At 42.9% G+C, this 67524-nt stretch overlaps 1 protein-coding gene and 1 non-coding gene across 2 annotated transcripts; one reads left to right on the top strand and one right to left on the bottom strand.

Moving 5' to 3' along the window:
• Window positions 1–40334: 40334 nt before the first annotated feature.
• Window positions 40335–40429, top strand: LOC148032624 (small nucleolar RNA Z152/R70/R12). Its single transcript, XR_015691789.1, has one exon. It is a non-coding gene; the product is annotated as a small nucleolar RNA Z152/R70/R12 (small nucleolar RNA).
• Window positions 40430–46165: 5736 nt separating this feature from the next.
• Window positions 46166–49792, bottom strand: LOC148032625 (uncharacterized). Its single transcript, XM_087684141.1, has 2 exons — window positions 49391–49792; window positions 46166–46893 (listed from the first exon to the last, which is right to left on the bottom strand). Exons 1-2 carry the CDS (start codon window positions 49488–49490, stop codon window positions 46568–46570), a joined length of 426 nt encoding a protein of 141 aa, XP_087540267.1. The 5' UTR covers window positions 49491–49792; the 3' UTR covers window positions 46166–46567.
• Window positions 49793–67524: the final 17732 nt, after the last annotated feature.

Genomic DNA, 67524 nt, shown 5'->3' on the forward strand with positions numbered 1-67524 from the left:
CAATGGGAGGGGTCGCTACTCTTTATCCTACAGGGTCACCTAGCTTGCCAACAACATGGCTTGCATTGCTTCAAACTCTTGGTTGCTAACTAAAGTGTGCTCTAGTAACACATCCTCAAACTATGGATTTCTATATTCTATGGGAAGATAATCTAACACGAGGGGGGATTCATTGGTAATTTTTAGCACTGGACATCATCATCCCTCACTCCAACAAAAACTACACACACTGGAGAGAAACAAACTCATTTGTTGTTCATGAAGACTTTACTCATTCTATCGATATAATCGTTTGTATCGAGCTCAACTGTCTTGTGCTCTTCTCCACCCAAGCCACTCTCCAAGTTATCCACAACCATGATAGCTTTGTCAAACATAAGGATCTAGATATTTTTGTTCATCCATAACCTCAACTTCTTCTTTCTCATCATCAACTAGTGAGAGATTTTTGTGAAGGGTATATTTTAGAGTAATCCTCCCACATACTCTTCAATACTCACTGTAAAAATAGGAGGGGGTCTTCTCCTTTATTGAGCAACAAAAAAAAGGTGGCCATCTAGGAGAAAAAGTCATTGCCATGTTGATCATATCCATACATCCTGGCCTCCCAAAGGTGAATCTCTTGAAAAAGGTAGATGTGAGTTTATCACAAAAATGACTTGGTCATTTATGAAAGGTCCAAGTGATGTTCATGCACTTAAGGAGACTACATAGCATCCAATCTTTATATAGACCACAACAAACTCTCACATGTAGGCATTCATGTATCAAAGAGGATATCCCAAGCTTGGAGCATGCCATAAGATAAGTGTCATAAGAATTGATGTTGGGAGAAAAGACATGGTACAAGTCTAATCTCCTTGCAAACCGTGTGATTTGGACAAATTGTATGAAGAAAAGATGACTAAATGTCTTGATACTTATCCCATGTCAATGGCTTTTGCAATACCTTTTGTATACTCTTCAATTGGGTTTCCAATGTTGGTATGGTGTAGCATGTGTTAATGATGGCAACATGTTATCGAATTCTATGAGGCACTTCATTTCTAGCTCATTATTTTGTTATGCTATATATGAAATTTGGGCTCCTAAGGTCAAGGTCTCGTGACATTATTCTAGCATTGGATTCTGGACATCCTAATTTACATAGAGATACCCAATCCGAAGTAGACCCATGCCGCACTTGGTTCAAAGAGAATGGGAAGGGAGAGGGATGCGCTGCTCAACCTCTAAGCCCGTAGGGCATAGTCCCATTCCGATCCCCTAAAATGGCATGAATCGGTTTCTAACCTATCAATACTCAAAGGTCAAATGACGGTAAAACCTTGTGAGAAGCCTCCTAGTTCTCTGGGACTACCCTGTCGTAGGACAAACCCGTCAGGTTTCTGTCTAGGTTTCTATCCACCAGCCGCTTCCCTTGATAGTTTTAGTTTTCTAATTAGGTCCTATCACATTTATGTGCGACATGTAGAACAAGCTTCCTTAATTAAGTCTTTAGGGAACATGGTTCGTTCGCGTAACTTACAGCAGAGACACAAAAACAGAGCAAGCATCCTTTTGACAACAAGTTTCTTAATTTATTTTCCATTTAATCTTTGTTTCCTACCCATCTTGCCCATACAGGAGAAATGATGTATTCCCTTCTGTCCAACAGAAGTACCTGATCCAAATCACATGGCACCATAATTTCCATCCAGTATCTAGAATAGGATCTTCCAACGCCCCAGATATTGGGCTCACAGTAGTCTACAACTCCGTTCTGGACTCGGTAAGGGGTGTCCAGAGCTCCACTGACCCCAAGCAACCTAGGAGTGAGACACACTTTCCGTGGTTGGCCTTTTCACCACTCGACCTTCGACCCGTGAATCGAGCAGTGCCCTCTCGGGTTGAAATGTGGAGTGACCTTAGAGATGATCCACCCGTTCAAATATCCTTCCTTGTGGGAGCTTTCGCTCAACCGCCAAGACCCACAGACCACTTATTGTTTCAAGCGTTCCAAGTGAGCTCTAATGGCTATCTCTCACCTAGCCGACGCACTGTCAATCCTACGAATGTAGTGAGCTTACCTTGATGCCGATGTGAGTAGCCTCCTCCCTTGCACACCTCGGTAGCTCCACGATTCTTGATGCTAGCTCAAGCATCCTCAAGCCTCCTCCATCTCCAAGCTCCATTCTCCATAGCCGCGCGCGCAAGAGAAGAGAAGAGAAGAGAAGAAGAGAAGAGGAGATGGTGAATTGCTTCACCCTCTTGATCCCTCACTCCCACACACTCACTCCCTCACACTCTCACACTCCCTCTCTCAAGAGCACACACAAGCAAGAAGAAGAGAAGAAGAGAAGAAGAGAAGAAGAAGAGAGCTCTAATTAGCCACACACCAAAGAATGAGTTTCCATTTACTTTTTTAACTTTATATACAAACCCTAAAATCCCATGGGCGCCCATCCCCTTTTTACATGATCGGCCATTATGGCAAGGTCCGTTTTCCATTTCCCTCTTCTATCCTTATGCCTCTAGCCTATGCCCATTTAATATTTTACAATTGGCACAAGAGGGAGCCTGGCACTCTTTTACAAGTTTTCCAAGTTTTTTGAGGCGCCTTTCATTTAAAATCGTGCCTTTGGTCTCGGCTTAGCCTTTAGAGGTCACCTGCGTGTCTTTGCTCTTCTTCCATGCTTTTCTGCTTTTTTCCTCATTTTTTGCCATTTCCCGCCATCTGGACTTGGGGTTAACATTACCCCCCTCCGAGACGAGTGCCAGTCCCTTGGCACTTCTGTGTTGTTGTAGGGTGGTAGGCACTTGGGCAATGATGGTGTAAAGGGAAGAGCCACATGTAGATTCAGGTGCGTGTGGAAACTAATGTTTGTCGAGGAAGCCATATGGATAGTGAGTGGTTGAAGGGGGCCTCCGAAGTTGGTGGTTTGCTGCTTGTGTGATGCCTGAAAGGAGAAGGTGCGGTGCTCTCCCTAAGGGGAGTGTCTACCTTACTGTGTTAGTGCAATGTGCTCGTGCTAGTGGGATGGGGAGGTGGGTCTAATTGCAGGAAAGCCTGGGTGATGTCCCACACTTGAGGACCCCATTTGTGTTAAGGGAGGTGCGGTGCAAGTGGCTTAGGGTGACAGGTCTAACCATAGGCGAGTGTTAGCTCCCTAGGTATGTCCTGCCCTTGATGTGCCCTAAGCATGAAGTGGGGAAGCAAAAAGGGCTAGGGGGTTAGAAGCGGAGCCGGCCGACCAAAGCCACCGGGCACGCCTAACTTGAGAACCCCTAGGTGCAGTGATAGTGCTCTATGTGGTGTTTAAGTGCTTCTGCAAGTGAGTGCTTGTGTGCCTTTCCTTTCATGTTTATCTTTTTTTTTAAAATTAATTGTGGAATGACAACCAAGCCTAATTGTCTTCATCTGAATGAGGAGGGGAAGGGGGTCGAATGGATTTGCTCAAAAACTGACGACTTTGCATGTAATCTTTTAGATTCATGCAGACATGAAGAGAAGTGGTGGAGAGGAAAGGGTGATTGCACCTAGTGAATTGGCTGTCATTCATATCTTCTAGGAGGGCTAGGCAAAAAGAGGGGAGGAGACTAGCACTCATCATAAGATGAGCCATGGTGCAGCTGTCAATAGCGTTAGGATCAAAGAAGAGGGGAGGTAGGCCACGCTCTTGTGAAGTCGGGTCCTGCTTAAGGACTGGCTTAAGTAACCTAAGATAATTACAGGTTGTTACAAAGGCAGGGTCAGGGCATGAGGAGAAATCCACAAGAAAGCGTGTCATATAATCATCTAGGCTTTCGGAGGTAAAGAGAAGGGCATGCTCGAAGGATACTACATTAGAGTTATAAATAATAGGGAAGTCGTACCGCCCATGGAGGGTGGCATCAAAATCCAGGCCTACCCTTCGAGGGTATGCCATGTAGGTAGGGTTGTTCCACTCGAATGGAAGGGTGTTACAAAACGCCATCCAGGGGAGCATACTGATGTCGCATACTCGCCTCCTCCATAGGGGTTGGCTTTTCTAGCCCTGTACAGTGTGTGGAACTTCAAAAACTTTGTTCTGCCAGTAATCAGCCACTTCTGTGTCCCAAGAGGTCGGGGTTTTTTCTCGCTCTTCTAGCCATCTTTGCCTCAACCGGCCACCGATCGTGATCACCTCATCCATCACCTTGAGCGGTAAGACCCTCCGCAAACTGTTGGGCAGGAGAAAACTAAAGGTGAATGGATCCTTTTCTTGTTCTTGTATCTCCCAGAGCACCAGTTCTGCGTGGAATCCCACGGGGAGATCATCAGGGCACGGTGGGAGGGGTGCGGACGGCAGCATGGCTGGTTTGGCTCTCAGCTGTTTCCTGGCTTCCTCTACTAGCTTTATGCGTCTTTCCCTAGATGCGGCTTTTCTTTCCGCAGATGGATCCTCTTGTGGTGGCTCTTGAGACTGCAGCGAGGGGGGTTGTGGGACTACATCCTCCCTAAATCGGTTCATGTCGATTTCAAGTTCTACTTCCTCCTCCTGCCATTCTCCCTGTGGTGCTTCTTCTTTGAATCCGAGGGTGTCGATTTCCTAGGGGGTTAGGCCGGCCAGCAATAGGTATTTTCATTGCTCGTCCAAGCTCAACCTAACCTCCGCAGGTAGAGGTGGCATATGCAATCCAGTGTATAAGGCTCTACGTGCGATGCCGAGCTTTCTTTGTGTCACCTCCAACGACTCTCCTTGTACTGAGCGGGTGGTGTCGAAGATGGTGTCAAGAAAGGCCTTGTCTTGAGTGCCGAAGGCCACTTGGCCGGCTTTTGCCTTGCTCTCTGTAATGATTTTCTCCTTCTCTACCAAAGCAAGGCACCGCGCCAATGTCTTCACCCACTTTTCATTGTGCACAGCCCACTCCTCTGCTCTTTTGTTCATTTCTTCCAAGCTCTCTCCTTGCTTTAGGATTAGTATCATGAGTTTCTGCTCATGGTCTACCAACTCCCTGACCAGCCTCTCTTGCTCTTCTTTTTCAGAGTTTAGTTGATATGTCAGGCGCTCGATCTCTTCTTGCTGCTCCTTTATGTCTTGTTTTCTCTCCTCGTCCCTGGCATTCAGCTCAGCCACCACAAGCGCATCAACCTGAGTAGATTTCGTAGTGAGCTCCTAGTATTGCACTATCAGGAGCTTGTGCTCTCTTTGCATTTTCACTAGCTCTTGTGTCTCGTTTTCAAGCTGATGTCTCCAGTGCTCCTCCCTATCATCCTTAGCCTTCATTTCTTGTTTGAGATCTGCAATCTCCCTTTGCTGCATGGCTATCATCCTCGTTTTATCTAGCTAGAAGGCGACTACTGATTCCTTCTCAGCGCCAACTCAGCCATGGCTATCTTGCGTTCCTCCTTAGCTTTCTCCAATTGGGAGAGCAGCTTGGTGACTTACTCGTCATAATTAGCCGATGGCGTGATCGTTGTGTGGATGGGTGAGGTTGAGGCTACTACCTTCTACCTTTTAGGCTCTTTCCTGGATTCCGCATCAGTAGCTGGCCTCTTTTGTCCTGTGGCCGTGGTTTCTGTGCTCTGTCCCTGGCCCATCTCTTTGTTGATGAAGTATTGCATCCATGCCACGAAGTTTGACACGTCGGCACTGGTCGGGATGCTAGGGGTGATGGTAGTGGGTTCAGTGGAAGGCACCAGGAGGGTAGGAATTGGATTAATCGGGGCCTTGCCCTTACCCTCAAGGACTGGAGGTGGCACAAACTCCGGCACCTGTGTGCTAGACCCTGGCCCTTCTTCTCTATGCGGACTCAGGTTCCCCAATTCATCTACTCGGCTTTGTTGCTCAATGGACTGGCATGTGGCTTCCGCCAGGTCCTCTTCCTCCTTCCTTCGTAGCTCTTCCTCTTCCTCATCTGCCTTTCTTCTCCTTTCCTCCTCCGCTTTTCTCTGCTCTTCCTTCTTTTTCTCTTTTTCTTCTTTTTCCTTTCTTTTCTTCTCCTCTGCTTCCTGTTTCGATGCCTTCTTTGCTTTCTGTAATTCTTCTTTTTCCTTCTCCTCCTCCTGTCTCTTCATCCTCTCTCTCTCGTTGGCCTCTTTTAGGGACTCTTTCTTTGCCCTTTCCAAGTCTTCTCTCTCCTTCTTTCTGCCTTTGTCATCCTTCTTCTTTCTCTGTGTTGTCTTCTTCTTGGGTTTCTTGGTTGTCTTTTTGCTTGTTTGTCCCTCCCCTTCTTCTTTTGTCTCATTTCTATCGGTGGACCTATTCTTGTCCTGGTGAGGAGGCGACATTTATGGCGTTTCTCCTTCTCCTTCTTCCGCATCCTGTGCTTCCTTCACTGCCTCCTGGATGAGTGTGGTCAAGACACCTCCATACCCGATGAAGGAGACTTTGGAGAAGGCTTTCTTTCTTTCTATAACTTTAGAGGCTGGAGATTCTCCTCCTGCTGGTACACTTCCTAGGGCCAATGCTTTAGCTGCCTGATCGATCATTTTTCGCATGTACCCGTTCCAATCTACTTCGTCTAGGGTATGGGCTACTACATTCTCCAGCACAGGTACGCTAATTCGATGCATCAATGAATTGTAGCGCTGGCTGGAGAAGAGCACATGTATCAGCTTGGCTTGCATCCTGGCTTTTGCGTCAGGGATATCCTGGATGCTTATGTCGTCATTTGTGAGCACATCTTCATTCTTCATTTTAAGCATGGCATAAACATCCCTTTTTTATTTCCTCTCTGTCTTTGGTACCAACCCGAAAGCCTTCTCCACCAAGGCTGGGTCTAAGCGGACCTGTACCTGCTTTGAATCTTCTCCTCTGCCCACCGTCACAGTACCACATTCTTAATCTGGGTTGTACGTTCTGAGGAACTCCACGCACTTCAGGTGGTCTAGCTCCTGCGATAACTTTTCAAGATACCTCGTGAGGTTGCATTGTTCAACCACCCTCCTGGTTGCTTCCTCCTTGGCCACCACCACTTCTACATTGTGGATGGTTCGAAACTTGAGCTGACTGAAGGCGCGGTTCTCTAGATGGATGCGGTATTGCTTCCTTTCCTCGTCTGTGAACAGGAGTCGATGAGCACGGTCTTGCTGCGACATTTTATGCTCCTGCCATAAACGTAACTTTCATTAGTACTTTTCACATATTAATTCGTTGATTGCTGGACAAGAAAAACTATATGCTTTTTGAATGAATTTATTAAGAAGCCATGTAGATTTTCCTTTTTAGACTTGGACTTGTTGCCCTTTACTTCAAAATTTTCATGCCCATTTTCCTACCCCATCCGTTTTTTCATAATACATGTTTATGCTTTTCACTGATTTTACTTTGATTTATCCCCTTTGATTCATTTCTCATCTGATTCATTTCACCTCCCCTTCCATCTTGAGAAGAATCCTTCCTAGGATTGAGGGTCAAAAAGTCAAGGGCTTTCGGCATGTTGGGATAGGAGTTACTTGTGAAGGAGCCAAGTATAGAAATTTGGATTGTATTCCAATTGAGCTGCACGGTCCAAATCAAAGGGTCGAATTCCCACGTGCCTGATATATGTGAGAACATCTGTGAGGAAGTCACCAGAGTCAACACGACTAGCAATGTGTAGCTCTTCCTCGATCAACAAGAGATCAAGGTAGGGGTGTCCTTTGAGTTGTTCTTCCATGGGTCGGCCCCGAAGAGTCGTTAACACTCTATACGAGGTGGGCGCGATGTAAATGGGATCATACGTTGCTATTTTGATAGCGCGGCGTTGCTCAGCGTTGGTCATTATGCGACATCCTTCAACTTCCCATTGCAACCTAAGAGCGTACCACTGCCTCAAGAAAGGTGATCCAGTATCAGCGAGGTGTGATAACTCCGCGATTTCTTGGTCAGTGATAGCAGAAGAAGTTCGTGGGTCGTATGACGTGATAAGGCACTGTTTGATGGCTTGCTCCTTGGAGATTTCACTCTTAATCAATTCAACAGTGGAGTGAGAAGCTTTTGCAAACGCGAATTCAAAGGTTTCCCAAGAGCAAGGCATATTTTGCACTTCAGTGTTGCAAAGGGTTCTTCTAATAGACCTAGGTCCAAGCGGTCGTAGCTTAGCGTGACTGACACAAAGGTGTCATCTAGTCGTTTAATACAATCCACCACGTCATCCCCGGTGTCCTCAGCGAGGTCAGTGGCTAGCGCTAGAAAGGATTTTCGTTCATAAGAGGGCGTAAGGCCGACAGGTGGTCGAGGTTTGATAGAATAAGAGCTTTTGACAACGAAGATGGGCGGTTGGAAGGGTTTGTGAGTTTGTGGTTGGGCTGCTTGGATGTGAAGTGGATTAGGATCAACCACGACAGACGAGCTGCTGCATTCAGGTTGGAGTTGGGGAGGCGGATTGACTTCAGCGGGTAATGACTCTTGTGACGGAGCCTGCGGGGGGCCGGTAGGCTTGTAGGACTTTCTTGGGCCTAGGCATGGATGAGGCGGATGGTTGTGGTTCAGGAGAGCACTGTGACTTGTGGTTTTGAGGGTTCATGGGACGCGGTTTGATCAAGCTTGAGGGCGGTGTATGAATGGTGACTTTGGCCGTATGGGCCTTAGGGATCCACAGTCAGGTATTTTCCTCATAGTAACCTTGCGCACGTAAGAGGGCTTTAAGGACCCATCGTTGCTTGATCATGCGGCACTTTCTGTGACTGCATCTTGGCCTCCTAGGGCTAGAGTTTTTGGTCCTACGAGGATAGGAGTGTCGACTCCTAGGCGGCGGTTACGGCTGTTTGGGCTTCCATTGAAATCTAGGCGATTGAGCCTGATGTTTTGCTACTGTGGGCTGTAATTCCTGAACGCTGGGAGGTGGCGGCCGCGCACTGTTGAGAATCAGAGTTTGCAGCAATAGAATGTGTGCACAAGAGGGAGAAGAGAGCTCAAAGTACAAGAATGAAATCGTGCTTACTAAGTTGCTTAGAGTACAACTTGGGCACACTCTCTCACACTTTGATAGTGACCCATAGGCTATTTATATAGCCCTTTACCATCTAGGGTTAGGGTTTCCCCTACCCCTAAGGCTATTCACACTCATCTGCCCTTATACTCCCTTGCTTACAGTGGGTTTCTATGCCCATCTTCTAACAACCCCCCTCAATGCCAGGGTGGCATTGGATTACAAGGCATGTAAAAGATTCCCCCCCTTTTTGGGATGCCTTTATAAATCAGGCTTACAAGGTTGTTTTAGGTAGATGATTTAAATAGTCAAAATAGTCGATCTTCAGATGAATTGGAGACATAGTTGGCCACCAATTCTTTGGGTATTTCAGGAGTGTTGGGGCATTTACTAGTGATATACCCTGTCTTCTTGCATTTGTTATATTTCATCTCCTCGGGATACTTCTTCCAGCAGTTGTTTACAAGATGTCCTTTTTTCTTACAGAAAGAACATTTAGTGAGAACTATATGAACCAATACTTGTTCACGGGAATTTGAAGTCGCATGACTGTTGCTGCTTTCTTTGTGGTTCCTCTTTTTCTTCATCCAAATAGGATTGAATGGTACTTGCCAAAGTAGGATTTGGAATGTTGGTGAGAGTGGCAAGAGTAGGAAACACCTGTTTTACAGCTTTTAGGAGAATAGCAACAGCATCTTCTTCAAGTATTGGAGCTTGTACAAAAGCAAGCTGTGCCATAAGTCCCTTCATATGAGAAATGAATTTTCCCAAATCTTCTCCTGAACGATATTCCAAGCTAAAGAATTCAATTTTAAGGAAGATTTTAGTATTTTTGCCAGTGGCTCCATAGAGCTTTTCAAGCTCATCCCATTTTTCTTTAGCAGTGTTTAGTTGATCAACATGATGAAGCACATTGGTTATCCTCTATATCAATCATATTTGCAGAGTTTACAACTCTACTGCCTTGAATAAGAGGCCAATACCCTCTCTCCACATTTTGTATTTTATAAGTACCTGCCATGGATGGAAACCCTTACCATCAAACTTTTGAATTTGAGGACGGACATCAGCATATGTTGTGGTCATTGGGAAGGTCTTACCACTTGTTAGGACAAGGGCAGTGTCTAGTCCCTTACAAACCTTTCACTGAATATGGAAGCAAATTAGACAAAGTGAAGTCAAAGTTGCAATGAAGAGAAAGGCTGAAAATCATATAAGTGTAATATTTCAAAGTATGACTTTGGTGGTCCTTTCTTATGAGCAAGCTTCTTCCGTGGTTTAATAGCCTCTTTAGGTTTTAATGAAGTAAACCTAGACTGGACTTCAGGCTCCTCCTTGTGGTATGGCTTAGTGGATGAAGCTTGTGTTGGACACGGTTTGTCTATTATCTCAATGCTTGTTTTGCTGATGATTCCGAGGAGAGTATGATGACACTCATGGTATTGATTTCTTCACTGACCAATGTACTTGAGACAATGTCACTTACGGTATGCAATATACTTCTTGTGCATAATGGTCTATGTGTTCATTTTACACATAACCTTACAACAATATATGAAGAGGAATTTAAAAACTCACTGGGTTTTACTGAATGCCCAGCAAGCTATTAACCTGATGATTTATGATTAGTGTTAAAAGAACACTATTGTCAAGCTTAGTGAAGTGCTTGAATGGAACCCGATTGGAAGTTGGCTTCCCGATGCTTGGTGATGTCCATTGAGCATGCCCAAGAGCTTTAGACTCTGGAATAGGATTCAGAGACTCTACTTCAGTGATTAGAATCAATATTAATGAAGCTCAGAGTGTAAAAATGCCAAATGTCAAGCTTGGAGCTTGTTGGCTATGGCTGCCCAAAAAAACACAGTTAGGGTTTGGCTTGTAGCAGCCAGCAGAGGAAGAATTTCTCAGAGCCCTCTTAGCTGAGGATAGCCCACTTGGGGGGCTATCAAAGCCCTATGGTGGTGGCTAGGATTGTGTCTTCTACAGCCCGCGTTTCAGCATGAGATATGCGCCTATCCAGACTGCACCATTTTTTGAAATCCATGCAATGTTTTCCTTCGGCGCGCCTTATTTCATAGTCCGTGGTAACAGGCAGCTACATCCTGATATGAGGAAGAGTTCCTCAGAAGAAAGTAGAGGGAGATATGGCCTCCTTTGTCCTCCCCAAGTCCTCCAATGGAGGTAGGTTGCAGGCAGCTATGGAGGAAAGAAGGATAGGATGAAGAAAATGACAGCTCATGTGCACTTAGTGATGACTGATGCTGAGAGAAGCTGAGGAGATTAGAGATGGCTCTGATACCATGTTGAGAATCAGAGTTTGCAGCAGTAGAATGTGTGCACAAGAGGGAGAAGAGAGCTCAAAGTACAAGAATGAAATCTTGCTTACTAAGTTGCTTAGAGTACAACTTGGGTACACTCTCTCACACTTTGATAGTGATCCATAGGCTGTTTATATAGCCCTTTGCCAACTAGGGTTAGGGTTTCCCCTACCCCTAAGGCTATTCACACTCATCTGCCCTTATACTCCCTTGCTTACAGTGGGTTTCTATGCCCATCTTCTAACACGCACTACCCCCCTCTGTAGATTTGGTCATGGAGAATTCTATCGATGGCTTTGCAGACGGTGATGAAGTCGCACAGCCCTTACTGAAAATGGTGACAATGCGAACGTTGCCTATTGCGAGGTGGATGCACTGCGACTCATAATCAACATTACAGTGAGTCTGCTTTTTGAAAGTGCATCCTAGTAGCGACTCCGTGCCTACGGCTTTTGCATTCGGCAACACATAAAAAATCATTGCAACAGTCTCAGACTCGATAGAAATGGCCTCTTTGCACTTGCCAAGGAGTGCGTAGGGATGGGCCCCATATGGGCTTAATTTAGCATTCGTGGGCTGAAGTGGTGGTTTGCCAAGTTTGGTCCAATGATCATGAGTTAGGACATTGAAGTCTACTCCCTCATCAATCAAAGCGTTGAAAGTGCAGGTTTGTTTTGCAGTGACTGTTATGTGGAGGTACACGGGCTCTACGGCTTCCTCATCCTTGTCATCAATCTCAGTGATTGTGGCCACTCGTACTTTGATAGGCGGTTCTAACATCGGTGGCTCATGCAAAGGATGGATGGGAGGGTAGTACTTCTTGACACGACTGCCATTGAAGAAGCCTATTCCCTCACCGTCAAAGGTTTTGAGTTCGACATTGCCTGTGCGGTTGATTGCACGAACCTTGAAGGGTCCAAGGCCTCGAAATTTCATTTTCTGTTTATGTCCCTTAACGGAGTAGAGGAGTACTAAGTCGCCCTGTTCAAAGTCGCGCTGCTTGAAATGCTTGTCAAACCAACTCTTGCGACGGGCCTTCACATATAAGTGCATGGGTGGCTAGAAGACGAGTCTCTGATAGGCATAAAAGCTCGACCAGGTGTTGCATCCATGCCTCCTTCCCTTCCCATCGTTCTTGAAGGGCTATTCTCAGGCTAGGAACAAAGAATTCTAAGGGTAGAATTGCTTCTGTTCCATAGGTCAGCCTGAACGGGGTTTGACCGACAGCCGTTTTATAAGCTATACGGTAAGCCCACAAAGCTGCCATAAGCTTGTTGTCCCAGTCGCTGCGTGAGGCTGAGACTACTTTGGTCAAGACATTGATAAGAATCTTATTCGTGGATTCTGCCTGACCGTTTGCCTGAGGGTAGTATGGCAATGATTTGCGATGGATAATGAGAAAGGTGGATAGGAGATGCGCTGTCACTTCATTGATGAAGTGCGTGCCCTGGTCACTGTGACCAGTTCGATGGGGCAGCCGAATCGTGTGATCACTTGCTCCCATAAGAACTTGGCAGTCATCCTAGCGTCATTTTTACGTGTGGCTCTTGCCTCTGCCCATTTCGTGAGGTAATCCATGGCCACAATGATGTACTTGCCTTGTGAGTACTACACCGCAGGACTGATGGGTTCTATAAAGTCGATTCTCCATTTCTTAAAGGGTTTTCGAGCAATAATTGGGGTCAACTCCATCTGATCCTTGCGAATCGGGACTTTTTTCTGTTGGCACTCGTCACAATGCTTGACGAATCGCGTGGCATTGCGGAAAAGTGTGGGCCACCATAGTTGAGACTGCAGCACCTTCCGTGCTGTCGTGTCTCCACTAAAGTGTCCTCCCGCAATGCCGTTGTGCGCCTCCGAGAGCACATCGTGCATATCTAGCTCACACACGCATCTACACAGCAATCCGTCTTGACCCAGCCTATAGAGTTGGCCTGCAATCAACTGATAGGGCTAGATCTTAAGGATCAAGTGCCTAAGTCGAGCTTTTTCTATTGGTCGCTCAGGTAGTCCGTGCTCAAGCACTTGGACTATGTCATCTGCCCAATATGGCATTAGATCAGCCTTAAATAAATCTCTCTCGTTGGACAGGTGGAATAGATGGGCGTCAGGTAACTCATCAACGATGCCTTGTCCAACGGCTTCCCCCATGGGAATGCGTGACATATGGTCAACCATGTAGTGCTGTTTTCCTTTCTACCAATAGATAATGCCGAAATTTCTTCACAGCGAACACCATGGCTAATCCCTCTCTTTCTGTTGTCGAGTAGTTCATTTCCATCTCAGTGAGTTTTCTGCTAGCAAAGCTCACTGGATAATCTAAGTTGTGCTCACCAGGTTGGCACAACACTGCCCCCACGGTAAACTTAGAAGCATCGATGTGCACGTGGAAGGTAATGGTCCAATTTAGGGCTCGTAGAATTGGTGCTATTTTCAGAGCCTTTTTCAATTCTTCGTACACTCGTTGACATGCCTCGGTCCACTCAAAGACAATCAGTAGCTTGTACAATGGTCTGGAGATCAGCGCATAGTTCAGTACAAACTGCCGATAGTACCCTGTATGGCCTAAGAAGCATTGATCTCCCTTTTAATTAATTGGGGATGGAAGGTCAACAATAACCGTGACCTTCAAGAAGTCAGTGGCAATGCCGTTCTTCGACACCACATGTCCTAAGATGCATCTGTGCTTTACCCAAAACTGGCACTTCAAGGGGTTCAAGAAAAGACGATACAAGCGACACCGTTCAAAGACTGCGCAAAGTTTGTCTAAATGTTCAATCCAGGTCGAATGGACACACAAGTCGTCAACAAACACTTCTAACTTCTTACAAAGCATGTCCTTAAAGATGGTGCACATGAGGCACTGGAAAGTGGCAGGGGCGTTAGTCAACCTGAAGGGCATGACTATGTAAGCAAAGACTCCCCACTCAGTGGCGAAGGCGTCCGCAGGATGCACTTGCACCTGGTTGTACCCTGAGAAGCCGTCCAAAAAACTGTAGGCTTCCTTGCCTGCCACCCTCTCAAGTGTACTGCAATGGATAGTCGTCCCTCTTCGTAGCAGCGTTCACCTTCTTGTAATTGACACACACTCGGATTTTTCCATTCTTTTTCATCACAATGACTATGGGTGATACCCAGTCTGTGTGCTCAATTTCGTAAATGAATCATGCTCTCATCAGCTTGTCAATTTCCACTTTGATAGCAGGAGCGTGTTTTGGATTCATAGGGTGCGGTCGCTGCTTGACCGGCATTGCGTCTGGCGTCATGGGTATGTTGTGAGTCACAATACCCGGATCTACCCCCTTGAGCTTTTCCAAGGACCAGGCGAATACGTCTATGTACTCTCGCAAGAGAGTGACAAGACTCGTTTCTTCTTCCTCAGTCAAGACGTCAGCAATGAAGACTGGTTGGGGTGTTTCTCCTTCTTGGGCCAGATTCACCTCCTTGACCTTGGTTGGTGGTCCCTCGATTGGTTCGTTGGTTTGTCCTTGACGTTTGGCACCTAACAAGACTACTACCCTCTCCCCTTCTTTGAATTTTGTGAAGCGCTTGGGGAGGTCCTGCGGTTTTCGTTGTTCTTCCATTCGCGTATCCCTGGGTGGTTTTACCTTTTCCTGCCTTAACCATCTGCGCCTCACGTGGACGGGTAGGTCCTCCTTCGTGCGTTTAGTCATGGGCGGCCCAGGGATTTTTGGATCACTGTCCGAACTAACCTTCGACTCAGAGTCGAACTCCCCGTCTTTGCTAGAAGGGGTACTCTCGCCTGGTGGGCGTAGTTCAGATGGTGATCCTGTCCTCCTAAGGATCGGTGTCGTCCCTCGTTGGGCTAAGCCTGCTTGTTCAAGATGTATGGCTTCTACGTGTTCCAACCAAGCATGGTCACATTCCATGCGCATGACTCCTCGCTCTATCCTAAAGATATTTCTTTTCTGCGGCTTGGAGTCTACTCATATTTGCTCTATTTCTTGTCCTTCAGTGTCGTATTCTATGGTATCTACTTCACTCTCTGTTCCATCACTAAAGAATTGGCAATCTTCATATTCGTCGTTAGAATCCCCTTTATCAGACTGCTCATCATCTCCTAGGGCTTGGGACACCTCTTGTCGTTGGTCATGGAGTAGGGCCCAGTTGTACATGAGGTTTAAGTCAAGCACTCTAGTCCATTGCCACTTGGATTCACCTAAGAGATCCTAGAGTGGTTTGAAGTTTGCAGGCTGAGTTGCCAACTAGCTTGTTTGTCAAGTATTCCAGCATCTCCTGGAGTTCCCTTTTGCTAGTTGGGACTTGGAAGTTGGCAGGTGTTAACCCCAACACGAAGAAAGCAAAAGGAAATAAAATAGACGCAGGGGAAAGGCGGAAAAAAGGTAGCCCGACTGAAGAAAGAATAGGAGAAAAGGCCAAAAGCGCAAGGGCAACCTTAAAAGTCCAAGGCAAATGCAAAAGGGAAAATGCGCATTTTAAAATAAGAAGGCGCACCGCGAAATCTTGTAAAAGAGCGTCGGGCTCTCACCCGTGCAATTTGTAAATGTAGACGGGCGGTGGAAAGGAATCTAGGAAGATAGAAGGACAAGGGAAAAAAGGGCCTAGGCTACGGCCAGCCATGTAAAAAAGAGAAAAAGGGGATGACCGTCCAAAAGGGATTTAGGGTTTTGTATATAAAGTTGAAAAGTGAATGAGAAGCTCATTCTTGTGTGTGGCCAAAGTTTCTTCTTCTTCTCCTCTTGTTTCTTGCCTTCTTGCTTGTGCTTGAGAGAGGGATTGAGAGAGTGTGAGGGAGTGAGGGAGTGATCTTGTGAGAGTGAGGGATCTTGGAGAAGAAGCTCTCTATCTTGTCTCTTCATCTTCCCCTCCTCTCTTCTCTTCTCTTGTCTCGTGTGTGGCTATGGAGGATGAAGCTCATGGGAGAGGGATTGAGGTTGCTTGAGCTTGCCTCAAGGATCGTGGAGCTACCGGTGTGCAAGAAAGAGGAGGGTACTCGATCGAGCATCAAGGTAAGCTCACTACACCCGTAAGGTAGGCATTGCGCGTCGGCTATATGAGAGGTAGCCATGGCCGCTCGGTTCGAAACACTTGAGCAATAAGTGGTCCGTAGGTCTCCGAGTAGAGCTCGTAGCTCCCCTTCATTTTGGTTCCATTACCGGGACTGACAGAATCGAGCCTTGAGCATCGCGCATCAAATCGAGCATAGAAGTAGGGTTTGCAGCCCGAACCGGTGCTCGAGATAGCTAGGAGATTTAGGAGGTTTTAATCCATGAAACAAGTAAGTGTTTTGGTTTGTTGGAAGCATTAGTGTAGGACTACCATTCTGCATCTCTATTTTGCATTTTGGCTACACTAGATTAAGATTAGATTAGGTTAAGAAAAGAGAAAACAGAGGTTTTGGCTGCTGCTGGAAGTAGGAAAACAGGGGACCAGATTCAAATTTCTGGGTAAAACAGGGAAAAGGGAACTGGCTTTAAGGTTTTGCAGTGCTAGGAAAGGACCTTAAGAGGCTTGGGAGGCCAGGACAAACCTCATTTCACTGGTTAGCTTTGTGAGAGAGAGAGAGAGAGAGAGAGCTTCTGGTTACCAGAAAGAGGGAGCGCTATCATGATTCTAGGTGCCATCGATTTATGCTGCTCCAGGTGAGTCTGGTGCTTCTTAGTAGTGCCCTAATCAGATCTGGAAAGTCTCTTGTGATTGTGTGTAGCATGCGTCAAGTGGGATCGAAATCGCACCTGCCGCCAGACGCAGTCGGGACCAAGTCGCAGTAGTCCGATTCCCAGAATCGGACCACCCGATTCCTAGAGTCGGATCGTCCGATTCCAAGAATCGAACCGTCCAACTACTAGAGTCGGACCAGGTGCTAGTTGGACCACCCAACATTCGGATCGGACCAAACAATTTTAGAATCGGATCCCACTACCGGATCAGACAGTTCGATCGGACATGCCATGTGGCACTCGGACCGCCCATCATAGTCGGACCACTCTGTCCGACTGCAAGAGTCGGACCAGCCCTGTTCGACTGCTGGACTCGGACCACACTGTCCGACTGCAAGAATCGGACTGTTCGACTACTAGAGTCGGACCAGCCCTGTCCGATTTCCAGAATCGGACCGTTCGATTCTTGGAATCGGGCCATCCTGCCATAAGGAAAAATAAGGATCTTTAGTTGACCCTGCCACAGACCTAACCCCCAAGACACAACCCTGAACACCCCCAAGACCCAGTTTAACCATTAGAACCTCAGAGACCAATCAAACTTAGAGCAAAATAGAAAACACAGCACAGACCTTCAGAAAGACCATAGAATAGTCAGAAACTGAGCTTAGAACTCAAATTAGGTTAAGAATGTGGAGAGAAACAGAGTGGAGTTCACATTAAACGCTTTCTGCATTAACACTTCACTCTTGTGTCCCACTAATTTTGCACTGCAAGAAAAGAGAAAAGCATGTTTTCGCACCAAGCACCACGAAAGCACTAAGCATAACATGTGAATAAGGATTGCAGCTGCTTTCAAATAACAAGGAACACATCAGGATATCTAATAACATTAAGAAACCCACTAGTAGGAGAAGACCCCAAGACTTAGACAGGTGCCTGAGTGCCCTACTAATAGGACCTGGAGAAGACACGAAGACACGAAAAGCAACAATATAAAGGATTGAACGCTGCCAGACCTGCTTGGATTTATTGACAACCTCGTGGAGCTGGAAGCAGAAACAATGTGGGGATCAAGAGGCGAACGAGGAGAGGACCAATTAGACTTAGGAAAATTTCCAACCTCAGTCCAAGAACTGGTCCACAACTACGATCAACTCACTAGGACCGTGATCCAGGGCGGACCTATAGAGGAAGTGGTAGCAAACCTGGAAGAAGAGAGAAGAGCAATCAAGAGAGCGCTAGAAGGCATAATTGCCTACAATCATGAGCAAAGGGCTAGAAGGCTACAACAAGACGTAGATATGTACGAGGCTAGACGAGTGCTAGACCTAGCTGGAGCGGCCAAATCTAGACCGAATGTAGAGAGGGAACGGGCAGTAGAGGCTGACATGACATTGAGCGAACTGGTAGCAAAGCGACTCTTGGACAATACGTCTGTTGAACAGAGCGCTACTGCCCTAGCCACCGCGCTACTATTGGGATTGGGAGCCACGCAAGGGTAAAGGGCAGGCTAGAATCCCCATCGTAGCAAAACAACTAGCTAGATTTGAACCTAGCAGTGACCTGTATAGCTTCATGGAGCAGTTCGAGCAAGTATGTGAGGCAAATGGTCTTACTGACCCTGCGCAGCGAGCTCAAGCTTTCGGCATGTACTTAGGCGATAAGGGGAGGACTTGGTATTCTAGTCTAGATGACGCAAAACGTACGAGCTTCGTTCGCCTTAAGGGCCTCTTCATCAAGAGGTTTTCGGAGGCAGGGTATTCGGATAACCTCATCATTAGGTTGATGAATATCAGTCAAAGGGAGAAGGAAGACGTTAGGGATTACGTCACTCAGGTGCATAGCCTCTACAAGAGAATCCCTGCCAATGAGCGACCTACCAAGAGGGTAGTGTCTACAGTGTTCATGAATGGGATTCGGAGTGAAGAGCTCTACAAGGCTTTGGCCAGTAACTCCACCTTGCAACGAGACGTGCTAGCTAGAGTTTTTGAGAAGGCAATATGCATAGATAATCAACTCAAGGAACGCAGCACGAGGACTACCAACCGAGAGAGTGCAAGCCAGAGGGACCTTGAGAGATCAACTACTTCGGGGGAAAAATCAACTGCTAGTGTGCAGGATAAGGGAAAAAGTGTAGACCACGACCAGGGGATGGCAGAAATGAGAATGGAGATTGCACAGTTACAAGAGCTGGTAAGGAAGCCTGTGAGATCGCAAGTACAATGTATATACTGCGGCGGCAATCACCTCCCAGTTGAGTGCCAAGATCCTAGATCTCAGCCGTGCTCAAATTGCGGTAGATTCGGGCATGATGCAGTGCATTGCAGAATGCCTAGGAGATTCCCATACGCGCAGCAGTACAACCCTCCATAATTAGGTAATAGGCCACCCAATTTCTTTAGGAGGGGAGCCCAGTTAGCTCTCCCAACACCGACTGACTCAAGACCTGCCATACCTAGGCTGGAGATGAACCAACTGGTATACCCAAACCACCAGGGCCTTTTGTAACCCACCCATCTAGCGATGCTCCTGTTCACTTTGTGGAGGAGCCTAATGAGGAAGAAACATATGTCAACCCGTACATATCCTATGACGAGGAGGGCAACCCAGTCCTGATGGACTATCGGCCAGTGCCGGTGATGGCTTTAGGAAGAGGAAGAGGCAAAGGCTTTGAAGGGCCATCCAGTCACATGCTGGACTTGCAGCCACCCAGGCCACATTTCATCACGCTGCCCAGAACGAGAACAAGCTAACAAGGACAAAGCGGATCTCCGATGCACAGAGTGTGGAATCACACCATCTGTTTCCTGACTATCCTAGGCGGAAGCCATCAACCAGCTCTGCCAACATGCCATCGGTGCCTTTGGGGCTTTTTGGAGTGGAAACCTTTGACAGTGAGGATACACCCATCCCACTACATGTTATGACGCGAGCTCAAACAAAACAGGCATGTATCTCTTTGCCAGGGCCAAGTAACCTTGAAACAACCTCAATAGGAAAGAGACGCCGGAGGAGACGGAAAAAGAGAACCGATGCAAAGATAACTCTTAAAACCAAGGAAGTGACTGCGTTAGTAACAGAAAAGAGGGTCACAGACGTAGAGGTGGAGACCTCAGCTCCTAAGACAACCGAGCTAGGGAGTGCCAAGGTAGGGAAATATCCCCATCCCAAACGGTAGCTCGAGGCTATAGCTAAGGTCAAGGAGTGGGTGAAGGACACCCAAAATCACCTCAACGATGCTGAACCCATATTAGAAGATCCTATTGACGATTTCTCCAGCGTGAGCACACCAGTCTCACCTTCAAAACCACAAGCTGCGAGCATACCTGCACCATTGGGGGCAACTCAGCAGCAAGGCCAAGGGGAAACTTGCCAAGGCAGACAGAACGCATGGCCTAGAAATGCTAGCCTCAGGGGAAGACAAGAGCCCAATAGCCTCCTCACAACCTTGTTGTCTACTCCAGTAACTCTAAGCTTGGAAGACCTACTTAGGCAGAATCATTCCTTATGGCAGGAGTTAAAAGACTTGACGGAGGGACACACAGGACTTGCGGGTGCTGATCCACAAAATCATGATGCGGTTACACAGATCCTAAGTCTAACTCTACACTCTACTCCTAAGTCTTTGCACATCAATGCTTTTTGGGAAGGCACTGAAATGCATGCAGTTTTACCTATCCTAGCCTTAGGAGATATGATACGAAAAGGAATTGTAGACACAGGCACAGGTGTTAGTGTACTAAACCATGCAATCTTAGAGGCATGGGGAAACCCTCCTATAGAGACTGCCAAGTTTAACGTCACATTAGCAAATGAAATGAAGGTAAGACCATTCGGGGTCTTAAAGAATTGGCCAGTAAAGATTGCCGATGTGCAGTTTTCCGTAAACTTCATTGTCATGAAGGGAGTGGATTACGACATACTATTAGGCCGACCTTGGATGAGGAATGCGCGTGTCATTGAGGACTGGAGCAATGGTTTGATTTTCCTAGGAAACAGAACTAGTGCAGTAAGGGTAGAGATGGACACTTGGAAGACGACCCATGTTGACCTAGATGCCATCTCAGCTATGCTGAAAGGCGATACTCAAACGACCAAACCCTATGGATCACTCACTAAATATATTCCTTGCACTGAGGATGAGAGGGATTGGATGCACGTTTTGGCAACCATTGACCTACCATTCTTGGATGAGGAAGAACTATATCGGTAGGCTGCTAAAGCCCCAACCATGCCAATTGAGGAGCCAATTGTGCCACTCTACATGATGGCAGGAAACTCACTCAACCCAGGCAAACCAGTCTCGTTCCATATCCCCAACAACAAACTAGAGCTTCAGGAAATCGTAGAGTATCTGACCAATAAACTGAAAGGCAACTTGGCTGCTAACTTAAAACCTCTACATGATCTATTAGCTAAGCCAGAATGGAAATGGACCAAGGTCCACAACCTGAATTTGTTATATAACTGGGCTTTAGCTACTGATGACAAGGAAACTGGAGAGAAAAGCTTAGGTGATGATGAGTAGTCAGAAGGACAGGACTTTGATGACGAGGAGTATGAGGACTGTCGCTCTACGGGAGAGGAGAGTGAAGAAGAGATAGATACAATAGAGTACGACATGGAAGGAAAAGTGATAGAACAAATCAGGGGAGACTCGAGGGCTAGGAGAGGAAGGACCAGTCAGAACGAAAAAGGAGTCATGCAAATGGAGTGTGACAGATCCTGGCTAGAACACATAGGAGCTGTGGATTACGAGCAAGCCGGAGTGGCACGACCATGGGTAATCCCAGTGCTCGACAGATGCACCTACTAAACTACGACCCCCCTGGGGAAACTCCTTCCTCAAGTGAGGGATGCAAGTTTAACTCAGATTCGAAAGTCAGCACTGAGAGTGATCCCGAGATACCACAATCTTCCAAAGTCAAACACACCAAGGGAGACTTTCCAGTCCACCTAAGACGCAGGAGGCTAAAGGAGGAGGCCAGGAAGCAAGCAAAGGACTCAGAAGCAAAAAGGCAAAAGAAACCGCAGGATCTACCCAAATGGTTTACAAAATTTAAAAATGGTGACAAAGTGGTGATTCTGCTAGGTGCGAAAAGACAAGGCCAAACTAGTGAACTAATCGAGGGACCCGCCAAAGTCAAGGAAGTTAACTTGGCTAGGGAAGGTGAAAAGCCAAGGCATGTATTCATAGAAGAGGAACTTAAGGAAGTCGACCCTAGGGTTGTGACTCATAATATCCCAATGGTCCCCAATGCAGTGCCAACGAAACAATGACCTTATCCCATGAATCCCAAACACGCCCATGCAGTAAAAGAGGAGATTGATAAACTCATGAGGGCAGGATTCATATATGAGATCGAGCACATAGACTAGGTATCACCTATCGTGATTGTCATGAAGAAAAATGGAAAAATCCGAGTGTGCGTGAACTACAAAAAAGTGAATGCCGCTACAAAGAGGGATAACTATCCTTTACCTTACACCGAGCACATGCTTGAGAGGGTAGCAGGTAAAGAAGCCTACAGTTTTCTAGATGGTTTCTCGGGCTATAATCAAGTGCAAGTGCACCCCGACGACAGGCACAAGACTGCCTTTGCCAGGAATGGGGTGTATTCGCCTACATTGTCATGCATTTTGGGCTGATGAACGCACCTGCGACTTTTCAACGCCTAATGTGCACTATCTTTAAGGACATGCTTAGGCACGAACTGGAAGTGTTTGTAGATGACTTATGCGTACACTCTAGTTGGGCCGAACACTTAGAGAAATTGAGAGCTGTCTTTGAAAGGTGTAGGTTGTACCACCTCTCATTGAACCCCTTAAAGTGCCAGTTCTGGGTGAAACACGGATGCATCTTAGGGCACGTAGTGTCAAGGAACAGCATTGCTACTGACTTTTCTAAAGTCAGAGTCATTGTTGACTTACCGCCATCCGATAACTACAAGGGAGTTCAGTGCTTCTTAGGACACACTAGATATTATCGATGCTTTGTACTAAATTATGCACTGATTGCTAGACCATTGTACAAGCTGTTTATAGTGTTCGAGTGGACTGAGGAATGCCAGCGCGCATATGAGGAGTTAAAAAAGGCTCTTACTACTGCACCAATCTTACGAGCCCCAGACTGGAACATAACGTTTCATGTACACATAGATGCCTCTAAATTCGCTATTGGAGCCATGCTATGCCAACCTAGTGAACATAACTTAGATTACCCTGTGAGTTTAACCAACAGGCAGCTCACAGAGACCGAGATGAACTATTCCACGACAGAAAGGGAGGGGTTGGCCATGGTATTTGAGGTAAAGAAATTTAGACATTACCTGTTGGCCACTCCCTTTGTCTTCTTTGTTGACCATCAAGCCTTGCTATATCTTGTGAACAAGCCTTGCGCTACGGGACGCATAGCTAGATGGTTACTCCTTTTACTAGAGTTTGACTTCTCTGTGGTTGTACGCAAAGGAAAGCAGCATTACATGGCTGACCACATGTCCCGCATACCCACAGGAGAAGCCGCTGGACAAGGCATACCTGACGATTTACCAGATGCCCATCTCTTTAACCTGTCTAGCGAGAGAGAATTGTTTAAAGCTGATATGACATCGTATTGGGCCGATGACATAGTGCAAGTGCTAGAGAGTGGACTACTTGAGAGACCCATTGAGAAGGCCAGGTTGAGAAGACTTATCCTGAAAATTCAGCCATACCAACTGATAGTAGCTGGCCAACTCTACAGGTTGGGACAAGACGGTTTATTGCGCAAATGCGTATGTGAGCACGAGATGCACGATGCATTGAAAGAAGCACATGGCGGAATCGCTGGAGGACACTTTAGCGGAGACACAATAGCCCGAAATGTGCTACAATCCCAACTATGGTGGCCCACCCTTTTCGGCGATGCAGCTAAATTCGTAAAGCACTGCGATGAGTGCCAAAGGACCAAAGTGCCTATGCGGAAAGACAAGATGTAGTTGACCCCTGTCATAGCCCGACAACCCTTTGAAAAATGGGGCATCAATTTTATTGGACCTATCAGTCCTGCGGCACAATATTCCCAAGCTCGCTACATCGTAGTGGCAACCAATTATCTAACGAAGTGGGCAGAGGCACAAGCCACGAGGAAGAATGATGCTAGAACCACTGCAAAGTTCTTATGGGAGCAGGTCATTTCATGGTTTGGCTGTCCAATCGAACTTGTAAGCGACCAAGGCACACACTTCATTAATGAGGTGATTTCCCACCTGCTCTCTGTCTTCCTAATAATTCATCGGAAGTCCTCTCCTTATTATCCTCAGGCTAATGGCCAAGCCGAATCCACGAATAAAATCTTAGTCAACGTGCTTACAAAGGTAGTGTCTACTTCAAGAAGTGACTAGGACAACAAGCTAATGGCGGCCTTGTGGGCCTATCACACAGCTTATAAAACGGCTGTAGGACAGACACCTTTTAGGCTGAGTATGGAATTGAAGCCATTTTACCCTTAGAATTCGTCATCCCTAGCTTAAGGATAGCAGTCTAGGAGCGTTGGGAGGGAAGAGAGGCTTGGACCAATCGCCTAGTGGAGTTAGAGCGCCTAACGGAGACCCGACTCCTCACCACTCACTCTCTGATTTGTGAGAAGGCTCGATGAAAGACGTGGTTTGACAAGCATGTCAAATAGCGAGACTTTGAACAAGGGGACCTTATTCTGCTATACTCTGTAAAAGGACATAAACAGAAGATGAAGTTTCGAGGGCTAGGGCCTTTCAGAGTACGCATAATTGGTAGAACAGGGAATGTTGAGTTAGAGACACTTGAAGGCGAAGGAATAGGCTTTTTTAATAGCAGCCGCATAAAGAAGTACTATCCTCCTTCCCATCCATTACATGAGCCACCCATGCTAGAACCCCCAATGAACGTCTGCATGGCTACTATAACCGACCTTACAGATCAGGACGAAGAAGCAGTGGCACCGGCGTATCTACGAATCACAGTCACAGCAGGAGTGACGTATTCTTTCAATGCCTTGATTGATGAAGGTGCCGATTATAACATCTTGACGCATGACCATTGGACACGTATTGGTCAACCGAAACTACAGCCCACTAATGTCAAACTCACCCCATTTGGGGATAATGCTTATTCACTCCTAGGGAAGTGCAAGGTAGTTGTTTCTATCGAGTTTGAAAGTTTACCAGCTTTCTTCCATGTGTTGCCTGACACTAAAGAAGCCGGTAATATGTCACTATTAGGTCGTACTTTCAAGAAGCAAACGAGATGTCATGTGGATTACAACCTAAACCACATTCATCTTGCTATAGGCAAACAGGTGGATTGAAGAGAGGAGCCTGATAATGACTAGGTGGCGACAAGAACCACAGGATTACTGGGAAGATAAGGTCAATATGGTTCCCAAAACCGTCCAAGGCTATGAGGCACAACCGAAATGGCGGAGGAGGATTTGGGACACCAATTTTGATTCATGGACCGCCTTTTGCAGTTCAATCCCCGAAGAGCTCAATGATCCTATCTACATGCCCTACCCCCGTAGGCATGGAGTAGACTATGATAGAGACTTGCATGGGGATTACGACTTCCCAAAAATATATAATGTAAATGCTAGAAGCCCTGAGGAATCCTTAGTGTTTAGGTTAGAAGATATACTTCCTTCTATAAATCGTTTCCTTGCAGACTTCTCTTCCTGCCCAGATCCAGTGTTTTTGACAACTTGTAATTACCTCCAACTTATCAAATTCCTGCTACTCCAAAAACCCACAACAGAGGAAGCCCATCTTCCCCCACTCTTCTTTGATATCAACCTAGGAATAGATAGTAGAGCTATGACTAGGTTAATGATGCGGGCTACTCTCCTTCCTTCCTTCTGTCTAGAGCTCTTAGAAAATATGAGTGACACCCGCTTCACAAGGTGTAATCACCCTTTCTTGTCAACCACTCCTCTGAGAGCTAAGGCCGATATTAAAGAATACCTACAAAGTCACACATTCTTATCTCAATGCCTACGACCGCCCCGTGATTAAATGGGTGTGATACGCTTTGACAATTGTACTCCCTCTCTCATTCTCAAAAAAAAAAAAAGCAAAGAGAGAAAAAGCCACAAGGAAACAAAGACAAGGTGACTGGAGAGAAAGACAAGAGCAAAAAATAGCAAAGCTGAAAGATGAATCTACTACTAAGCAAGTTAACAAGGAGAACACTTCACATGTGCTTGCAGTCTCCCTTCATTGTTATTGTGCACCACACTCCCTGCATCTAGGGTTCTCCCTAGCCCCTTCCCCACTTCACACTTAGGGCACATCAAGGGTAGGACTTTCAAACCTGTCACCCTAGGTTTTGCACCGCACCTCCAACGATGCACGAACTGGGTCCTCAAGTGTGGGACATTCCCAAGGGCTTGCCCAAGGTTAGACCCATCTCCTAGTTCCACTAGCACGAGCACCATGCACTACACAGTGAGACAGATACACCCCCTAGGAAGTGCACAACTTTTCTTGCATGTTATGTTCGTGTTTCAAGAACTGGTTGCTTGGCTGAAGAAGATCATCCACTACATCTTCCAATGACAAGGAATTTTTCCATGAGTCGGATATGACTCCATTACTGCAACTTCAGGAGCTTCGCTGCTAAGGTTTAAATGGCTCAACAGATTTCATGTTGCTAGCCATTTGCCTGTTGATGGGTGGCTACCATGATTGGACCAAGTCAAGGTAGAATTGCCATTGGCATAGATCTTGGAACCTCATTGTCCAATGATCCATGCCCAACGCCTCAAGATCTACGGATCGCTTATTAATTCCACAAGCTTGAAGACCTTCAACTCAAAACTGAAGACTTTCAACTCAAAGACAAGGATCTTCAATCAAAGCAATGGATTTTCAAGGCAAACAGCGTTCGGGGGGTTTCTCCAAAATAAATCCCTCCAATACCACCCTCCTAAGGGATTGCTTATTGCTTCAAGTGCTCCTGATACTCAAAAGACGACCAGCTACATAAGGGGCGCCACAACAGTGTGAAAGATGCCGAGTATCTTCATGAAGCCTAAAGCACGCCGGAATCTTTCCTGGTCATCGTCCTTAAACTCCGTCACCTATTATTCACCCAACCACATTGGAAGCAGTGTCATCCACCTACATGTTCCACCTAGCAGCCAACCTAACTAGCCACTACATCCTTGTCACCCACGTCTTCGGTGCATGCTACAACTTGCTACCTACGACAGTGAGTGCCATGGGATTGGCACTCGTCTAGAAGGGGGATAATGTTAACCCCAACACAAAGAAAGCAAAAGGAAATAAAGAAGACGCAGGGCAAAGGCGGAAAAAAGGTAGCCCGACTGAAGAAAGAATATGAGAAATGGCCAAAAGCGCAAGGGCAACCTTAAAAGTCCAAGGCAAATGCAAAGGGGAAAGGCACATTTTAAAATAAAAAGGCGCACCCCGAAATCTTATAAAAGAGCGCCGGGCGATGGAAAGAAATCTAGGAAGATAGAACGACAAGGGGAAAAAGGGCCTAGGCTACGGCCGGCCATGTAAAAAATAGGAAAAGGGGATGACCGCCCAAAAGGAATTTAGCGTTTTATATATAAAGTTGAAAAGTAAATGAGAATCTCATTCTTGTGTGTGGCCAAAGTTTCTTCTTCTTCTTCTCTTGTTTCTTGCCTTCTTGCTTGTGCTTGAGAGAGGGATTGAGAGAGTGTGAGGGAGTGAGGGAGTGATCTTGTGAGAGTGAGGGATCTTGGAGAAGAAGCTCTCCATCTTCTCTCTTCATCTTCCCCTCCTCTCTTCTTTTCTCTTGTCTCGCGCGTGGCTATGGAGGATGAAGCTCATGGGAGAGGGATTGAGGTTGTTTGAGCTTGCCTCAAGGATCGTGGAGCTACCGATGTGCAAGAAAGAGGAGGGTACTCGATCGAGCATCAAGGTAAGCTCACTATACCCGTAAGGTAGGCATTGCGCGTCGGCTATGTGAGAGGTAGCCATGGCCGCTCGGTTCGAAACACTTGAGCAATAAGTGGTCCATAGGTCTCAGGGTAGAGCTCGTAGCTCCCCTTCAACAAGCCTAGGCTTTCCTCGAAGGGTTCCTGCCATCATGCAGACTGGTACAGAGAGTGTGTTGCTAGGCTTGCCGATCGTTTTCATGGTTTACTCATACGCCTCATGGTCTGAGAATGGCAGGTCGATTGTAGCAAGAACATGCATCCAATCCTGCTCATCCTCTGGGCATGGGATATACTTGGTCAAGGGCCCATAGGACTCCTTCACCTGAGTGTTACCCTTGAGCATAGCAGAGATGGTGTCTAGGTCGACTGGTAAGGTCTTCCAAGTATCCATCTCTATCCTTATGGCATACATTCTGTTGCCAAGGAAGATCAAGCTGTTACCCCAATCTTCGATGACTCTAGCGTTGCGCATCCAGGGTTGGCCTAATAGGATATCGTAGTCCACTCCCTTCATGACTATAAAATCAACAGAGAACTAGACGCCTGCAATCTTCACTGGCCAGTTCTTAAGTACCCCGAATGGCTTTACTCTCATACCGTTCGCTAGTGTGACATTAAATCTAGCAGTTTCGATAGGCAGGTTTCTCCAAGTCAGAAGCACTACGTGGCTAAGCACACTAACCCCAACTCATGTGTCTACGATTCCCTTTCTTGTTGTGTCGCCTAAGGCTAGGACAGATAAGACTGCGTGCATCTCAGAACCTTCCCAGAAGGCATTGATGTGCAAGGATTTAGGCATAGAGTGCAGCATCAAACTCAGTATTTGTGTTTCTGCGTCATGGTCTTGAGGGTCTGCCATGACCTGCTCTCATGACCCTTCGACCCACTGCTTAAGATCTTGCCATAGGGTAGAATGCTGCCTAAGCAGATCTCCCAGGCTAAGTGTTACAGGGGTAGTCACTAGCGTGGTCAGGAGATCGTTGAATACTTGTCTTTCCCCTAACCTAGATTGTCCTGGCCAATGGCCGCGACTGATCTGTGGCTCTATAGCATCAAGGGTTGGTCTTAGCGGCACTGCTTGTGGCGCGGTTGCTTCTGCCGACTTAGGTTGAGGCGGTGATATTGGCGTGCTTACACTAGAGAGATCATCGATCTCGTCCTCTATGATGGGCTCAGCATCCTTGAGATGCTCTTGAGCCTCCTTCACCCATTCCTTCACTTTTCTATGGCCTCTAATTGTTGCTTCGGATGCGGGTATTCTCCTACCTTAGCGCTTCCCTTTTCGGTCATCTTAGGGGCTGAAGTCTCTGCCTCTACGTCTGAAACCTTCTTTCCAACAGGCAGAGTCGTAGCACACTCGGTTTTTAGTGCGACTTTAGCTTCTGATCTCTTCTTTTTCTGCCTGCGGCTTTTCTTCCTTATCGAGGCTGCATCAAGGTTGCTAGGTCCTGGCAGAGAGATGCCAGCCTACTTCATTTGGGCTCGGGTCATGACCCGCGGGTCATGACCCGCAATGGGATAGGCTTGGCCTCCCCATCGAGGTTTTCGACACCAAACAGCCCCAATGGGACAGATGGTACGTTGGCTGAGCTACAAGATGGCTTTCGCTTTGGGCAATCTACGAAGAGATAGGTGATTCCGCACTCTGCGCACCTTTGGTCAGCCATGTCTCTGTTCTACTGCTCTCTTTCAGGGCAGCGTGATGAGACATGATCGGGGTGACCACAAGTCCGACAAGTGACTGGATCCTGCGTCTGCCCTCCTAGGCCTCTACCTCGTCCTCGTCCTAACACCATCACCGGCACGGGTCGATAGTCCATGAGGACAGCGTTACCCTCGTCGTCATACAAGACGTAAGGGTACATATAGGTTTCTTCCTCACTTGGCTCTTCCACGTAGTGGATTGGAGCATCGCTCGGTGGATGGGTCACGTAAGGACTAGGCAGTCTAGGGATGCCTGTAGGATTTATTTCCATCCTAGGAACAGCTGGTTTCATATCGTTAGGCGCGGGAAGGGCCAATGGGGCTCCCCTTCCAAGGAATGGCTGCGGCCTGTTTGCTAGGCAAGGCTAGCCGTAGGGTTGCGAGTACAGAAGTCTTCTTGGTAATCTGCATTGCGCGATGTCATGGCCAAACCTACCGCAATTAGCATAAGGTCTTGACCTAGGGTCTTGACACTCGGTCGGTAAGTGGTTTCCGCCACAGTACATGCATTGGACGTGCGGGCGTGTTGGTCGTCTCAACATGTCTTGCAACTTAGCTAATTCCAACTTGACATCAGCCAAGTCTTGGTCTGTCTCAGTGGCCTTCCCCTTATCTTGGGATGATGGGATTGATCGCTCACTAGAGGCTGGCGCTCTCTCTGAACCTCGCGAGTTGGTCTCCTCTACATTCGAGCCCCTGGAGCTCCGCTCTTTCAGCTGATCATCGACTTTGATGGCTTCCTCAAACACTCTAGCCACCGCATCTCGCTGCAAGCTTGAATTGCCTGCCAAAGCCTTATATAACTCCTCGTCTTGAATTCCGCTGATGAATGCAGTCGAAACTGCTCTTTCAGTCGCGGTCACTTGCCCAGAGGGATTCTCTTGAAGAGACTCCTCACATGGGTTACATAGTCGCGGATGTTCTCCTTCTCTTTTTGCTTGATGTTCATCAAGCATACTAGTAGGTTATCGGAGTATTTGGGCTCGGTGAATCTCTTGACGAAGAGATCCTTGAGGTCATTGAAGTTGTCTCACTCTACAGCATCTAAGCTCGTATACCACGTCCTACCCTTGCCGCCTAGGCAAAGCCCAAACGCTTGCGAACGTTGAGTTAGGTTGTTCAGGCCGTTGGCTTTGTAGACTTACTCAAACTGCTCAACAAAGCTGTATGGGTCATCATGGGGTTGGTATTGTCGAGTTGCTTGGCAACTATTGGTATTTTGGACTGGCTCTTTGAGCCTTGGTTCGTCCCTAGTCCTGAGGGCAACGATGTCGCTAGTGCCACGGCACTTTGTTCTGCAGCCATGTTATCTAGCAGTCGCTTCATGATAAGCTCACTCAACGTTAAGTCCCCCTCTAGGGCCCTCTCGTGATCTGTTCGGTTCCTACCTGCTAAGTTTAATACTCGTTGCACCTCGTGCAACTCCACACTTTGCCTTTGGCTTCTAACCTGCTGATCCCTATTGTACTCGGCCATGCTTTGCAATGCTTTGCGGGCTAGCTTTCTTTCCTCTTCTAGATCTGCGATGATAGCATCTGCAGTCCTACCGTGGTGCTCGTACCGGCGTGTGTGTCGTAACTGCTTATCTGCTGAATAGCATCTCGGAAGACGTTTAAATCAAGTTCCTCATTAGACTAGCGGTCTGAGCTTTCCTCTACCATTGTCGAGTTGTCTTGCTCCACCAAGCTATCAATCAGGTTCAGTAGACTTGTTAAATCCACGTCATTGGCACCCCTTGCTTGGTCCTAATCTGCACTTTGATGGTTTGTCTATGTCTTGGGTCCTCTCCTATTGGTCTTGAGTGGTTTATCTGAGTGAGTTCCTTTAGTTATTGAATACAAACCTCAATTTATGATCACTCAGTGCATGTGTCATTTCTCGTACACTTGTGCTCAATCAGCCTTTCAGCTTTCTTAAGTATACTTCAAGTGCAGAAATTCAATGTGAGTGCAGCAAGCAATTCCTAAGCGTCTTACGCACTCTCGCTTATTTCGGGCCTGATAGGCTTGTAGATCAATTTTCTGGCCGTTTTGTCAGGGTTTAGGGTTTTCTCGTATGTCGCCTTGTTCATTTTCAGTCAATTAGGTTTTACAGCTCAACAGTTCGTGTCTAAGTCCTTGGGTCTCGCAACTGCCCACTTCTAGATGCCAAGCGGCTACGCACTATGATTTCTCCTATTACACGTGCCAGAATCAAGTTTTGAGCGCTCGAAGGGTTTCAACAGTTTGCGCTGCTGCGTATTTGCTGGGTCAGGTCAAATTTCTGAAAAAATCGATAAAAAGTTGCACTCGGACCAACTGGTCCGAATTGTAGGGTCCGAGTAGGTCACTTCGACGGGTCGAGGCACAGGGTCGAGAGCCGAATTTCAGGGTTAGACTCGGATGGTTTTGATTCGGACAGCCGAATGGCAAATTCGGACAAGGTGACTTGGACGGGCCGAATGGCACTTGGACCGAGGGCCCAATGTGGAAAGTGTTCAAGGGCCGAATTTGAGGCTCGGGCGCGTCATTCGAACAAGTCGAGGTCGAATGTGCCACATGGCAAAAAGTTTTAACTCGAACGGGCCGAATGGGTTCACTCGGACGGTTTGGATCCGGACGACCGAGGGCCCCCGGCTAGTGGCCGACTGGGCCGAGTAATAGGGCCACTCGGACGGGCCGAATGCGATGTACGTAACCCGCGTGAAAACAATTTTGATCGATTCACCAGATGTAGGCAAGCACTATGGCCATGCACTTCCAGATCCTATCTAGGGGAGTAGAGGGAGAGATTCATATACCTGAACGGGCTGGTAAGTGCGTCAGTGGTGCGATCGAATCGATGTGGGTTGGAGCTCTCTCTCTCTCTCTCTCTCTCTCTCTCTCTCTCTCTCTCTCTCTCTCTCTCTCTCTCTCTCTCTCTCTCTCTCTCTCTCTCTCTCTCTCTCTCTCTCTCTCTCTCTCACTGAAATGGCACAACTGAGCTCTCCCTTTGCCTCCTGGCTCTTATACCCCTTCTCAAGTGTAGCGTTGATGGCCCCAATCACTCACTTGCCGATCTTAGGCATCACTAGTGAGCATTTTACCCATTTTTGCATGATTTTTGCCATGTTTTGTCCTGTTTTGAAACAGTAAACCCTTTCCATAAAACTGAAAAACCAATGACAAATGCTCATAATGTTCTTTCTCATTTTGACTAAACACCAAAATATCATCAAAGAAGACAATTACACAATACTGATATTTCAGAAATATACGGTTCATCATTCTACTAAACGTAGCAAGTGCATTAGTCAATCCAAATGGCATCACTAAAAATTCGTAATGACCAAACTGTGTTCTAAATGCAGTCTTGAGTATGTCAGACTTATCTAGTCTCACCTGATGATAACCAGACTTAAGGTCTATTTTACTAAATGGAGAACTGCTAGGTCGAATCAATCCTCTATTTAGTAATTCCTCAACTTGACTCTGGATTTCTTTTTGCTCTATCTGGTTATGCCTATATGGTGCTTTGCAAGGTGGTTGTGTACCAGGGATCAAATCTATCTTATGGTCTTCTGGACGTGAAGGAGGTAAACCAGGTGGTAGGTCTTCTGCAAAACTGTCCTTAAAATGTGCAATAAATTCTTTATGCCTAGGATGCATATGATTTTCCTTTACTTGCAATTCATTCACCCAAATGAGATAGGATTTACTACTCTTGCGTAATGCACGTTTAGCTTGAGTATGCGAAAGTAGTGGAAAAACATTAGATGAATGCATACCATATAATGTAATAGATTTTTCTTGAAAATTAATATTCATTGAGTATGTGGAATAGTCTATATCTGGGTTATGCTGGTGACGCCAAGGCATACCTAAAATAATGTCACTCGACTGTAATGGAACAACTAAGAAATTTCTTCTTTCAGTGTATTGACCAATTTGAATCTCTAAATCTTGCACTTCATGTGTACCATTATACCTAATACCTAAGAATGCAGCTTTGATGCGGTAATGCGTAGATACAGTCTGTAACTTCAATTCCTTTACGAATTTTGCTAAAATAAAATCATGAGTGTTGTCGTCATTATGCAAAATAATCTTTTCCTTTCCATGCACCAAACATTTCATAGTCAATAAAGAATGTGGAGTAGGCATACCTGGTAAAGTATCGGAAGTAGTAGTAGTGTCGTCCTCATCTTTAGTGAAATCAGGCATATCTTCATGTTCGTCTTCGTCCATTGCTCCAAGGTAGTTGATATGGGCAGGTGGCTTCTTTGAATGACAATTTGCTACTAGATGTCCAAGCTGGTGGCATTTATAGCATACTATTGGCTTGGCTTTGGTTACATTGTTTGCAATGGCGGGAAGTCTAGGTACATTAGGATTTGGCTGTGGAATAGGCTTAGGGTTTTGATTGACATTGGATGGTAATGCAGGTGGTTTTGCCCAATTTTTGCGGAAAGATGATGAAGAGAAACGACCTGGATTAAATCTTCTAAAATTGGAATTGAATTGTTTAGATCCATAGTTACCATTGGCTTGGAATTGCTGTGGACGTCTGTCTCTCCCTCGTAGCTTATCTTCAATGTCGTGAGCTAGTGAAATGGCGTCTTCAAGAGTAGCAGGCTTGAACATATTAACTTCAGCGTAGTAATGCCCAAGGAGTCCAGACATATACTTGCGCTTATGTGTCGCTTCAGGTACGTCTTCAAGTATGCGTAGCTGGAGTAATGCATTCCAAAAACGCTCTGTATACTGAGGAATAGGCTCACGATCCCGTTGCTGGAGAAGATCCCATTGCTTAATAGCTTTCTCATGAAATTGTGGTGGAAGAAAATTCTGCATGAACTTCTTCTTGAAATTCTCCCAAGTATCAGGACAATCTATGCTCTTGCATACTATAGTCCACCAAAGAGATGCTCTGTCTACTAAATGATTAGTGACACACTTGATTTTATCTTTTTCTGCATAGGTTTCCTCATGAAAATAGTCATCAAACTGACTAATGAATGCTAGAACAGTTTTTCCTTCTCGTATGCCATTGAAAGTACGGAATTTTAAACTTCTTTTACTTATCTTTGATTCCTTGCGGATGGTTTAAGCTTCAAGAGTTGCGTTGATTGTACGTCGAATAAGATCTTCAGCTTGAGGTTCTTCTTTGTCGGTAGACGCTCTTTGTAAATTTGCCAGTTGAGCTTGCAATGCTTGCCTAGCCTTTCGTTCTTCTTCCAATTGCATCATGATTAAGTCTAGCTTTTGCTCCATCGTAGGCTCAGGTAAGTCGCCTTCAGCCACCATAAGATAATCCATATGTGGTTCCGTCATCCTGTAAAACTCAAAAGACCTTTCTCACTCAAAATCAAGTTAGCGGGATAAGCGTAGCTCAAGTTCGAGAATACAAGGCTTATGTGTTTTTGGGTATAACTTTCTCAATCTTCGGAAAATCTGTGATTTATCCTTCTTCGTATGCTGAAAATGCTTCAGCAAACGTGAGTATGGGTAGAGTACCTTCCAATGAACAACTTTGCAGTTCGGAGTTTCTATGCAGGAATAGTCTTTCTAGGAGTTTTGAGCACAAGTCAGTTCTGACTCCAGTTGACTAGTCTGACTTGCAGAGTTACAGACTTCCAGAACTTAGTCGATTTAACTGACTTACAGAATTTGACTTGAAGATACTTGCTGAATCTGAACTTTGCAGACTTGCAGTACTTTCGCTGGATCTGAGAGACTTGTGTGTCTTGCAACTTAGGTAACTAAGCTTTTAAGCTTAACTTAAGGAAAAATCGTAAATCGTGGGGGGAGGGGGGGGGCCCGTTTTTCTGACGTCGCGAAAAAATCACGACGTCCTCAGAGACCTCGCGGGTTAAATTCGAAGCTTTTAAGCTTTTTAAAGCTTATAAGCTTTATTATTAAGCTTATTAAAAAGATTGGCTATGGAGGATTTCTCACTGTTTTTCCACAACTTGATGAAGGAAATTTGGAAGTGGTCCTCCGCCTCTATAGCCTGGTCCTTCGCGATCCAATGACAGAAATAGGGGTTCTTGATCGCCAAAAGTCTGCATGTATCGACGGTTCGCGACGAGATTGACAGTAGAGCCTGATCATTCCAGGAGCTCCGCCTTCACACGAGATGGGTAGCAATTGGAAGCTCTTGATCTCAGCTCCGCTCTGATACCACTGGTGCGCAGATCAGACGCTGTATGCTCGCGTAGTGAATGCTGGAAGGTCCCCCAGAACAATGAACTCTACTTTTTGCACAAGTTACAAGGTAAAAAGCATGAACGACAAGAGCAAGAGACCAATTGGGTGCAATCTCTCCCCATGCCTTGTGTGAGCGCTCCACAAAGCATGTATTTTATGTATATTTCATCTTCATGCTCAATAATAGCCCAATTTACAAAAATATAGCAAGCTTTTAGCTTTTGAGTTTGCTTTAACACAAAAATAGGAATAAAGCTAATGGACGGTGCCCAAAGAGTCTGGCACGCCCAATACAATGTCCAATTAGAAATAACATAACCGTGCATCCATGCGCATACAAAATAATAATAAATAATCGATGCCTCAATAAATAGGCATGACAAAATATAAGCGTGGCGCCTATCAGAATATAATCCATAAATCGAATACTCGCTATCCTCCAATGCTTTCCTCCGCCACTGATGTTATTTCTACACATCAACTGAAGCATTCACAATCGCTAGTAAAATAATACAATTAAACCGACAAAAGTGAATACCTAGCAGTCTTCAACTACATAAATAAATCAACTGGTTAGAAATAAATCCTAACCTTAATTTATTACGAGTGCGCACTCAAAACTCATAAACGTTTATTAATTTAATATGCATTTTGCAGAATCACCCGCTATGGAATCATCCATGTACACACTAAATTAATGAAACGCCCGAAAAGAACAGGCATCCCCATCAACTTCTCGCACAAAGAATCCACTTTGTGTATGAGCCCCGGTCATCAAAGTTTACGGAATCCACCATAAAACCTCACGGAATCCACCGTGAAATATATCTCCTGGCATCACTTACGTTGGTGGTTGATAACCCAACCTTCTTCCCAACAAGTACAAAAGCAATGGTCTTTCATTCGACTTAGGATTTCCTAATCCTTGAGCTCTTCGCTTGCCCTAGAGTTGTTGTTGCATCTAGCCCAACCCCGAGTAGGATTGATAAACATAGTCACTATTGGATGGTCTCAAGGCATTCTTAGTCTCAGTCCTTATGGTCGTTGATTGTGTTAACTATCCACATCATCAAGATCCCAATGAGCCAATGGATTTGAGATTGAACTTCCCCTAGGTTAGATTACTTATCATGCAATCCGTCGAGCGTGCAAGCTACAACATACTTTCGCTAGTGTGGGAAAATACCCATCTAATTATTTTCACGAAAAGGAGAGTCAACAATACCTTGGAACGCTGTTATACTATGTGCGAGTTTGTCGCACGACATCTAATTTACTTCTCTTGATACTCGCGCTTTGCAACTTTATCTTTCAAATATTTGGGATGAAACCTATCCCTTTCCATGACATATTCTCATGCGGCATCTAACGTACCTTATGCACAAATAAAAACAAGCTTCTTATTAATTTGAAAATTCATTACTTATTATTGGTATTGCAGTTGGATGGGCAATGATGCCCTCGCTCGAGGCTTCGTTGCTCGTTGTGGGGTGACCATCCGTGCATGTCATCCTCTGCTTGGGGGTCATTCCTGATCTTAGTCTCTCTTAGACGCGAAACACACTAGTCTCCCATGCCTTGTACTTGATTAGCGGGGCCAATTGGGGGAAGGAATTAACCTACAGGGTGGGCGACAATCTGGCAGAAATAGATAAATGCATGTGGTCACCCTCTTAGGAGGGAAAAGGGAGGAGACCCTTCTGGGGGGGTCTCTCTTTTTCCTTCTCTGTCACTTCTCTCTCTCTCTCTCTCTCTCTCTCTCTCTCTCTCTCTCTCTCTCTCTCTCTCTCTCTCTCTCTCTTCTTTTTCTTCTTCTTCTTCTCTACTTCTTCTCCTCTCCCCCCCTCTCTCTCTTCTCCCTCTTCTTCTCCTCTCTCCCTCACACACACACACACACACACACACACACACACACACTCTCTCTCTCTCTCTCTCTCTCTCTCTCTCTCTCTCTCTCTCTCTCTCTCTCTCTCTCTCTCTCTCTCTCTCTCTCTCTCTCTCTCTCTCTCTCTCTCTCTCTCTCTGGTAACAGGGGGCAAGGAGGTGGTATCCTTTTCTACGATGGGGGGATGGGGAGAGGTTATTATTTGGGGGGGGGGGGGGGGGGGGGGGGGGGGAAAGGAGAGTGAGGTGGCACACATGTGCCTCTCCCCCCCCATTGATTCAATCGCCGTTGCTTACCCTTGACAGCTCCTTTGCTCCCCCCCCATGTCGTCATGATCGCCTCCTTCCTCTTCAGCTTCGCCCACGCTGTCACCCGCCTTGTCATTGTCGTCAACCTCCCATCCTTTTTCCCCCCCTTGCCACCTATCGACGACGACAACTGGAGGGGATTTTAAAATTTTCAATTATTTAATGAAAAAGGGAGGGCGCTTAATTCAGTTGGCGGGGACATTACAAATTTTCCCTAGGTACAATGAATGTGTATGATGTGCCTTGAGGTTGTGATATGGGAAAGGGCCTAAGGTTTTCTCCTAGGTATAGTGAATGTGTATGTGCTTCTCTATTTCTTTATTTTTTTATTCTTCCTTTTTTCGAATGATTAAATGTGCAACAAATGACTATATACAAGAGAGGAATAGATCACTCCTGTAGTGGTTTGAGTGTGTATGCTAGAAACAACCCTTGCTAAGAAGGTATTGCTTGACATGCTTCTATAGCTGCAACGATACCTCTGGGTAAAGTGGGTGTGTACACATGGTGAATATACTATCTACTATGTTCTCCAAGAATGGGATACAATAGATTGGCAATAATAGGGTGTGAAGGTGAAGTCAAATCATTGACTCTCGATCAATTGTAGTATCAATGATGAAAAAGATTGTGGGCAGCGTGCCTTTATAAGGGGTTGTTAGTTGTGTCTGACGAGGAGGTAGATGTAGTTGTAGGTTGTAGGTGGTGATGAAGGAGGTGTTTGGACAATTAGCTAACTCTCTTGCAAAATGTGCAACAAAGGGGCTTGGGTCAATGGACTGAAATAGGTAAGTTTTGTTGACATGGGTTGCTCTAATATTAGGGATCCTTGAGAAATTATCTCCCATGCTTCTTTTCCTAATAATCTTAGCCATGCCTTTTGGGTAGGGATAGACAAGTGGGTCTGTTTGCTCTTCCTTCCAACAATAAATGAAGGCTTTCTGGGCCATCCTAATGCCTTCTAGAAGAGGACATCAACATTTCGATAGCCCTAGCCATACTTCCATGGGATTTAGTTTCAGATACCTCTCCTTGCTTGAATCTTGCAAGACTTTTTGATAAGCTTCTACATCTAGGGCATCACGCCATTTGTATCAATGTTTTCAAATGTTCATATGAGCAGCTGTATAGTGGTAATGGGAGTGGCTTCTTGAACATGCTCTCCTTATTCACCTTGAAGTCAAACTTCACCTTCATAGTAGGACTAGTTTCCTACTTCTCTTAGTATTTGTATAGTGTCTCCTTGGGGTTTTCTTCCTCTTCATGTGGTAGGAGCTCATGGGGAATGGGATACTTTGTTACTCCTTGTGGTTGAGCTCATAGATCATGACCATGCATGCCTCCTTTTGCTCTAGGTCTTCCCCTTCAACTATTGGTTGGTCCTCGAACTCCCCTGTGCCAAAAATTGGTAAGTTTGGTAGGTCCATGTGAGGTGTCATGGCTGTGGGTGGGTTTAGGACATTGGGAGAGGTCAGTTGGGGCTACTAAGGTTGTATCAATCATGCTACCTCGAGTTTCTATTTTCATAGTCCTTTTGCCTCAACTATTGAATTAGGTCCTCTTATTTTGGCTTGTTTGTTATCATATTAATTTCTTGAATCCTCTCCATGTTTTATGAAAAAGCGCAGTTCAAGTCAAGCTTTACGTTCTTTTGAATTTTCAAATAGAGGAATACAGATTGACATCACAACTTCCTTGAATAGCTCTCATTGCTTTACGATGACTAGTTTGCAAGCCTATGATTGGACTTAATGTTGGCTTTCACTGTATAGGGCTGCTCTTAGGTCATTGGAGAGTTTCCTCAAGGTAGTCTCATAGAGCCTTTGGGTATTGTGTCCTACCATGCTCATGGCCCTTAACAAGCTCGTGGAGATGGACTCTTGCAAACTTGTATATAAGGCACTCCACTAACCCTTGAAATGTTTATTCATGCTAACATGACGTTAGCATGCTATTCTAAGGGCGTGGTGGCAAGGATAATGGGGTGTTGCAATAACCCCACTCTCCTAGTCGGAGTTGGGTGTGACCTAGCATTAATGGTGGGAGGAGTGGGGTTTCACTACCCTTGCTAATGCTAGGTGGGACCCACCGGCCCTTAACGATACACCCATCGTGCTGTTATGGACATGATAAGAGCTTTGGCTCTTTGGCTCTTGTTGGACGAGGGGTGCACCAAAATAGCTAATTGTGCCTAAATTAAAATTAGGGTTTCCGCAACGCGTTAACAGAACTAGGGTTCGGGCTGTTGGGGTGAGGTTGTGAGTGTATATAAACGATAGGCGGTTCATGGATACGAAACAAAACCTGGATATCGCCAGCCGACACAGACAGAGAGAGAGAGAGAGAGATATGGACTTAGGGCGCCTGCGATGAGGCGAAGGAAAGGCTTGTTTCTCAAAACATTCGCAGTCGCCGCCTGAGAGCTTTCGCCTCTTCCCTGAGAAGAGGCTCGAGAGCTGATGCTGCTCATCCTAGCCGTAGCCAGGTTGAGTCGTCTGAGGTGTGTGTAAGAGTGAATGCAATGATGAGAAGAACCTCTTTCGAGGATATGAGGCGATTTAAAGCGTGAGCCTTATCATCTCAAAACGACTTCTTCTTCCACTGAGCATTCGCTTTAACTCCCTGGCGCACTATCTGTCGGTTGCCCTTCTGTATGCGTCGCTCGCTGGGTTATCATCTGCTGGGGCCATGGACACACTGAAATGCATAGAGAGGCTTCATATATCTATGTCTGTTTTGCAGCGGAAGCGAAAGACTGATGCTTCGAAACCTGTGGCACGTTCAATCGTGTCGGTACCTCGGTGGCTGGGCAGAACCCTCAGACAGTATGCACGGCTGCCGAAATTATCTTTCATCTATTGCGGTGCTGCATTCCGAGTGTAAGTTGCAGCCTTATGAACCCAAGCAACAGAGAACCTTCCAATTCAGGTTTCTAAATGGTCTGTTTAGGCCTTCTGTTAGCCCAGATTAGGTATTATGGATCAATTTAAGCGGAGGTTGTAAAAGCACATGTCTAGACTAGACATTAGAATGGAGCTGATTTGAGTTAGGTTGTTGTATGTGACCCGCGCTTGATGACGAAAAAAAAATCAGCACCTATAAGTGGAGATTCTCTTTGACAGCGAAAATATGTTGCTTGAAATCTTTTCTCTCTTTGTGATTACGGCTACTTAACAGCTAACTATCCCAAGCCCTAGTGAATAATTTGAATGCTTGACATTGAAACTATCTCTTTCATGCATTATATTTATAAACTTTACTCTCTTGACATCAATGTAAGTAATGACATGATTACTTTGAGTGAAAAAAAGAAAACAACATTATAACAAATCGAATCATAATCAATATAAAAACAAATATCATGTAAAGAAATTTTATTAGAAATATAGTTAAAATGAAGCATAAGACTTAAGTAAGATAAGAAATGCAAGCACCATAGGCAAATAGTCGAAGTGAACAAAAAAGACAATTTTGCAAGATTTCTAATAGAGAGTAAAACATACAAAGATGGTACAAAATGATTTAATAAATTGCATTTGTAATTGTATGGATGATGAAATACTTTTATATTTCTCTTTATCGTTTGCATTGAAATAAATAGTACAATATAAGTATATGAAAAGTTAATGTTACATTGAAATCGGCCATAATAAGACATTCGAGTATTTTTAAGTTCCATAGACAAATGGCCAATCTTAATACAAAGAGAACGTTTTAACCTTGAAATTATTGACAAAAATTTTCTCCTTTAGTAAACATGTGAAAGTGAAGTAGGAAACAAATCTACAATTTTCATTGAGCAATGGAATAGTTCTATCTTTTTCTTTCACTTGCATTGGAACAAAAAAACACTATATGAACACGTGAAAAAATGAATAAATAAATCTACAATTTTCATTGAGCAATGGAATAGTTCTATCTTTTTCTTTCACTTGCATTGGAACAAAAAAACACTATATGAACACGTGAAAAAATGAATAAATAAATCTACAATTTTCATTGAGCAATGGAATAGTTCTATCTTTTTTTTTTCACTTGTATTGGAACAAAAAAACACTATATGAACACATGAAAAAATGAATAAATAAATCTACAATTTTCATTGAGCAATGGAATAGTTCTATCTTTTTTTTTCCACTTGCATTGGAACAAAAAAACACTATAAGAACACGTGAAAAAATGAATAAATAAATCTACAATTTTCATTGAGCAATGGAATAGTGCTATCTTTTTTTTTCACTTGCATTGGAACAAAAAAACACTATATGAACACGTGAAAAAATGAATAAATATAATTTTATCTTAATAATAACAATACTTGGTATAATATTTGTGAACTATTTTTTAAGTAGTGATAAATGTTGATTCGGTGTGTACAAAAGAACCCAAATCTTTGAATCCATATTTAAACCAATATATAGGTATATTATCAATGTGAGTGTTAAAATCTCTTCTTATGATTAATCTTGTATATATGCACATGAAAACAACTTCAATAAAAATTAAAAATTTAATATCAATATTAATATCATTATATAAGCCCTTGATGACCCTTGCAAGTACTCTTATAATATCTTTACTTGTTATTGCATGTAATGTACATTGTAGTTTATTTTTATAGTCAAAAGTCGGGTAATAATAATTCTCAAAATCCTCATTTGTAAAACTTAAATAAATAGAGAAAAAGATAAAGTATATTTTATTTTCAATAGAGTTTATGTCAACCAAACAAGATGTTGAGAGTAATTTACATACACTTAAAAGAATTTATTTACATGATGGTTAATATTTATATCTTCACATATAAAGTAGTGTATTTTACTGCATCTTTTGAAAACGATTTTTATATACAATGTTTGTATGTATATTTTTATATTTATTATCTAAAATGACCTTTACACAATGTGAAGATTTTACCCTTGAGAATGTAATATATAGTTGATTATGTGTAAATATTGATGCTTTTAGATAAAGCTCAACAATGGATAAAGTTTACTTTTTTGACTTGTTGATTGTCTTAATTAAACAAGAAAAGAAATGTCTATCAAATACCTAGTTTGATAAATGAAATAGCTAGAACTGTCAATTGTTGTCATACCCAATAATTTTCATGGATAGTCTTTAGTACATCTATTTTTATCCATATAAGACCCTTAGGATTTAATCCTTTGTAAGAGCTGTGAAAGCTGCACTTTGAAACTATTTCAAATAAAGATGGAAACTTAACTTTATTAGGCAATTCAATAAATGAGTCTATTGTAGTGATATGTCTCAAAAAGTTTAAAAGATGTCTTTAAAATTAGCAAAGTTGAAAACCATGCAATATGCACACCTTAGTATTTTTACGCACTTGAAGACGGAACACATAAAATTGCATCTAGAAAACACAACTTTTATTTGATTTGATAATTCGTATATGTTAACAATACTAACATCACTGTAGGAAACCTTAATATGCCAACCATCATCTTCCATAGGAAAAAGAACATATTGCATTGGTATATATGTTTTATCCAAGTCTGAAATAGTGACACATCAACCATCTCGAGTATAAATATGAATATCTTGATGATGAAGAGTATCCTCGGTTATCATGTCTTGGCATGATAGTTGCAACCGCACTTACTACAAAAGTAGAGTATTGTTTATTGGTTCTTTGAATGCAAAGATAACTCATTCTTAGTTTTTGTATGAAATCATTTTATAGTTGCAAGCTCACAAACCTAAAAGAAAGTGTATATATGTTGTGTCGATGCATCATACATTGACACTTTTTCTAGCAAATTTAGTAATAAATCATGCATAATCCCTAGCCTATAAAGCAACTCATCCTTGGTATCATAAACATAGAGTAATGACCATTCGAGTCCATTAAGATTTCTCCCATATTAATGTGTGACTCGATAATCACATGATTAAGACTATTGCAACCACACATCAATGGCATAGCATTTGTCAAATCAACAACAAGACTTGATGTCTCGTAGTGATTCTATCCGTTGATGGCAAAACATTAACGAAGTCTATATCAAAATTGTGGTTGGCCTAGTCCTGATAACCACTTAGAATCTTTAGATGAAGAGGCATGTTTTCAATATCCTTAGGATTGGGTCGATCATGATTTAAAATCCCTTTTTGAGCCATTGGCTTTGCAAGTTGACGTCGCTCATATCTTGTAGATGTAAGCATATCCTTATGAACACCAATATAGTCTTTGCTAGTTGCTCGATGCGAACATTCCATATTGATTGGATGGCCATAAAATTTATTATCAACTAATTTTATCGAAAATGTTGATTAATATATATGTAGACTTATTTATTTTTTAAATATATAAATGTTTAAATATTAAGGTTAAATAATCAAGATACTATATCAGGACAATTTATTTGAGTCAATGTCAACAACCTTGTCAATATATCTATCTACAAAAACGTTGCGTGAGAGAGAGAGAGAGAGAGAGAGAGAGAGAGAGAGAGAGAGAGAGAGAGAGAGAGAGAGAGCCTTATTGCTAAGATAGAGAATTTAGATATAAACACATGCATAATTGATCCATTTCAATTAACTAATAAAATAAAGTGAACATGCAACCAAGAAACAATTATCAACATACTTTATCAAAGGCGTGATTTGATTTCAAAACTAGATGTATTGTGTACATTCGATGTATGCAATATATCAAATACAAATCTAAACTAACCATCATTGGACTACCAAAACTGCTCTATGTAAACCTCAAGAAAGAGAGACCATGTTTTACTCACTCAATATATTTTATTGAAATAAACTTTGTTATATTAAAATTGTTACTCATCTTAGCACATTACACGTAGGCCTTACAAAAAGAAAGCATATATTATCATAAAAAGTGCTAGCCCAAGCACTTTAAAATATGTAAGACAATCCGAATCTATAAGTCTCATCCCAAGCGTTTCTTTTTTCTTAGATGTGACCATTCATTTGACGGTTCAAGTGTTAGAGCAAAGCATTAAACCTACTAGCATTCATTTGAAACTACAAGAACGGCAATCGACAACCCCTCTAGTAAATCACAAGTTCATGGTCATCTCTAAGCACGTAGACTGTAATCCACATATCATTCACCAGTAGGCTCATTAATTTACTTATCTTAGAAATAATTGCTAAAAGCGTCCTTACTTCACCACTTAGATAAGTCGACACTTGTTGAGGAACACCTTGCGTGTGCTTTGTCTCACACACAACACCATACTGAGCTTTAGTTTATCTATGTAACTCCATTGAGTACATGGTAAGTGCACAATCAACACGTGCACATAAATTTGTCCGCATTTTCATCAACTCATTCATCATGGCCTCAAGTTTTTTAAAGACCAAAGCACTTGAAGTAGCTCTCTTGTTTCTCTGAATCTTTGTAGCTCTTGTACATTTAGCGACATCCGTCTCTTGTCCCCTTGCCATCTCTTTCATCTTTCGCACATTCATTCTATTAGGGCCCATACGTTGGCTACAATGAAATATATAAACAATCATCTCCAAAAATATATATAGTAGCACCTTGATGCAAGCACAATTAAAGCAATTATCTTCCATATCTATACGAATGGCTCCAAGCTGGCAAGCATCAAAGAGATATTTTGTTTAATTCAACTGAATCCACTACATTTAATGGAGTCGAAAGCACTACATCGGGAATATCTCTTATGACTTTGCTTTGTTTCATGGCTACATCAAACTTTAAAAAGAACACAAGAGTCACACAACAAGTAAATCTCAAATTTATTCAAAACATAAACGATAGACACATTCACAACTACAAACCCTAAATGCATGAAAGAATATATGTACGCTACATATGAGTGCCATCATACATACATGGCACTCACAAAGCACCAACCAAGCATTGCTTAAAGGCCATGTCAATGGATGTTCATTCATGTACATTTGCACAATCTTGAGAGAAGACAACATGTTTGACATATAGGAAGGTGTCCCGAGTCTCAAAATACTTAGTGATGTCAATTCCATTTGAATATATTTTGAGATGGCTTACAATAACTTACCAGCTCACAATAACGAAGAGAGAGGCATATATATCAATCCACTAAGAGAGAGGCATACCTACCTTGATTGCTGAAATAAAACTATATCAAAGCATCCCAACATGATAAAAAAGTGAAGGACGAAAAACACAAAGAATAAGAGAAAAAAGTGTATTTGTATGTGTGTGTGAAAGAGAGAGAGAGAAAATATTAGAATGGTTTAAAAGTAGTTTTATAATTTACAAGACATAGACAATGTGTTTCAAAATGAAGATTTTCATTAAACAATTCATTTTTGAAGTCTTGTAGGGATTATATATACCAAGCAAACCACGACAAAGAAGCATTGGTTAACATTGTCAAAAACTTATTGTGAACCACTTTTCGAAAAAGTAATGTTTTCTAGTTCATATCAAGGGCAATGTTCTCCAATGCCAGAAGATGAGCCTGCACGGCGATTCATCTGTGTTAATATTGTTGAAAATCTATTAAGATAAAATTTCAAAGAAGTAAGTTGCACATCAAGAGTAATGTTCTTCGATGTAACCAAGCTCTCGTTCTTGTGAGCAATCAACTTACATACTCCATCCTCTATACGACTTGCACTATTAAGAAAATCTTTCAACTTCTCTTCTTGATCATCCGAAGATCTTGCATGCGACCACTAATTTTTTTGGATATGTTCATAAATGTCACCTATATAACCATTTATCTCTTCTAACTCACCCTATATTGTTACTCCATCAGCAAGGTGCCCTTCATATTTCTCTTCCAACATTTTCTCAATCCTCTGTAGATGGGCACCAATGTTCTCATCAATAGAAATCGAGGCTTTTTGATGTTGAAATAGTGTTTTCACTTGCTTTTCAATCCCATCCAAGCGATGAATAAACCTCAAGGAACTAATGGAGCTATTGTGCCCTTCAACACGCTTAAGTGCATGACAACCTGTCTTCTTCCTTGTGACCTCCTTTATTTTGCGTATATTCATTTGCACATTAGGAGTGCACTGTTTAGTATCTTCTACAAACATATCCTTGTTTACTTCAAAAGCTGCCATATCGGGTAAAAAACACACGTTAATCTTAAGGGATATATAAAATATACTCAAAATTTAAAAACAGTGAAAACTTCCATATCTAATACTGCCAAAGTTCAACTAACCCTCTATCTCTGCTTCTCCCTCTCCCTCTCTCTACACCTATCCAACCAATCCTAAACTAAAGTAACCTACCAACTAAGTAACCGACTAAGAAAGAGAGGCATTGAGAGACAATAGGGATATGAAGAAAAAAAATACAAAGGAGAAGAAGGAGAGACGGAGGAGGAAGAAAAGGAAGGACAACAAAGACAAAGAAAAAAATAAAAAGAAGCGAGAAAAAGAGAGAGAAGATGAAGATTTCTCTCTGTAACTACCTAACCAACTAACATAATACTAACTAAACTAACCAACTAAGAAAGAGACTGAGAGAAAGTAGGGGGAAGAAGAAAAAGAGGGAGGAGATGAGAGAGAGAGAGAATAAGAAGAGAAAGAGAGAAAGAGAGGAGGGAGAGAGAGAGAAAGAAGAAGTAAGAAAAAGAGAGGAACAACAAGAGAGACATAGAAAAAAAGAACTAATTAAACAATTAACTAACCAACCAATTAAAAATTAAACTAACCTACTCTCTCTCTCTCTCTCTCTCTCTCTCTATACACCAAACAATTAACTAATAAAACAATTAAAAATTAAATAACAAATAAACTAATAACAAATGAACCAACCAACCCATACACCAAACCAATAAAAATAATAGATAAACTAACAAACATGGCAACTAACTAATTAAACAATTAACTAACCAACAATCAACTAATCTACTCTCTCTCTAACCACTTACAACTAACTGAACTAACCTAACCTAAATTAACTTAACCTAACCACTAACTAACTAAGCTAACCTAACCACTAACCTACAAAGCTATTGACAACTAACTAATAAAACAATTAAAAATTAAGCAAGAGATAAACTAACAAAAAATGAACCAACCAGCCCATACACCAAACCAATAAAGACAATAGATAAACTAACAAACATGGCAACTAACTAATTAAACAATTAACTAACCAATAATTAAAAATTTAACTAACCAGCAATCAACTAACCTACTATCTCCCTGTCTCTCTCTCTCTATCAACTAAACTAAGCTACCTAACTACTAACAATTTAAGCTAACCCCAAAAAACTAAACTAACCTAACCTACTTAACCACTAAGCTACTAGGCTACTAGCAACTAACCTACTCTCTCTCTCTCTCTCTCTCTCTCTCTCTCTCTCTCTCTAACCACTTACAACACACTAAACTAGCCTAACCAAATGTAACCTAACCACTAACCTAACCTAACTTACCTAACCACTAACTAACCAAGCTAACTAAACTAACCTAACCTACCTAACCATGAACCTACTAAGCTACGAACAACTAACTAATTAAACAATTAAAAATCAAACAATTAACTAACCAAAAACGAAAAATTAGCTAACCACTAACTTACTAAGCTACACACAACTAAGTAATTAAACAATTAAAAGTTCAACAATTAACTAACCAATAATTTTACAAAAACTAACCAACAAACAATTGAAAATTAAACTAACCTACTCTCTCTCTCTCTCTCTCTCTCTCTCTCTATATATATATATATATATATATATATATATAACCACCTACAACTAACTAAACTAACCTAACCTAACCCCTCAACTAACCTAACCACTAACTAACCAAGCTAACTAAACTAACCTAAACTACCTAAGCACTAGCCTACTAAGCTACTAACAACTAATTAATTAAACAATTAACTAGCCAACAATTAAAAATTAACTAACCTAACCTACCTAAGCACTAACCTACGAAGCTACTAACAACTAACTAATTAAACAATTAAAAATCAAACAATTAACTAACCAATAATTAAAAAATAGTTAACCACTAACCTAACCTACCTAATCACTAACCTACTAAGCTACACACAACTAAGTAATTAAATAATTAAAAGTTAAATAATTAACTAACCAACAATCAATTAAAAATTAAAGTAACCTACTCTCTCCAACAATTAAAAATTAACTAACCTAACCTACCTAACCACTGACCTACCAAGCTACTAATAACTAACTAATTAAACAATTAAAAATTAAACAATTAACTAACCAACAATAAAAATTAGCTAATCACTAAGCTAACCTACCTAACCACTAACCTACTAAGCTACACACAAGTAATTAAACAATTAACTAACCAACAATTTAAAAAAAAACTAGCCAACAATCAATTTAAAAATCAACTCTCTCTCTCTCTCTCCAACCACTTACAACTAACTAAACTAACCTAACATAACCACTAAACTAACCTAACATAACCACTAACCTAACCTACCTAACCACTAACCTAACCTACCTAACCACTAACCTACTAAGCTATTAACAACCAAATAATTAAACAATTAAAAATTAAAAAATTTAAAAATAAACAATAGTAAACTAACAAACATGGCAAGAGATCACCAACCTGAATAATAGTCATCAAAAATAGCCCCAAGGACCAATCCCACAAATAAAACTGTACCAAGTAAACCAAAACACCAATAAATTAAACTGCACCAACCCATAACTAAGTTACAACAATGTACTCTAACTAACCTACCTAACAACTACAACTAACTAAGCTACTAACAACTAACTAATTAAACAATTAACTAGCCAACAATTAAAAATTAACTAACCAACAATCAATTAAAATTTAAACTAACGCTAAACCACTAAGAAAACAATTTAAGGTAACCCCAAACTAACAATTTAAACTAAACCTACCTAACCATAAACTAACGAAGCTTCTAACAACTAGCCTACTAACCAAACAATTAACAACTAACGTTAAACAACCCACTTACAACTAACTAAACTAACCTAACCTAACCTAACCAAACCACTAACTAACTAAGCTAACTAAACTAACCTAACCACTAACTAACTAAGCTAACTAAACTAACCTAACCACTAACCTACTAAGCTACTAACAACTAACTAATTAAAAATTAACCTAACCTAACCAAGCTACTAACTAAGCTAACTAACTAACCTAACCTAACCTAACCTACTAAGCTACTAACAACTAACAATGAAAAATTAACTAATCAACAATTAAAAATTAACCTAACCTAACTAGGCTACCAACTAAGCTAACTAACTAACCTAACCTAACTAAGCTACTAGCTAACTAACCTAACCTACTAAGCTACTAACAACTAACAATGAAAAATTAACTAATCAACAATTAAAAATTAACCTAACCTAACTAGGCTACCAACTAAGCTAACTAACTAACTAATCTAACCTACCTAAGCTACTAACAACTAACTAATTAAAAATTAACCTAACATAACTTAGCTAACTAACCTAACCTAGCCTAACTAATCTAACCTAACCTACTAAGCTAACTAACTAACCTAACCTAACTAAGCTACTAACACACACGCACACATTCTCTCTCTCTCTCTCTCTCTCTCTCTCTTCCGTGGGACAGAGGTATAGCGCTCTCCCGCGCTCTCTCGCCCCCTCCAGTTGATGGGGACAGAGGTACAATGCTCTCCCGCGCTCTCTCACCCCCTCCTCCTCCTCCAGATGAGGCAGTCATCGGCTGCTGCTGCTCCTCCTCCTTCATGAGCTGCGGGGGCGTCGGCCTCGATTCCTCCCTCTCGCTCGCCTGCTCAGCCGGTGCCGCCTGCGCCGCAGGTGCCAGTTCGGCTGGTCGAACCCCAGCTACACCGGCTCAGCTCGATCGCTGCCAGCCAGTCCACCGCCTTGCTCGGCTGGTCGAACCCCAGCCTGTCCTGCACTTGGCCGTCCTCACTTCACTGTCGTGGTGGTCGATGTGGCTGTACTAGCCGTACCAGCCGTACTAACTCACACACACACTCTCTCTCTCAGTCCCTCCGTGGGATAGTCCGCAGGGCCTCCACGAACTACAACTGAGAGAGAGAGAGACTGTCTGATGGAGGACAGGCTACCGACCTCCCCACAAGATACTCTGCCACATGGCACACACACATACACACTCTCTCTCCCTCCGCGATGATGCTATTGGAGTCTTGACAGTCCACCTCACGATCACCTATGCCACTGCCGTTGACTTGACTGAGAGAGAGAGAGAGAGAGACTGCCAAAGAGGCTTCGACTGAGAGCAATGCTACCAGATTGGGGAGAGAGAGAGAGAGTGTGTGTGTGTGTGTCTGTGTCTCGACCTATGAGAGACAGAAAGGACTAAACAAAAATACGTCTTGAGTGAGAGAGAGAGAGAGAGAGGACTGACCTGCCCTTGCACTTTGCTCATACTCCTGCTACTTGCTCCTGTCTGATGCTCGTGAGTGAGAGTGAGAGTGAGAGGAGGAGGTGGTGTAAAGAGACCACGTTTCTCCCTGCCACCAATCATGTGAGAGATTAACCCAATCATATGAGAGATTAATGACCGTGTTCTCTATCCCCAATCATGTGAGCAATTAATGGCACCTTGGTTTGGTTTGGGAGCTAGATTCGGGAGCTCCTTGATGGCACCTTGGTTTGGTTTGGGAGCTAGATTCGGGAGCTCCTTGGTGCAGTATAGATGGTAAGTAATTATTCATTTGATTTGCTCTAAAATTAGTGTTGATTTGTTAGTCATTGTCACTAAATAAGGGGCTGTCCTTTTTAATTGGGCCCCTTACCCTATATCCCCTTTAATCTATTCCACACCTACCATGTGCTAGTTATAAAGCGAGTCTTTAAGAAATAAGTTTTTGTCCTTTGGTAGTTAGTTAATTCATGCAATTAGTTTTTATATAATTATTATTAAGTTAAGAAAATGAAAACAAGATTTAATAATAATCAAGTTTTCAAGGTAATGGAAATAAGACTTAGTGGACATATCCTTGTGCATACTCAACTTCTTTGGAGTCAATTAAAATTATGGATAGAAAAATATTATTAACAATATATGCTCTAGAGTGCTATGCGATGAACATAAACACATGTCATGTTCAAAAGAAGACTAAAGAAACCTAGATGGACATTTCCAAGTGTACTCACAACTAGTCAGTAGATTAATAAAATCTTGAATAGTACAAATTAACCTTAATATTATACCCTTTAGGATATAATGCCACATGCATCTTAAAAAGTCCCCAATGAAAGATACACATGACCATTCAATTCTAATAGCTAAGATGGCTATCCAATACTAATAGATATGGCTGGTAAAACATTTGAAATTATGCAATAGAAATTTGCATAATAGCTAAGATGGCTATCCAATACTAATAGATATGGTTGGTAAAACATTTGAAATTATGCAATAGAAATTTGCATTGGCTTTTTAAACATTGTGAAATGCCTTAGTAGAAATAATGTTAGTCATTAATAGAAAATGTAGAGTAATTACTAATAATTGTAAATTTCACTTCAAGCTCTCTCTTCCAATGCTCCGTGTGAGAGAAGAGAAGAGGAGATAGGAAGAGAAAAGACTATGGAAAAGTTTTTTTTTTCCTTGGAGTGCCTTACCCTCACACACTCCCTCACGGTCACACTTCTTTTCTCAAGCACACACAAGCAAGTAAAAAAGAGAGAAGAAAAGAGGAAGAAAAGATTACTTTTGCTACACATCAAAGAATGAAATTCTCATTCACTTTTTGGATTTTTATACAAAACTCTAATTCTTTTTGGGTCATTAATCCCCTTTTCTTCATCGCCAGTCGTGACTTGAGCTTTCCTTCTTGTTGTTCTCTTAGCTTTCTTTCTACTGTCAATCTACCCTTACAATTTGCATAGGAGGGAACTTGGCACTCTTTTACAAAAGTTTGAGTGAAGTTGTGCATTTAAAAATGCACTTTTGCTATTGACTTGGCTTTGGGGTTATCAATGGGCTTTCGATCATTTTTTTCCACTTTTTTTGTTGTTTGATTTTCTTTTGGGCTAACTCGTTCACCTCTCAACTTATGTTTTTTTTACTTTTTAATGTGTTGAGGTAATATTATTGTCAAATGTTGTGATTGAGAAGAATACAAAAGCTAGTTGTGTTACTAAATAGTGCTTAAGATAGGAGTCAAAAAATTGACCAAAATGACACACAAAAGATCTAATAGGCCATGGAGCATAGAAGTTTGTAGCTTTAAATTTTAGTTTCCTTTGGATACTTGTTTTTTTTATCATAGAACTTTCATATACTCATTGTTGTTAGGTTTTGTGTTGCTACTAGACGTCTTGCATTTAAAAATGCACTTTTGCTTTTGACTTGGCTTTGAGATTGTCCTTCTGCTTTCAACTATTTTTTCCTACTTTTTTTATTGTGTTTGATTTCTTTTCGGGCTACCTAGTTCACCTCTCATCTTGTGCTTTTTTAGCTTTTTCTTGTGTTGAGATTAATAGTATATTTGTCAAATTTTGTGATTGAAAAAAATACAAATGGAAATTGTGTTACTAAATAATGCTTAGGATAGTAGCCAAAAAATTGGCCAAAAAAACACACAAAAGGTCTAATAGTCCATGGAGCATAGAAGCTCGTAGCTTTGAATTTTAGTTTCCTTTGGAAATTCGGTTTCTTGATTACAGAACTTTTATAAACTCAAGGCAATTGATGAACATAAGATAATGGCAATACTATTGTTAGGTTTTGTGTTGCTACTAGATAGCAATTAGGATGTGTATCAAAAGATTGACCAAAGAGTTACATGAAAGGTTTAACATTCAAGCAAGGGAAATGCATCAAAAGTATGTCTTAACAAAATCCAAATAACCTTTGATAACAAATGTTTATGATGGTAGATAGGGTGGACTTTCACTATAACTTGAGCATATCCTTTCTCCAATCTTATTGCAACTTGAGTTTACCCTATTTTTTAAAATTAAAACCTTTCCTTAGTCTTCATCTTACCCCCTTATGACATGACCAGTAAGTGAGTGGGTACCTTTGCTATTGTACTTGTAGCATGCCATTTCATTTCAACTCCTCATTCCACAAAACAATGCAGTGACCTTGTACTCTCCAAGTGCGAGGAGAAAAATACAAAACTACAAGTAAGTGCAAAAGGCTATCTAAAAAAGGAGCCTTGTATTGTAGGATTGGGAGCTATTGTACTTAGCATGCCATGTCATTGACACTTTTTATTCCAAAAAACATGTAGTGTGTTATAATCTCTAAGTGTGAGTAAAAAAAGGCTATCTAATAAAGGAGCCTTGTATTGTAGGATTGGGGGCTATTGTACTTGTAGCATGCCATGTCATTGCAACTTTTAATTCCACAAAACAATGTAGTGAGCTTGTACTCCAAGTGAGTAAAAAATACAAAACTACAATGGAAATCTTAAAGAATGGTTTTGATATGAGTGAATGTAAACATCCTAAAAGAGCCACATGAGTGGATGACTATTGACCATGGTAAAGGCAAGATAAAGATGTCACCTAAGAAAGCCACTTCTATGAGTGAGTGCAAAAGACTATCAATTAAAGAAAGCTTTGTATTGTAAGATTGGAAAGTAGAGTCTTGTCTTAAAAACCTTTTATTAAGGGATCATTTCTTGTTGTTCCCTTTTAAAACTTGGCCTTGTGTCTTTAGTCGGCTGTTGCCTCTTTTCTTTCATGTGCTTTGGTGGCTCTGCTTTGGGCCTTGCAGTTTGCAATTGGATGTGCAACCCATGTCTTCGAGCCTTGTGGGTGATTTTCAAATTTCTTCTTAATGACTCGACAACTTTCTTTTCCCTCAGATTTTGTGGTGTCCAAGAGAGTGTGGAGGAAGATGCATTGTTCGACTTTCAAATTCATTTGTTCTCTATCTTGCTACTAATATCCTATTGCCTTCCCAAGCACTAGATGTTGCGCTAAGTCGCTCATCCTTTCTTCACTATTGTTCATCCATTCTTTTGTTATTTAGCATTTTCTTGAGTTTTTTTTGTGCTTGTAGGCTAACGCCCTTAGCCTCCTCTTGTTCCTCAAATTTTTTCCAAGTGTTGTTACTCTCCAAGTTTCAAGGCTATCATTTCTTTTCAGATTTTTATATGTGCTTTTGGTGTCATTGGCTTCTCTCTTTTTCTATTGTTGCTAGTTGCTCTTTGGTGTTTTGGATATTTTCATTCTCATTTTGTAGGACTTTATACAACACTTCTAGCTCATCGTAATGAACGTGTAGGTTCATGAGGTTGTGTGTTTTTGTCGCAAGCTCCTGCCACCTCTCTTTTTCTCCTCCCTCGGTATTGAGCTTTCCTTTTTTTAGATCCTTGATCTCTTTTTGACACATGGCCACTTGACAGGTACTTCATGATTGAGAAGATGCCATCATTTTCCTTTCGCCCTTGAGCTTAGTGTAGGCAATTTTCTTGTCTTCTTTCATCCGCACCAGTTGTGATAGTTCTTGCACATAGTTGTAGTTTGTAGGCAATGGTAGTGCAGTGCAGTGGGGGTCATGTTTGGACTTCGCATCCATAGCAGTCGATCTTTTAGCTCATAGGGTTCCTCCACTTGCATCCTAAGTTCTCTTTATTGATAAGAAATTGTACTTAGGCCATAAGATATGGTATCCACCATGGTAGAGGAGCCTTTGAGGGGTGTAATGATTGCGGTGGCAGACAATAGAATAGGTGGGATGGGGTTGATTAGACCATTGCCCTTGTCCTCAATTAGTGGGGGTGGTAGGCTTTGGGGGGTTTGGAGCTAGTGCTTGGACCTTCGCATCTGGGTGGCAACCAGCTCTTTTTTCCTTCAAGGCTACTCCACTGAGAGGCGGATGGTGAGGGTTATGTCTTTTTCCTTCCTCAACTCCTTGGCCTCTTGCTATGCTTTCCTTCTTTCCTCTTCGGCCTTCTTGGATTCCTCCCTTGATTCCTCCCTTATTGTTTTTTATGACTCTTCTTTTTCTTCTTTCTTTGCCATTTTTAGACTCCCTTTGGGTTTTGTCAAATCTTCTTTTTCTTTCATCTTGCGTGTCTCCGCCTTTTATTTTGGAGTCTTTTTCTTCGATTTCTTGGTCGCCTCTTGGCTAAATGGTCCTTGTTGCTCTCTTTTCTTGTCCTTCACAGTTCTTTCATTGGATTGTTCTCGTACTTGGTAGGGAGGTGACTTGTTAGGTGTTTCATCAACCCCTTCTCCTTATCCTTTCCTTAGGTATTTCGTGATGATAGCAGTGAAGATCCCACCAAATCTGGTGGTCGAGACCTTAGAAGCATGGGACTCCCTACCTCGGTGACAGTGTTGTGGTTCTTGTTGAAAGTTCGAAGATATTTTGCACATTACTCGTAGCTAATGCCTTGGCCCAGCTTCTACATGTACTTTTATAGATCACATTGCTTCACGAGTTGCTTTATGACTGGCTCTTTCATTACAAAGTCTTTTAAATTAACGTTGTGTTTGAATTTGAATTGGTTGTAGGCCCTTGTTTACATTGAGAGGCCATACTTTGTCTACTCCTTCGAGAACGGTAGCTTGTTGGTTTTTTCCAGTCTTGCCATTGTAAGTGCTTGTCATGAAGCCATGCTCACGATTCATCATCTTAAAACAATTTCTTGTGAAAAGATTACGTGTTTATGGATAGTTGAAATGCTTAAGTATATAAAGAGAATCATGGAAGTTCGGATTGTATCCTAGATTAGCATAACAATCCATGTTGAAAGGATGGATGCCTACTTGAGTGATATAGGAGAAAACATCCGTGAGGAAGTCATCAGAGTCTATTCGATTGGCAATGTGCAACTCCTCCTTAGTCAGAATGCAATCTAAATGCAGGTGGGTTAGGAGGTGCCCTTTTAGGGGTCACAGTCACGAATGGTGGTCAAAACCCTATAGAAGATCGAAGCCACATAAGTGGGGTCATACTCTAAGGTTTTGATGGTACATCATTGCTTAGCATTGGTCATGATTTGGTGCTTTTGCTCCCATTGAAGTCAAAGAGTATGCATACCATTTTCTCAAGAAAGAGGGAAGTCAGAGTCGGCTAGCTTTGTTGGCTCTTCTAGCTCTTGGCCTATTGTAGCGACTTTGCTTCTGCGATATGATAGGATCAATTGTTGTGTGCAAGCTTGCTCTTGAGAGATCTCATTGTCAATTAGTTCCTTGGCTACCTTCAGAATCTTGACGAACAGTAACTCATAGTTCTCCCAAGTGTATGGCTAGGAGTCCAGTCATTCATAGTTTCTAGCTAACGTAGTGAATGTGGCGTCCAAGCATCTTATGCATGTGACTAAATCGTTCCTCATATTTGTGGATAGGTCCATGTCCATTGTAAGTATATATTTATGCTTATAGGAGGGTTTGAGATCTATGAGACGTTGGGGTTTGGTTGAGTTGGATAGCTTAACTCTACTGATGCTTGTCTTCTGGGCCGTTCAATGGGGAGTCTATCGGCCACTTTTGCGATAGATTGGATATGTGGCTCAGTTGATGTATTGCTCTCAGCTTGTGGAGCAGTTGGGATGTTGGAAATATTAGGTTCAGTTTTTGGCCTAGGGCCGTCCTAGTAGGGTTGACTGGTTGTTGTGTCTTTAATTGATAGACTTCGTGAGGTTCTATGGATTTGGTGCTTTTTGAGGCAATGGATTTCTCATCCCTAGTTGGCTCACCACTGGTGGAGATGGGCTCGAGGGCTTGGATTGAGAAGTATGCGTATTATTCTAGGACTTGGGCAACCAAATCTAGTTGTTGCCTTGGTAGTGGCCTTGAGCTTGCAATAGGTATTTGGGTACCCATCACGGCTTGATTATTCGTCTACTTTGACATTGCCAGCTTTGCCTTCTAGGCCTAGGATATGATATTATGTGTGGTTACGAGTTTCTGAGGGTTGGCTTCTAGGCGATTGCGGTTGTCGTTTGGGCACCCATTTGAGCTCTTGCTCAATGATCTTGGGTGTGTTTTCTTTAGGTTGCAGCCAACTTATCTTCATAGGATGGGTCATGTTACAACCCCCCTCCTTAGACCTTGCATTAGGTTCCTCCATTGGTGGCATTGTAGGCTTTGATGGAGATGTGTCGACTTGTTGAAAGACATCACTATTTGAACATTGACAATGGTAAGGTGAATGCGATGCGAGTCATAGTCGACATTGCAGTGTGCTTGTTTCTTGAATGCATGTCCTAGAAGTGACTCATTACCAACGGTCTTACTATTGGGCATCACATAGATCATAGGTAGGCTTTTAGTCATGATAGAGACCGTTATTTTGTACTTTCCTAGCAATGAGTAGGATTGTCCTCCAAATGGATTGAGTTTAGTGTTGGTAGGCTATGGTTGGGGCTCACCAATGAGGGTCCAATGATCATGCATAAGGATCTTACAATCAACTCCCTTTTCAATGAGTGTGCCAAAGATGTGTGTCTTCTAGGTAGTCACTGATATGCATAGGTAGGTAGGTGCCAGCACTTCCTCATTTTCATCTTCAATTTTGTGATGGTGGCCACTTGTACCTTGATAGGGTTGGGTTGTCTATGCTTTGCCTTCTAGGCCTAGGATGTGATTATGCGGTCACAGGTTCGTGAGGGTTGGCTTCTAGGAGATTGCGATTGTCCTTTGGGCACCCATTTGAGCTCTTGCTCAATGATCTTGGATGTGTCTCCTTTAGGTTGTAGCCAACTTGTCTTCGCAGGATAGGTTTAGTTACAACCCCCCTCCCCTAGATCTTAGATTAGGTTCCTCAATCGGTTGCATTGTAAACTTTGATGGAGCTGTGTTGACTTGCTAAAAGACATCACTATCCGAACATTGCCAATGGCAAGGTGAATGCGATGCGAGTCATAGTCGACATTGCAGTGTGGTTGTTTCTTGAATGCGTGTCTTAACAACGACTCCTTACCAGTGGTCTTATTGTTAGGCATCGCATAGATCATAGGTAGGCTTTTAGTCTTGATAGAGATCGTTATTTTGCACTTTTCCAGTAGTGAGTAGACTCGTCCTCCAAATGGATTGAGTTTAGTGTTGGTAGGTTGCAGTTGGGGATGACCAATGAGGGTCCAATGATCGTGCTTAAGGATGTTACAGGTAGCTCCCTTGTCAATGAGTGTGTCAAAGAAATATGTCTTCTAGGCACTCTCTGATATGCACAGGTAGGTAGGTGCCACCACTTCCACATCTTCATCTTCAATTTTCGTGATGGTGGCCACTTGTACCTTGACAAGGTTGGATTGTCTATGTGAGCTCCTTGCCATCATGCATACTAGTACTGGGGGCGTGTCACTATTAGAGAATGGCAGATTGGTTGTGGCTAGCACATGCATCCAATTTTGCTCATCCTCACGACAAGGGATATACTTGGTGAGTAGCCCGTATGATTTCCTAGCTTGCGCATCACCCTTCAGCATGGCTGAGTTGGTATCTAAGTTTACTGGCAAAGTCTTCTAAGTATCCATCTCTACTCTTACTGTTTTTGTTCAGTTGCCTAGGAAGATCAAACTATTGTCCCAGTCTTCTATGACTCATGCATTACACATCCAGGATTGCCTTAACAGGATGATGTAATCCACTCTCTTCATGACATTGAAGCTCTCATAAAACTGGACACATGAGATCTTCATGGCCAATTCTTCAACACTCTGAATGGCATAACTTTCATTTCATTGGCGAATGTAACATTAAACCTAACATTCTCGACACGTGGGTTATCGCAAGCCTAGAGTACTGCATTGAATTTTGCCCTTGTGTTCACGATCCCTTTTGGTGTGGTATCTCCTAATGCTAGGACTGATAAGACTTGATGCATCTCTGTGCCTTCCTAAAAAGCATTAACATGTAAGGACGGGCACTAAGTACAACGTCAGATTGGGTACCTGAATTACTGCATCAGGATCATGTGGATTAGCTGCCCCTTGCTCCATTGGTCCTTCAACCCGCTACTTCAGTTCTTGCCATAGTGTTGGATGTTTCCTAAGCAGATCTCCTAAGCTTAGAGTCACTAGGGTTGTCACTAGCATTGTAAGAAGATTACTAGTTGCTTGCTCTTCTTCTAGTCCTGCATTCCTTGGCCAATTGCATTGACTGGTTTGCTAGCCCGTAGCGTTTAAAATTCATCTAAGCAGCATTGCTCGTGGTGAAGAACAATGGCCTTGATTGGTTTGCTAGCCCGTAGCGTTTAAACTCCGTCTAAGTGGCACTGCTCGTGGTGAAGAAGCACCTTTCGACTTTGGTCATGGAGGCGAAGCTGGTGTGTTTATGCTTGAGACATCATCAATCTTGTCCTCCAAAATAGGCTCAACATCCTCAAGGTGCTCTTGGGCCTCTTTCATCCACTCCTTGACCTTCTCTATGGTTTCGAGCTATTGTTTTGGGTTGGGGTACTCTCCCACTTTAGCACTCCCCTTCTCAACAGTACTTTTGGAGCAAATATCTCTACCTCTACGTCAATCACTTTCTTTCCTATGGGCAGTGTCATAGCACTCTCCGTTTTAAGTGTGACCTTGGCCTCCGTCCTCTTTTGTTTTGTCTATGCCCGAGTCATGATGTGTAACGGGATAGGTGTGTCCTCTTCCTCAAATGTCTCAACTCCAAATAACCCCAATGGTACTGATGGCTCGTTCATCGCACTACTAGAGGGTGGTTTCTATCTAAGGCATTCGGCAAAACAAGTGAGTGGACTAGAGCGTCACTCGGTGGATGGGTTACGAAAGGTCTAGGTGGCCGGGGTATGCTTGTGGGATTTATCTCCATCCTAGGAATGCATGGCATCATGATTGAACCTACCGCAATTGGCGCAAGGTCAGGACCTAGGGTCCTGACATTCGGCTGGCAAGTGGTTTCCACCACAATTGGCACAAGGTCGGGACCTTGTGTCCTGACACTCGGCTGGCAAGTGGTTTCCACCACAATACATGCATTGGACATGTGGGTGCATTGGTCTCCTCACTATTTCTTGTAGCCTTGCAATCTTCATCTTCATCTCCCCGTTAACTCTTGGTTTTGGCCAATACTCTTTCTCTAATCCTGACTATTTAGGACCGACCGTTCGCTGGATGTGGTTGCCCTTTCTGAGGTTCTAGAGCTAGCCTCATCTCGGTTTGAGCTCATGGAGCTCCTCTCCTGGAGCTGATCATCTGCTTGAATGGCCTCTTCAAAGACCCTAGTTAGTGCGTCTCATTGCAAGCTTGAGGTGCTTGCCAAGGCCTTGTAGAGTTTCTCACTTAATATTTCGTTGATGAAGATCGTAGATACCGCTCTTTCTGTGGGTCGTTCATTTGTTGAGATTCTCATAAAAACACTCCTTACATGGATCAAATAATCCCTAATATCTTTCTTATCTCTTTGCTTCACGTTCATGAGTCGTATAAACAGATTGTTCGAGTACCCAGTCTTCAAGAATTTCTTAATGAAGAGGTTCTTGAGATGGTTAAATTTGTTATGTTTTTGCGGTATCTAAGCTGGTGTACGAAGTCCTTCCCTTATCGCCTAAGCATAGGCCGAAGACCTACAAGTGCTGGGTGAGATCGATGAGGTCATTGGCTTCACTGACCTGCTCAAACTACTCTACAAAGTTGTAGGGATCATCGTTTGGTTGGTACTTGTCTAATTGCTTAGCCTTGGTTGACTTCTAGCCTTGTGAGCAATGAGGTTGCAATTGCTGATGCATTCCGCTCTGTGGATGTGTTGTCTAATAGTCGCTTCATAAGAAGCTCACTCAGCGTAAGGTCTCCTTCTGGCGCTCTCTCGCTCTACGTTAGGTCCTGATCGATTTCTATTTACTAAGGCCAACACTCACTAGATCTCTTGCATTTCTACATTCTGTCATAAGATTCTAGCTTGCTGTTCTTTATTGTAGGCCACTATGCCTTGCAAAGCTTTATGTGCTAGTCTCCTATTCTCTTTGAGGTTCGCTATGATATCCTCGGATGGCCTACCGTGGTGGTCCATCTGAGTTTGCAAGTCGTACTTGCTCACCATCTGTTGGGTTTCATTCGGGAAATCCCCGAGATTATGCTCTTTGTTGCGTCTATAGTTCGTGCTAGTCTTTGCCATATCCATGGTCTCTTGTTCCACTAGGGTGTCGATGAAGTTGATTAAATCGGGTAGATTCACTCTAGCAATGTTGTCGGACCTTTGATTTGTGTAGCTCTTGCTTCCCGTCTTTCTCTTGGTCCTATCACTTAGGGTTCTTGATCACCCTTCTAAGATTCAGGGTCTTCTCCTATTGGCGGGTTTATTTAGTTTTGAAAGTCTAAGTGAGTTCCTTGTTATTTTCAAACAGGTCTCAATTAACCGTCACTCTATGTGTGTGTGTGTGTGTGTGTGTGTGTGTGTGTGTGTGTGTGTGTGTGTGTGTGTGTGTGTGTGTGTGTGTGTGTGTGTGTGTGTGTGCGCGCGCGCGTGTGTGCGTGCATGTGTGTGCGTGCATGTGTGTGCGTGTGTGTGCGTGTGTGTGTGTGTGTGCGCGCGCACGCGCACGCTCTTTTCTGTGCACTATACAAAATCAAGCTTTCAACTTTTATTCAAGTGCACTTCAAGTGTTGAAAAAGAATGTGGGGTGCAATGCAGAATGGTGAATGCAGCTTCAACTCTCCTGTCTATGTTCTCGGCCTAATAGGGCTTTAAGCTCGATTATTGGCCGCTCTTGCTAGTCTCTAGGGTCTGCGTTGCGTCCTTCCGCTCAGTCAAGGTCCTCAATGTTTATGGTTCAGTTTGACGCTCTTAGCGGGGTGGATAGTTAGTAGGTCAGCTGCTGTTGCTTCTAGGTCTGCAATTTGCTGGTCCTCTTGTTTCTGTGAAAACATGGGATCTAGAGCATGGCAATTATGGTGGCTCATAGACATAGACTAGATTCATGTAAACACTGACATGACAGAGACCAAGAGACTTGACTCAAGAACAGAGAACAAGTAGCAAGTACACTATACTGAAGAACAAATTGACAATGATATTGCATTCATCTCATATGAAAATGACAAGTAAGTACAATGTTACATAGGGTTAGGTATGTGACAGTCTTTCCTTTTATGCCTATGGGATTCCTGCAATCTGTATGTTCTCAGTCCATCTGCTCTTACAAAGAGGCAGCATGGATGTGATTGCAAATCTCAACAATTTCTTGCACCAGAAAGGTGTTCTGTTTGTCTGTATCACTCTTAGGGGTTTGTACGACTATGGTCTAGGTTAGTCAGGGTTCACAGATGTTAAATTTGACAAATTCTAGATTCAGTCCCAACTAGTCCGAATTGCACGGCCGAAGTGTCAAATTCGGCTTATCTGAACGGCCTAGGGTCGAATCAAAGGCCAAGTGTCCAAGGGCCAAACGTAGGGCCATTCAAATGCCACATGGCAAGGTGGGCAGAATGGCCGATCATTTGAATCGGTTAGGCCGAATACTATGGTCTGAGTGGTTAGGTCCAAATGTAAGTTAGGTTGAATTGATCGGCGGGCTGAATGGTTGAGTGGGCAGGTTTGGGCCGAGTGGGCCGAATGTGAGTGGTCAAGGGTCAATTGTGGGGCTCGGCTCAAAATGGCTATCCAAATCTTGGAGTGTCTGAATTCTAGAAATTGGACGTTTGAGTGTTCGATTTAGGGAATCAGACCCCTGTGGATTGTGTCCGATTTCATCGGCATGCAATTAACGACAACAAAAAATCGATTTATGGCAACGATTTTGGCCATGTCCACAAGCAAGGATCTCCAGAATCCAAGGGTAGATATGCAAAAGGTTTCTATATACCTAATCCAAGTGGAAAACTCCTAGAAACACATATTAATTCGCCGAAAGATCTAAGTCTCACTCTCACTCTTAAGCTCTTTCTTTCTGTGTACTGCAGAACTGGAAATGAGTCTTTCAACCCCCTTCCTTGGGTCTAAAGCCCTTGTCCTAATGCGCAAGTGCTGCCCTATTAATTCTCATGCCTCATCAATGGATTGCAAGCCCATTTTTTCTCAGATTTTGCCCTGTTTTGGTTTGTTTTACAACAGAAACCCTAAAGCTTTTTCCTTCAATTTCATAATCCTATCCTACTCGAAATGCAACAAAAATCAAAATACAAATACTGAAATGAATCCTTCTACTTGTCTACTCATCAAAACCTAAAATACTCACTTATTTTGAAGATTAAAAAGTCCGAATCTTCTATCTATCTCAAGCTCCAATCTGAGGATGAAACCCTTACTTTGTCACTCCATTTGAGACATGCAAGTGCTCAAGCTTGAATCCATTGGTATGGGCAAACGGAACCAAAATGTAATGGGAGCTCACAGTCAACTGCCAAGAACCATGGACGATTATTCTTTCAAACATTTCAAGCAAGCACAAATGGCTATCTCTCAGCTAGCCAATGCACCTTCGATCCTACGAGGGTGTAGTGAGCTTACTTGATGCTTGAAAGAGTAGCCTCGTCCCTCAAGCAACCCGGTAGCTCCACGATTCTAGATGCGAACTTAAGAAACCTCATGCTCCATCCTCCATAGCCACGCATGAGACAAGAGAAGAGAAAAGATAAGAAGAAGAGAGGAGATGATGGAGAGCTTCTTCTCCTCGATCCCTCTCTCGCACTCTCACACCCCCTCTCTCAAGCACACACAAGCAACCAAGAATGAGGGAAGAAGAAGTGATTACTTTTGCCATACACCAAAGAATGAGGTTCTCATTCACTTTTTGGGTTTATATACAAAACCCTAATCTCTTTTGGTTGGTCATCCCCTTTTTTACATGGCTAGCCGCTGTGGCCTAGGCCCTCTTTCCTATTGTTCTATTTTCTTAGCTTCCTTTTTACCGCACATCTACCCTTACAATTTGCACAAGAGGAAGCCTGGCACTCTTTTACAAAAGTTTTAGGGGTGCCTTGCATTAAAACATGTGATTTTGCCTTTGACTTAGCTTTTGAGGCCGCCCTTGCGCTTTCGGTTCCCTTCCTTCTTCTTCTGTTGAGGCCACCTCATTCAGCTCTCGACTTGCGCTTTTTCACTTTTTCCACTTTTTCTTGTGCCGCGATTAACAATATTATTGTCAAATTTTGTGGTTGAGAAGAATATAGAAGTTAGTTGTTTTACTAAATAGTGCTTAGGATAATAGTCAAAAGATTGACCAAAAGGACACACAAAAGGTCTAATAGTCCATGGAGCATAGGAGTTTATAGCTTTGAATTTTAGTTTTCTTTGGATACTTGATTTCTTGATCACAGAACTTTCATATACTCAAGGCAATTGATGAATATAAGATAATGGAAATACTATTGTTAGGTTTTGTGCTACTACTAGATAGCAATTAGGATGTGTATCAAAAGATTGACCAAAGAGATACATGAAAGGTCTAACATTTGAGCAAGGGATATACATCAAAATGAAGTCTAACAAAATCCAAATAACCTTTGATAAAAAGAAATTTACGATGGTAGATAGGGTGGACTTTCATCGTAACTTGAGCATATCCTTTCTTAATCTTATTGCAACTTGAGTATATCCTGTTTTTTAAAATTAGACATTTTCTTAGCCTTCATTTAACCCCCTTACGACATGACCAATAAGTGAATGGGTACCTTTGCTATTGTACTTGTAGCATGCCATGTCATTGCAACTCCTTATTCCACAAAACAATGCAATGAGCTTGTACTCTCCAAGTGTGAGGAAAAAAATACAAAACTACAATGAAAGTGTTAAAGAATGGTTTTGATATGTGTGTGTATGTGGCAACATCCTAAAAGAGCCACATGAGTGGATGAGTATTGACCATGAAAAATGCAAGATAAGGATGCCACCTAAGAAAGCCACTTGCCTGAGTGAGTGCAAAAGGCTATCTATTAAAGAAGCCTTGTATTGTAGGATTGGGAGTAAAGTATAATATCAATCATCGTTGTTGAGTGTGCATATTGTCTCACAAAGTGACTTGATCATAAGTTGACTTGGGTAAGTTGCTTCCTAATTCTTGATGAGTGTATTCTCCCAAATTAGGGTTTGGCTTATGGTACCCTCTCTTTAGGAAAGTTTGGCAATAAGCATGATTTGGGGTTGTAGAGCTAGTCAATTTGTAATACATTTTTAAGCTCAACACACCTTGCCTAGTGCTATCTTGGCTATGTGTGCATCTTTAAGCTCAACACACCTTGCCTAGTGCTATCTTGCTTGTGTATGTGTGCTTGCCTCAACCTAAGTTTGCCCCATCACTTGTGTCCCTTGCATTGCCCTATAGCAATGCTCTACCAACATGTGGCCTTGGCTAGCATTGCGTTGCTTATTGCTACCATGATCATTCATGTATGCTTGCTTGCCCTTGTCACCCCTTTCCCATTGTGTAAGTCTAGTTTTAGGAAAGTTTGGCAATAAGCATGATTTGGGGTTGTAGAGCTAGTCAATTTGTAATACATTTTTAAGCTCAACACACCTTGCCTAGTGCTATATTGGCTATGTGTGCATCTTTAGGCTCAACACACCTTGCCTAGTTCTATCTTGCTTGTGTATGTGTGCCTACCTCAACCTAAGTTTGCCCCATCACTTGTGTCCCTTGCATTGCCCTATAGCAATGCTCTACCAACATGTGGCCTTGGCTAGCATTGTGTTGCTTATTGCTACCATGATCATTCATGTATGCTTGCTTGCCCTTGTCACCCCTTTCCCATTGTGTAAGTCTAGTTTTACTGACTTAGAGCCCAGCCTCGGTCCCCTCCATTTTGATGTAGCACTATCGTGTTGTTGCTGTCCGTAATTGCCATACACAAGGACTTTCCAAGCCTATCTAGGTGTTTTCTTTTGTCCATGCCACTGTGGCTCTTATACACCCCCCATGGTAGATTCTTCAATCCATGCGGATCACATTACCTACTTCATGATATGCTATCTAGAGACTAATGCATATGAAAGGATAACAAGTCCTTAACAAAATGATCAAAGACACAAGAGGAGAGAAGGGTGTACCACTTATAAGAATCCTCCTAGCATGGAGAAGAAGACCGTACCTATTAAGACCCACACAACACCTTCTCAAGCCATCAAGAATAGAACCCTAAATAGAAGGAATGAAAGATCTTGGAATATCATAATAAACATCAATGGTGGAGAGTCAGCACATCATCATGATGAGTCTAATGGATCTCTAAAGTGCTATTACATGCTCAATGCTATTTTATTGAGAATCAACGGGCTGAGTTTCTTGAACTAGCTGCACAACCATCTTCACTAACCACAATCCAAGTTCTTCCCAAAAGAAGGAAAAGAAAGGAAAAAAATTGAACTTATATGTGTCTATCTTGATTAAGATGCAACCATTTATTGATTTCCAAAAAAGAATGAACGTTTTTTAAGAACCATCAATCCCAAAAGAGGAGACAAAACAATTTATGATGTTGCTAAAGTGGAAAAGGAAGCCGAAAGGAGACAAAAGAGCCATCCAATATTGGCAAGCACTAGCCCAAGGTAGTTGCTAGTCTATATATGTGTCCAAGCTAAATAAGCTTTATAAAAATAAGGAATCTAGTACCAACAACCTAGTGTAGTCAATCAACTTAAGGAGAGAAATTCAAAAGGGACAACTAGGAATTCTTCCAACAAACCGATGACCTCTCTCAAGAGTGTCAATAGGGAAATTTCCCATATTGACCTTGCTTCCTCATCAATCTAAGGATCCAAACATGTATTCATCTTCCATTGACAAATGTAACATGTCCATTGAGTTAGCCATTACTACTTTCAAATCCAATGAGGACCTTCAATAATCACATCCATTAGCTATGACAAGACTTATCA

Source organism: Lygodium microphyllum, chromosome 8, assembly GCF_053477565.2.
Source record: "Lygodium microphyllum isolate KBCC chromosome 8, Lygodium_microphyllum_v1.1.10, whole genome shotgun sequence".
In the NCBI taxonomy this organism is placed as follows: Eukaryota; Viridiplantae; Streptophyta; class Polypodiopsida; order Schizaeales; family Lygodiaceae; genus Lygodium; species Lygodium microphyllum.

Coding starts and splice junctions, on each gene's coding strand:
- LOC148032625 (XM_087684141.1), bottom strand. CDS start 49,490: ATGGGTTGGTGCAGTTTAATTTATTGGTGTTTTGGTTTACTTGGTACA. Junction 46,894..49,390: donor TTTTGATGACTATTATTCAG/GTTGGTGATCTC, acceptor CCGATATGGCAG/CTTTTGAAGTAAACAAGGAT.